Source organism: Medicago sativa, chromosome 5 (assembly GCF_051527215.1).
Source record: "Medicago sativa cultivar Bolivia chromosome 5, Bolivia_mono, whole genome shotgun sequence".
NCBI lineage: Eukaryota > Viridiplantae > Streptophyta > Magnoliopsida > Fabales > Fabaceae > Medicago > Medicago sativa.
In genome coordinates this window covers 22,478,387-22,550,475 of record NC_140753.1, presented here as the reverse complement: position 1 = coordinate 22,550,475, position 72,089 = coordinate 22,478,387, and the positions used below count along the sequence as shown (strand labels likewise).

At 33.9% G+C, this 72,089-nt stretch overlaps 5 protein-coding genes and 1 pseudogene across 8 annotated transcripts in view; 4 read left to right on the top strand and 2 right to left on the bottom strand.

Moving 5' to 3' along the window:
• Positions 1-185, top strand: part of AMSH2 (associated molecule with the SH3 domain of STAM 2) — a 4,426-nt gene extending 4,241 nt beyond the window's left edge. For both annotated transcript variants that reach the window (XM_085714461.1, XM_085714460.1), the window contains one exon: positions 1-185. This exon is cut by the window's left edge and continues 323 nt beyond it. The gene's annotated coding sequence lies outside the window, so the exon portion shown is untranslated.
• A 3,064-nt stretch (positions 186-3,249) lies between these two features.
• LOC146921060 (uncharacterized) lies at positions 3,250-4,322 on the bottom strand. Its single transcript, XM_085714459.1, has one exon. The coding sequence runs from the start codon at positions 4,204-4,206 to the stop codon at positions 3,460-3,462; it is 747 nt and encodes a 248-aa protein (XP_085570585.1). The 5' UTR covers positions 4,207-4,322; the 3' UTR covers positions 3,250-3,459.
• Positions 4,323-14,121: 9,799 nt separating this feature from the next.
• On the top strand, positions 14,122-22,457 carry LOC146921059 (proline-rich receptor-like protein kinase PERK12). 2 transcript variants are annotated; one of them, XM_085714457.1, is made up of 11 exons: positions 14,151-14,405; positions 15,016-15,182; positions 18,055-18,935; positions 19,214-19,636; positions 19,910-19,996; positions 20,135-20,205; positions 20,300-20,376; positions 20,657-20,804; positions 21,330-21,491; positions 21,832-22,072; positions 22,195-22,457. In XM_085714457.1, the coding sequence occupies exons 3-10, from the start codon at positions 18,131-18,133 to the stop codon at positions 22,048-22,050; spliced, it is 1,992 nt and encodes a 663-aa protein (XP_085570583.1). In that variant the 5' UTR covers positions 14,151-14,405; positions 15,016-15,182; positions 18,055-18,130; the 3' UTR covers positions 22,051-22,072; positions 22,195-22,457. The 2 variants fall into 2 exon arrangements, with proteins under 2 accessions (XP_085570582.1, XP_085570583.1); XM_085714456.1 differs by having other exon boundaries at positions 14,122-14,405; positions 21,832-22,457.
• A 425-nt stretch (positions 22,458-22,882) lies between these two features.
• Positions 22,883-23,791, bottom strand: LOC146921058 (uncharacterized). Its single transcript, XM_085714458.1, has one exon. The coding sequence runs from the start codon at positions 23,634-23,636 to the stop codon at positions 23,130-23,132; it is 507 nt and encodes a 168-aa protein (XP_085570584.1). The 5' UTR covers positions 23,637-23,791; the 3' UTR covers positions 22,883-23,129.
• An 8,607-nt stretch (positions 23,792-32,398) lies between these two features.
• LOC146921057 (type 2 DNA topoisomerase 6 subunit B-like) lies at positions 32,399-38,776 on the top strand. The gene is made up of 12 exons (XM_085714455.1): positions 32,399-32,610; positions 32,789-32,894; positions 33,473-33,553; positions 33,665-33,691; positions 34,079-34,184; positions 34,348-34,423; positions 35,187-35,207; positions 35,625-35,821; positions 36,433-36,571; positions 36,678-36,871; positions 37,305-37,434; positions 38,262-38,776. Exons 1-12 carry the CDS (start codon positions 32,575-32,577, stop codon positions 38,568-38,570), a joined length of 1,422 nt encoding a protein of 473 aa, XP_085570581.1. The 5' UTR covers positions 32,399-32,574; the 3' UTR covers positions 38,571-38,776.
• A 6,002-nt stretch (positions 38,777-44,778) lies between these two features.
• Positions 44,779-71,606, top strand: LOC146921056 (mitochondrial Rho GTPase 1-like; annotated as a pseudogene). The gene is made up of 14 exons (XR_015011107.1): positions 44,779-44,784; positions 44,818-44,979; positions 45,097-45,273; positions 45,862-46,112; positions 46,241-46,309; positions 46,415-46,470; positions 67,709-67,790; positions 68,033-68,244; positions 68,331-68,400; positions 68,553-68,665; positions 69,305-69,455; positions 71,164-71,292; positions 71,405-71,412; positions 71,504-71,606. The product of XR_015011107.1 is annotated as a mitochondrial Rho GTPase 1-like (transcript).
• The last annotated feature ends 483 nt before the right edge of the window (positions 71,607-72,089 follow it).

The window sequence follows — 72,089 nt, the reverse complement described above, 5'->3', positions numbered from 1 at the left end:
CCGTGAAAACAAACAGGCTTGTTGAGTATAAATGTATACTTACAAGAAACATGCAATTTTTACATGCAAGAATAATTCTGATATAAAGTTATTGTAACATTTGATTTAATGTAATAAGGTCAGTTTAGTACTTACCTCTTGAAAGTTTAAGGAAATAAACTCAATAAAGATTTCTTTGATTTCTAGCTCTACTTGTATCATAATTTACTCATGAAATGCACTTCTAAGCATGGAAAGTTGACATCATTGCTATCATAAGTTATATGATGTTCGAAACAAGGAAATTGGCGCAATACGCACAATCTAAACTTTACGAGTAACATTTGGAGTGTTAAGAAACCATTTAATATCGTGCTGTATGAATCTTAAATGAACAAACAGAACTTGTTCAGGCTAATTTTAAAATTATCTGGAGAAGGGATTTCATCCACACAGAGAACCAGATAATGGAAACCCTGTGTATGAGCACTGCTCCTATGTGTACAAAAACTCCAATCTAAGGTTTGAAATATTTGATTTACACTAAAATGACTCTGATTCAGCACATACTATCTCACGACGGATGTAGAGCATAGTTAAAACTTATTAGTGACAGGTCAAAAAGTAAATATGTGCAACTCTTTCGAACCTTAATATGTTACATTGTGGGAATCTAACCCCGTCCGCTAGATCCAACTTCGCTAATAAATTATTCTATTTTTTTACTAATGGTTGAAAACTTTAGGCTAAAATATGGTTTTGATCCCTGCAAAATAGGCCAGTTTTGGTTTTAGTCCCTGCAATTTTTTTTTATAGTTTTTGGCCCCTGCAAAAATTGGTCAGTTTTGGTTTTAGTCCCTGCAAAATTTTTTTATAGCTTTTGGTCCCTGCAAAAATAGGTCAGTTTTGGTTTTAGTCCCTGCAATTTTTTTTTTATAGTTTTTGGTCCCTGCAAAATTATGCCAGTTTTGCTTTTAGTCCCTGCAAATCTTTTATAATTTTTTTTATAAATTAAAAAATTCTGGAAAATTGAAAAATTAATAAAAAAAATTTGGAAAAATTAAAAATTATTAAAAAATTGAAAAAAAATTTAAAAAAATTCTGGAAAATCGAAAAATTAATAAAAAAAATTAAAAATTCTGGAAAAATTAAAAATTAATAAAAAATTGAAAAAAAATATTAAAAAATTCTGGAAAAATGAAAAATCAATAAAAAATCTGAAAAAATTCTGGAAAATTGAAAAATTAATAAAAATGAAACAAAAAGGAAAAAATTAAAAAAATCTGGAAAAAATAAAAAAGATTAAAAAATTCTGAAAAAAATAAAAAAGATTAAAAAATTCTGGAAAAAATAAAATTTCGAAAATTTTCTAAAAATATTAAAATTCTGGAAAAATGAAATTTTCGAAATTTTAAATTTTAATGAAATTCTGGAAAATAAATTTTAATGAAATTTTAAATTTTTGAAAATAAAAATGAAATTCTTGAAAAATGAAATTTTAATGAAAAATTTTCGAAATTTTCATTAGTATTTTTTCCGGGAATTTTTGTGTATTTATAAAGCGGGAACTTTTGGGTATTTATAAACCGAGAATAAGGGAAAAATACACTGAAAAAACCTAAGCTCGACATATATACTAATCAGAATATTTTTTATTTTCCAGAATTTTTTCATTATTTTTCATTTAAATAGATTATTTTATTTTTTTAATCATTTTTTATTTTTATTAATTTTTCCAGATTTTTTTAATTTTTTCCGTTTTTTTCAATATTTTACATTTTTATTAATTTTTCAATTTTCCAGAATTTTTTAATATTTTTTTTCAATTTTTTTATTGATTTTTCATTTTTCCAGAATTTTTTAATATTTTTTTATTAATTTTTAATTTTTCCAGAATTTTTTTAAATTTTTTTATTAATTTTTCGATTTTCCAGTATTTTTTAATATTTTTTTCAATTTTTTATTAATTTTTAATTTTTCCAGAATTTTTTAATTTATAAAAAAAATTATAAAAGATTTGCAGGGACTAAAAGCAAAACTGGCATAATTTTGTAGGGATCAAAAACTATAAAAAAAAATTGCAGGGACTAAAACCAAAACTGACCTATTTTTGCAGGGATCAAAAGCTATAAAAATTTTTTTGCAAGGACTAAAACCAAAACTGACCTATTTTTGCAGGGACCAAAAGCTATAAAAAATTTTTGCAGGGACTAAAACCAAAACTGGCCTATTTTGCAGGGATCAAAACCATATTTTAGCCAAAACTTTATGTAGTGCAATATTAATTCATATACAATTTGTATCTTAATATACAAGGACACACAACTTTGCCAAATTAGTTTGTCAAAAAAAAAAACTTTGCCAAATTAGAGCTACACACTGTAACAATGATTACTCGTTGTTTGAAAGATTTAGAATACACTATATTTTGGAAGAAAAAAAATATATAAGGATAATACAGCTAAAATTTTGAATATTTGAATAAAAGCTTTCAAGTTAAGTTTTTCTTCCTTTAATTTGCTGGCCACTGCTGCTGCTATTTTCATTTATGTCGCAGAGAGTGGATCCACCGACGATTGGGACAGTTCATACGTATTAATTATGTTTCTTGTTGAAGTTTTGAAACAAACAAACTATATTTTCACACTACACCGCCTCATCAAGACATTCAATAGTTATTGTGCCCATCAGCATCTTATATTATAATCATATACTGTATTAATCAATGTTTATGACAATAATTGTATGTAATGTTTGATTGTAGATGCTGCTATAGGAACAGATATCAGGAAGAAAAGTGGTTAACTGTCACAGTATCATAGTGTTACGTACGTGCTACTACTATATGTTTAATTTTGAATGGCATAATTCTCGTGTCTCAAGTGGGCCATGAAGAAGATATAGTTGAGATTTTTTATATTTGAATTCTAAGGGAATTGACTGATTCAGCGCCAAGTCTGAAACACATAATCCCACATTATCCCTTGTTTTGATAAACCAGTCCTTTTTTGTCACATTCTCTACATTAATATATGCAGGTAATATCGACAAAGTTGTAATATTTGTAGCACTAACGTTTCTGATCAAAGATCAATTCACTATTTGACTGAACGAAGCCACTAACACATACAATTATATATAATTATGTCATTTTGAAATCAAATTATTATTGGTGTTAACATGTCAGTGTCAGGCAAGTGTCTACATCGTTGTTGACCGTGATTGCAATTAGACACTTCATTTGGAAATACTTGCAAAGGCTCTTTGATATTGATCAAAAGAACAAAGATATATATATATATATTCAATTGTTAATTCTTGATTCTAATCCTAATAGTAATACATCCAAATATTTCAAAACTATTATCAGCAAATTTACATCAAATCTCCAAGTTAGCTTGATAGATTAATCAAACATTTACAACAAACAAAAGAACATGAATCTAATTACATGAACTAATCACGTCATATCGAAAATTCTCAATAAGGATGAACATTCCTACTCATTCCCAATCCATTTGTACTAGCAAAGAACCCAAACAATTCTTGCCTATATGGCAAATAAGATTTCCGTTTATCACTTTCCTTCCTCGCTTTACTCATCACATAATGTTTCTCATGCGCCGACGGCGCCGGAGCCGCCTTTTTACCTTTCACCATTTTCACTTTCTTTACAGCAACATTCTTCGTCTCGCCGGCGCCGGAACTCGTTTTCTCTACCTTCGCCGGATTCAAAAACACGAAAGCATCTTTTCCATCACTATTACTTCTCAGCTTTGGATCTCGTAACTTCCATAGCTTTGATGATCCTGTTGAATTACTCTTCACCGCTTTTTTTGGATTCCACTCGCAGTACGTCCCTTCCACCGCCGAAGAACTCGACGCCGTCGCCGTCTTCGATGATGACGGTGATTCAACGAAAAATTTCTTCACCGGTGAACGGTTTCCAGATTCGTTATCGTAATCGTCGGTGAAATGAAGATCCTGACCGAAAAAAGGAAAAATCGGACGAATCTGACCGTTATCAAACACATCGTCAGCGGAAATCGGGGAACCCTCAGGATCTGCGAAAACAAATGTAAACTCGTCATCATCTTCATCTTCTTCTTCTACTTCGTGTTTATCTTCGTTTTCGATTTTTTCGTCTTCGATTTTAAGCTTTGCTAAGAAATCGTTCTCAAATTTTCCAGAAACCTCGCTAAGAGGTGAAGCTGAAACAGTTTGCATTGTGAGTGATTGCGTTTCTCTTTTCTTTTTTGTTTGGAGTAACTGAAATGAAATTGTTGTGTTTTTTTTTTTTTTAGAAAGTGGTTGAAGTTGAAAATTGGTGAGGAGTGAAATGAAGGTTGTTCAGTATTTATATATGTGTAAGGTGAGGTGCCAAGTGGCTATTCAAATATGGGTCACCGTTGATTTTTTTATTTGGTCTCCTAGTGAAAAAAAGGGATTTTGCCCTTTTTGAATAGATTCACACGTTTTGTGTGTTCAAATTATTCACGCGGGGGAGGTTTCTTCTCACCTTCGAGAATGAAAGAAGTTCCTTGGTAATAACTAATAACGGCTTGAACTCGAAGTCAATGTTTTAAAAAAAGGGAAGTGATTTTTTCTTGTAGAGCAAGGGATATAAAGATGATTAAAAAATATTCATCTAGAACAATACTACATAATATTGACAGGAGCATTTTAATATGATTTGGTGTGAGATTAATAAAAGCATGAGCAAAGTTAACGTCACGGGTTATATATTGCTATGCGCTGATCTCATTGATGACTTAACTTGGGCAATAGGTGTGGGTGGCTGGGTGCACGCTTGTTAGAGCATCCACACGAGACTCCCAAACATTTAAGATCCGATATATACTCACTCCGTCCCATAATACTTGACACAGTTGACCTTATTACGCATGTCAATGCTTAACTTTGAGCTTAAATATCTTGAATAATATATTAGAAAAAATTATGAAAATTTGATATTTTGAAAATACTCATCGAGACGAATCTAACCACATCTTATATGAGTATTATTTATCTTTGTATATTAGTAGAAAAATACGGCCAAAGTAAGTTAGGTCAAAATTGCACATTTTCAAATGGGTCATCTATTACGGGACGGAGGGAGTATTAGTCATTCCTATTGAAAAGAAATATTTTGGAGATTCTATAGGACTTGGGATCTCAAGCAAGCAGTTCATCTTTAAATGAGGTTCATTAAATTAATCATTTTTGCACACACTTTTTTAATAATAAATGGAATTTATATTTTTTTAGTATTAAAAAAATAAAATGTAATGATATAAAGTTATTCATAGTTGATTAATGTGTCTTATTTTAAAAATTTGTATGAGATGTTAAGTTGTAGGGATTGAATATTTATTTAATATTATTATTAAAAAATTATAAATAAACGACGTTTACATGTATGACATATTTAAGTATTTTAAAATGAATGTCTTCATTGTTGATGCCGTTAAAAGTTAGTTAAAAACAAGAAAAGAAATCACCCAAATAAAGATGCTCATGCAAATCCCACAAATTTTTGTTCGACCATTTAGCATTACTCAAAATATATTCCTCCTATAAGCTTTCCTCTCCTAAAAAAAGTATGCTTTATTTGTGTACGTGGTTGTATTTGACTCCCATTTCTTATTAACTTTAACGTCTGACCTATTAAACTTTAACGGCTCAACAATTCTTCTCAACTTATTTCCATATTATGCAACTCTTAACTTTGTTGACTTTCCAAAAACAAAATTACACAAATATAATTTGTTGACTTTCCAATTTATGCTGGTGGGATATCTGCTTCTAGAATTGGACGTGGACAAGAAATGAACCCACAAACAGTTTACCTCGTCAAGGCTTGGTTCATGACAAAATATAATCTTGTCTTGATTATTAAGCCATTAATTTAAAGGATCGTTATCGCTAATAGTACAAACAAAAAGGATAATTCTTAATTGCCAATGAAAAAGAGTAGGATAGCCAGTGCCAAAAACAAATGTAACTCAAAAAATATTGGACAGGAATCATGTGGGACCAACCATGTTCAATATTTCTATTTTTTTTAAAAGGTTCAAATTTATTAAAATATCACACCCAAGCATAAGAGGGACTTGAATTTCCTGTTGTTACGGTGCGAAAATGTGTGCTTTTTTACAACATCAAATCCGAATTTTATAAGAAGGTGTGCATGAATGAAGAACAACTAGGATGTTAATAAAAGAGAATCAGATGAGATTTGGGTTACAACAATCCCTTATCAAGGATCAACTTAAGCTGACAACGACAATAACACTTTATTTAGTTCACTATGGGATTTGTCAACAAGATAATCACTTGAGAATAATTACCCACTTATCATCAGGTTCAACAAATTATCCATAGTAGTTATTGGCTAAGATACATATTGAAAGTACTAATCAAGCTTTGACTTTGGTTCCTTAATTTTAAATATCAATGGCTATTATCACCTTATATATATCTACAAGAGACTGATACTTCTTCGCCTTCTTTAGTTTAAAAATATTAGTGCTCTTATTGTTATTGGTTTTTTTATCAACCTCTTCACTTGAGATTCGTTTCCCCTCTTCTTCCTAACAAATTTGTTGTTTTCATTGTTGAGCTTCAAAAGCACTTGAGCCGCAACCATGTCATCAAACATATCATCATTCTTTTTGGTTTCACTTTTCACTTTACCATCTACCATTTTATTCGAAGGAGGATTCATCAATTTGTGTCAATGGGTTTTTCTTCTAGTGTAATGGGTATCAATTGAGTTGTGTTTTTTACTTGTAGCATATATAATACGTATTTATTTGTTCTTTAAAGGTTATTGCGTAGATTTTGTCTGGTGTGTCTTCATTTCTTTTTAACTCATTTATTTCCTGGTCAATGCGAGACATTGATTGTCTTTCAGGTATGCTTATCTATTTGGTCAACTATGTAACGACTAGTTTTCATCCATCTAGTGGCGTTTAGTTGCGTAAAAAAAAGCCACGTATTAGTTCTTTCTCCATCTCTATTTTTAAATGACTTTTATTTAAGATTGTTTTTAGAGAAGAAAATTCATCTTGCTTCATTAGATAATAAGTTATTCTTGAAGAAAGTTACATAATAAGTTAATAATACAAGGTGGTACATCAATAAATAATTGGGAGCTTTCTTTTAACGAGTCTTCCTTTGCAAATCAATGAGGCACCCCGTTTGCTTGCCTCGACTAAATTCTACCTTAGAGTTGGTAAAGTGGATATTAAGTAGTTGTTGACAATGACTAATAATGCTTCTGAAAGCAGTGTTGCTACTATTATTACTATTGATAGCTTCAACGAGGAGCTTTGATCCATAGGCAAGTCCATGATGTCCATGCCTAGTTTAGCCACCCACTGCAACGCTTCACAGAGTCCTAACACCTCACCAATATCTATCAAACACAATGGCACAACCCTTGTTGGTCTAGCAAGCACATAACCCACGTCGGAATATCAAAGCTTATAAGAGAAAAATAATAATAAACAATACACATTGGATGTTCATTATTTTTATTGATAATTGCAATTATAGATTTTTTCTTGCTTGTCTCACATCCAAATTATTTTAATTTATTTTAAAAAGTTTCTTAGAAATAATTTATAGATCTACCAAATCAAAATTTAAAAGGAACAAATATTATTAATTAATTTTTTTTTTGTATTGGTTAATTAAATTGATTTATTTGACACTCTTTAGTAAAGTCAACAAATTGGCTTATAATTTATTGAATTAACCTAATTAAAAGCTTGTTTAATCAACTGAAAAGTATTTGGATATAAAACGAGTTTATTTGACTAAATCATAATTTTTTTTTGAGGTACTACTGAATGAAGTTTATGGGTGTTTTAAAATTTTAAACTATGAAAACAAACATTAAAACTACCACATAAAGTATTTTTTGCATGTTATGCGCGAAGACAACCAAGCTGCAAAATGTTTAGTTAATTATGTTTATCGTAATCTATATTGCTTTTGGAACGAAGAGACTCCGCCATGTATTTCAGCAGCCTTGACATTTGATTTCTTATCAGACATTCGTTAATAAAAATATATGCAGATAGGGTACAAAGATCCCTTATCAAGGATCAACTTAAGCTAACAACGACATTAACGCTTTATTTAGTTCATTATGGGATATCTCACCAAGATAATCACTTGAGAATAATTACTCATTTATCATCTGGTTTAACAAATTATCCATAGTAGTTATTGGCTATGATACTTATTGAAAGTACTAATCAAGCTTTGACTTTTGTTCCTTAATTTTAAATATCAATGGCTATTGTCACCTTATATATATCTACAAGAGACCGATACTTCTTCTCCTTCTTTGGTTTAAAAATCTTAGTGCTTTGATTATTATTGGTTTTTTATCAACCTCTTCAGTCTTCACTTGAGATTCGTTTCGCCCTCCTCTTCCTAACAATGTTGTTGATTTCATTGTTGAGCTGCATAAGCACTGAGCCGCAACCATGTCATCAAACATATCATCATTCTTCTTGGTTTCACTTTTCACTTTACCACCTACCATTTCATTCGAAGGAGGATTCATCAATCTGTGTCAATGGATTTTTCTTCTAGTGTAATGGGTATCAATTGAGTTGTGTTTTTACTTATAGCATATATAATACGTATTTATTTGTTCTTTAAAGGTTATTGCGTAGATTTTGTCTGTTGTTTCTTCATTTCTTTTAAACCCATTTATTTCTTGGTCAATGCAAGACATTGATTATCTTTCAGGTATGCTTATCTATTTGGTCAACTTTGTAATGACTAGTTTTCATCCATCTAGCGGCGCTTAATTGAGTAAAAAAAGAAGAAGTCATGTTTTAGTTCTATCCCCATCTTTATTTCCAAATGATTTTTATTTAAGATTGTTTTTGGAGAAGAAAATTCATCTTGCTTCATTAGATAATAAGTTATTTTTGAAGAAAGATAGATAATAAGTTAATAATACAAGGTGGTACATCAATAAATAATTGGGAGCTAGCTTTTAACGAGTCTTCCTTTAAAAATCAGAGAGGCACCCTGTTTGCTTGCCTCGATTAAACTCTAACTTAGAGTTGGTAAAATGGATATTAAGTAGTTGTTGACATTGACTAATAATGCTTCCGAAAGCAGTGTTGCTACTATTATTACTAATGACATCTTCAACGAGGAGCTTTGATCCACAGGCAAGTCCATGATGTCCATGCCTAGTTTAGCCACCCACTGCAACGCTTCACAGAGTCCTAACACCTCACCAGTATCTATCAAACACAATTACACAACCCTTGTTGGTCTAGCAAGCACATAACCCCCGTCGACATCTCAAAGCTCAAAAGAGCAAAATAATAATAAACAATACACAGTGGATGTTCATTATTTTTATTGATAAATGCAATTTAGATATTTTCTTACTTGTCTGACACCCAAATTATTTTTATTTTTTCTAAAAAGTTTCTTAGAAATAATTTATAGATCTACCAAATCAAAATTTAAAAGGAACAAATTTTGTTAATTAATTTTTTTTTGTATAGGTTAATTAAATTGATTTATTTGACACTCTTTAGTAAAGTCAACAAATTAGCTTATAATTTACTGAATTAATTTAATTAGAAGCTTCTTTAATCAACTGAGTTTATTTGACCAGATCAATAATTTTTTTGAGGTACTATTGAATGAAGTTTATGGGTGTGTTAAAAATTTAAACTATGAAAACAAACATTAAAATTACTACATAAAGTTTTTTTTGTGCATGCTATGCGTGAAGACAACCAAGCTGCTAATTGTTTGGCTAATTATGCACATCGTAATCTAGATTGGTAATCTAGATTGCATATGGAACGAAGAGACTCCGCCATGTATTTCAGCAGCCTTGACATTTGATTTCTTATCAGACATTTGTTGATAAAAAATATATGCAGATAAGGTACAACGATCCCATATCCAGGATCAACTTATGCTAACAACGACATTAACGCTTTATTTAGTTCACTATGGGATTTGTTTCCAAGATAATCCCTTGAGAATAATTACCCACTTATCATCAGGTTCAACAAATTATCCATAGTAGTTATTGGCTAAGATACTTATTGAAAGTACTAATCAAGCTTTGACTTTTGTTCCATAATTTTTTATATCAATGGCTATTGTCACCTTTTATATATATATATATATATATATATATATATATATATATATATATATATATATATATAGGGTCTTGCTAGAAGCCACCCTTTGAAGGTGTCTTTTAGCAACCCACACCTCAAGGTGTGATTTTCACTTTTTAGTTATAACTTTGCTAAAAGACACCTTCATAAAAATTAGTTGGTGTCTTTTAACAAATGCTCATAGAATAACTTGCTAAAAGACACCTTCACAAAAGGTGTCTTGTAGCAAAACCCTATATATATATATATATATATATATATATATATATATATATATATATATATATATATATATGACCGATACTTATTCGCCTTCTATGGTTTAAAAATCCTACTGCACTTATTATTATTGGTTTTTTTTTTATCAACCTCTTCACTTGAGATTCATTTCCCCCTCCTCTTCCTAACAATGTTGTTGTTTTCATCATTGAGCTGCATAAGCACTTGAGCCGCAACCATGTCATCAAACATATAGTCATTCTTTTTGGTTTTACTTTTCACTTTAGCACCTACCATTTTATTCGAAAGAGGATTCATCAATTTGTGTCAATGGATTTTTCTTCTAGTGGAATAGGTATCAATCGAGTTGTGTTTTTTACTTATAGCATATATAATACGTATTTATTTGTTCTTTAAAGGTTATTGCGTAGATTTTGTCGGGTGTGTCTTCATTTCTTTTTAACCCATTTATTTCCCCGTCAATGCGAGACATTGATTGTCTTTCAGGTATGCTTGTCTTTTTGGTCAACTATGTAACGACTAATTTTCATCCATCTAATGGTGTTTAGTTGAGTAAAAAAAAGCCACTATTTAGTTCTTTCTCCATCTCCATTTCTAAATGACTTTTATTTAAGATTGTTTTTGGAGAAGAAAATTCATCTTGCTTCATTAGATAATAAGTTATTTTTGAAGAAAATTAGATAATAAGTTAATAATACAAGGTGGTACATCAATAAATAATTGGGAGCTAACTTTTAACGAGTCTTTCTTTGCAAATCAATGAGGCACCTTGTTTGCTTGCCTCGACTAAAGTCTACGTCAGAGTTGGTAAAGTGGATATTAAGTAGTTGTTGACAACGACTAATAATGCTTCTGAAAGCAGTGTTGCTACTATTAATACTATTGACAGCTTCAACGAGGAGCTTTGATCCATAGACAAGTCCATGATGTCCATGCCTCGTTTAGCCACCCACTGCAATGCTTCAAAGAGTCCTAACACCTCACCAATATCTATCAACCACAATGGCACAACCCTTGTTGGTCTAGCAAGCACATAACCCCCGTCGGCATCTCAAAGTTTAAAAGAGAAAACTAATAATAAACAATACACAGTGGATGTTCATTATTTTTATTGATAAATGCAATTATAGATTTTTTCTTACTTGTCTCACACCCAAATTACTTTTATTTATTCTTAAAAGTTTCTTAGAAATAATTTATAGATCTACCAAAACAAAATTTAAAAGGAACAAATTTTGTTAATTATTTTTTTATTAGGTTAATTATATTGATTTATTTGACACTGTTTAGTAAAGTCAACAAATTAGCTTATAATTTATTGAATTAACTTAATTACAAGCTTGTTTAATCAACTGAAAAGTCTTTGGATATAAACGAGTTTATTTGACCAGATCATAATTTTTTTGAGGTATTACTGAATGAAGTTTATGGGTGTGTTAAAAATTTAAACTATGAAAACAAACATTAAAACTACTACATAAAGTATTTGTTGCATGTTATGCGCGAAGACAACCAAACTGCTAATTGTTTAGCTAATTTTGTTTATCGTAATCTAGATTGCATATAAAACGAAGAGACTCCGCTTTGTCTTTCTGCAGCCTTGACATTTGATTTCTTATCAGACATTCAAAAAAATTTGTCTTTAACGTAAAAATAAAATAAAATTGTGGGTGTGTGTGTTGCATTAAAAAGTACTTGAAATTTAAGATAATTTGGAAAAGGTCAAGTCTTACTCTTTATGGTGGCTTCAAGTCAAGAAAGTCAGTTTTGTTTTTGGTACTCATATGTGGTGGTGATCGAGCCCGCTTTTATGCTTGGGCATCGGCTAATTTGTATTTGTATCCAAGTGTTGACATTGTAGATTTTTAGTGGTCTTTTTGGTACACCTTATACTGAAGAGATTGCTTGTCATTGTTAATATATATATTTTTGCTTGAAGAACATAATATCATTTCAAGCTCCCAAGAATTCTACATATCTCACATATTGTTTGTCAGTGAAGTTATTCTCTTCACCTAGGTTAAGAAATTCCAATTTTGATTCATTAATTACCAATCTCTTCGAGAGTTTTTGTCGTGCATCGAGCTTAAATATATTCATCATCTCACTTTCATCACCTACATTCTCAACACCTCATATCTATACAAGTATCTCAGTTTCCTCTTCTTAAAAGGAAGCCTAAAGTAAAGTGATTTTAGTTTCGTTAAGATGCAAACGAGCTGGCCTCTGAGAAACATATATTACTTAACAAACTAGGTGCCTGTTTGGTACTGAGTTTTTTCTACCCACATTTCACTAAAATCACGGCAGCAACCCACTTTAACCAAAAGCTCCAATTTGTAGCTTTAAAAAATCACGGCAATTTTTGCTTTGGGAATCCCCCAAACTTGCTTTTTTGCTTCCAAACTCCATCCCAAACAAGCACTAGGAAGGTTAGCTCTTGCCACTTATATTCTATCCTTCATTCCTACTTCTTGCTTGTAGTTTTTTTTGGCCTCCTCAGAATATTTGTGACTATGTAAATGAACCACTTGGAACTTCATATGAAAAAGATCTAATAACATTGGTCTTAACTTGGTGAGTTGGGAAAAAATTGCTAGACCCAAAAATTAGGGCGACTTAGGTATTGTTAAGGTACGAGATTCTAAAACTTCTCTTCTACAGGTAAATTGTCTTTCATATTTTGTCGCAAAAGTACACATTGTCACTCACATTTTCTCTCTCACACCAATACCACAAACTCACTACTTGAACTCCATCATCAAATCCAAAACATCCTTAACGATGGATTTACTTAGAGAACATGTTCTAGCAACTCTTCTTTCTGGTATAGTCACTGAACTTCATATGGTCCCTTGCATATTATTGTCCCCCCTTGTGCGCATCATTAATGTTTGTGACTTATCTCCTCCTAGCCTATGAGTCCGCTACACTTAGTTGTCTCAAGCCATCATTAACGAAATCAACGATCTCAACCTTCACTTTAACCCCTTTAACCCCAACAATGAATATACTTTCATTTGGTCAACATTAACGTCAAATGGTTAAAGATATCAAACAAAAATTATAAGCATCAATGTAATGTTTTCATTAAATATTTTTTATTTTATATGCAAAAAATGTTAAATATTTACGTCACGCTTGTTGCAGATTTTATTTACTTACATACGCGTATATTTTATTTTTGGTAACAAAAAAAATATATTTGCCGAAGCAAATATTTATGTACCGACATGAGAAAATAGATATGATAAAATTTTAAAAACTTATACTTATTTTCAAAATATCAACATTAATATATCCTTTCTATCAAATGTTTTTTTACTTATATGCTAACTTTAAAAGATTAAAATGGATGAGAAGAAAATGTTTTCCTATATTTATAAAAAGTATAATAGGAGCAAGTCATCCTTAGTCACAAACACAAATAAAAAATATTTGGGCACACATTTATAAAGGGAAAAAAATAAATAAAAAATAAATTAATCACATAATTTTTTATTATTTTCTCCTTTTATTTTTTAATTTTATTTTTACTTGTGCCAAATATATTTGTATTGTATTTACCAACTGAACTAAACTCACGGGACATTGTGATCAAGGAAAACTTACCTGAAAAATAAAAATAAAAAACTGATAATAGATCTACCATTAAGTTTATTTCTGTCTTTTCCCTCAAAAAAAAAAAAGTTTATTTCTGTCTTTGTCTTTTCAGATTAAAGAAATGGCGATGATCTTAATTTATCCGTTTGACACATGGTAAAAATGAAATCGATGGCTGAGATTATTTTACCACTTCCTTCATTTTGCCGCCGTCCCTCCCCCCGATGCACCTCCATCCCACTAAGAATCTGCACCGCCATCGGTTGGGTCCTTCTTGCTACTGCTATCATAGTCAATATAGGTCAAACATGGATAGTAAGATCCTTCTACCAAGCAATAACAAATGATTCTCAATGTTGTCTGAGCTTACATCAAAATCATAAAACACAACTTCTTGAGGTTAGTTACCACTTCTTTAAAACTTGTGCTGATTGCTGTTTATTTCATACGTATTTTGATTTTGATTTTGGATTTTACTATTATGATGTTACGTTAGGGACTAAATTCACGGATTTTATATACTTTAGCATTTTGATTGTTGATGCATGATTGGATTCATTTGGAATCTCAAGAATCAAGTTGCATCCATTTAGTGAATCTCCGTCTTAGTTGATCAAACTATACAGTTTACTTGACACTCGAGTTCTCAAAGATTCTTTGATTAGTTTTGGAAAATCTTTGATTATTTATTTTCATCAAATTTTGCACTAACCCTTTCTCGGCAAAAGTTATTCAATCCATCTGAATGAATTTTGAATCTCTGTTGTTGCCAATGACCATTTGGATGTTCAAGCAGCGTGTCTTGGTTCATAGTGCAAGATATTGCACAATTTAAGGCTTGATACTATTTTTTTCCCTTTATTTTCATGATTTGATCAGTGCCTTTTTTTTCCATCTCTCAAATTTACTCATCTTTTTGCTTTATTTTGTTTCTATAATTTGCTTGCCATCTGCGACTTTTTGAGTCGGGCCTACTAGCCTTAACTAAACTGTGATTCTGTTTTTTCAGAAGGAATTCAATGTTGATGGGAGGATGCTAAGCCAGCTATAGTTTATACAGCCAATGATCATAAGAATGGAAAGATTTTCCCGAAGGACTCAAGGTTCGTCTCCTTGAAAGAGACAACACTTCTGCTGTTGAAATACGAGCGAAGCTCGAGGCAATGGACTGTAATGGTAAGAGACTTTTTGGTTTCTTTCTTTCTATTGTGGCGTGTCTTACTTCTTCATCTACATGAAATTTGGTCTGCCAATTCGTTTATATTGTGTATGATCAAGAATAAAAAATAGGTAACCAAGACTGAAGTTATTAAACCCAGTGGGTTATGAAACCTTAAAAAATCAATTTCCATTGTACTGTTCTTTTGTATTAGTTGTGTAATTGTTTAACTTTTGGCATATCTATATCTCAGTTCTAGTGGTGACCTCATAATCCTTTATATAACTATATTAGTAGTACATACATGATGTGAGGAAATCGATTGTATTGCGCTGCAATTTTTTTTTTCTTATTGAACATGGGCCCACTGATGCTAATAGTGGACACTAAAGTTTCAGTGTGGCTTTGACGGAGGCTAAATAGCATGGGCTGAGGCAACACAGCTTTAGTGTCGGCTGATAGCGTCTTATCTTGCGCCGGTGTGGCCAAACACTGAATATGGTTGGCTGCTAAGAGGCAGATGATAAAAGTTACGCTATATCAAGTTAACTTTTTGCTTGGTAGTGTAGGATTATGGCCGGCTCTAAAACCAAATTTTCTAGTAGTGTTATGTTTAGAAACATCAAGCAATCATTGCATGAAAATTTAGGACAACTGCGACACAATAACAACAGAAAGGTTAAGGGTAATATGACAAACTGAAATTAATTATTTTAAAATATCTTATAAAAAAACTCTTAATATTTTTGTTTCGACCTCAAGTTCGCAATCTCACAATTTCGAGGTATAGTCCGCTTTTGGATCTTGTGTATGCCTTCAAAGTTTTGTCCTTTGTAAAAAGGTGCATTGGTGAGTAGAGGAGTATGGGTGTTTATAATTTACCCCTTAATCTAAATTTTCAAGCAATGTGAGACTTTTTAAGATACCATAATAGTAGCCCCTAGTCGAGGCTAAGGGAGCTAAATAGTCCGCCACTCCACATACGTGGCTTAGGCCCTCGGTTCTCACAAATGATGCCAATGTTCCAACCTCAAGTCCGCATCCCCATTCTTCTGAGGTATTGTCCTCTTTTGGGTCTTGTATAAACCCTCACAGTTGTCATTTGTAAAAGCCTCTTCGTTGGTAGAGAAGTGTGGGTGTTTTATAAACTACTCCTGGCCTCGATTTTAAAAAATGTGAACTTTTTGGTATACCAAAACAAGTTTTAAATTAAATAGACCTGACTGCATATTTTAACTGAAGAGGGTGGAGAATATAATATATCTATATATCTTTCAGAAAAGAGATATGTAATTTACAAAGTTAATTAATTAAAGATGTTAATTTTATGTAAACAAAGCAGTATAGTAAAAAAAAACAAAAGAAAATGTGTCACTTAAATTGTTTCCGGCCACAGAAGTAGGCTGAGGCTAATTTTTGTAGAACAGGGCCAATTATAACTCACATACCCCAATTTTATTGATATGATAATATATTTTTATATATACTATTGTGGGCATGCTCATCTGTCCACTTTTCTGATTCTCATTCTTTTCTCGTAAATTATAAGTGAATAGTAAGATTGGTAGAAATAAGCTGTAAGTGAGGGTATGTTTTGAGTACCTACAACTTGATTTATGACATAAATATTTGCTTAGGTGTTTGAGTGCTTATTTGGACTCAGCCAAATCACGGTGAGCCATTGTGGTTTTGGCAAAAGTAACTCTATAGCTACCAGTTTAAACCGTTTCAACAAAATCATAGGTTCCACTTTGATTTTATCAAACTCAAATTATCCAAATATACATCCAAGTCAGCTTATAAAAATAACTATGACTTATTCATTAGTTGTTTATAACTTATTTCATTAAGGTCTCCAAAATGACTTGCGACTCAAGAATAATTTAACCTTACTTATTCAATAAAGACCCAATAAATTGTTACACCTCTATATTAAAGTTGAACAACTTTACTCCATTAATGAATAGTTGCTGGAAGCTTGTATGTGTAAACTTAATTTTTATACCAGCAGCAATTTTGTTTTACTATTTTGGGGTTATAATTGAAATTTTCAGCAAAGACAAATATAGGATCATTAATTTTTGTTTTGTAGTACAAAGGATTTATCTATTGAAGACATGTCAAGAATTTCTTTTTTGATCAATAATTTAATTTAAAGAAAACTTTATTAAAAGCATAACAAGGCTTTTAAATCCCATTTCCAATAGGGTGATCCCATCTACCCTAATATATAAGACATCATAACTATGTGACGGACAAAAGGTTGTATAGTTAGTTGTTAGGTCTCATATTCGAACACATTAGGAATATCCAACATAGGGAATTTAGTTTGCATGGTAACCCCAAAATCTAGGAGAGAAGAGAGACAACAGAAAAAGAGTGACACTTGTTTCCTTAACAAACACAACAGAAAACGAACATAAATCTATGTATGCTTGAAACTAACTACCTAAAATAATGCTAACAAATAATGTTTAAGGAATTATAATGACTCATTTTCATCCATTTTCAGAATTATTATTATTATTTGTCAAAATTTTTTTTTATTATTATTATTATTATTATTATTAATTATCATACTAATAACAATTACTATTATCATTATTTTCGCTTCCTCGAATTTCAGACACAACAACTTCTCTCACAATTTGTTTCATCGTGCTGGCAATTTCGTTATCCAAAATTAACGAATTCGCTGGCCACTTCATCATCGTAGTTAAGCTTCATTTTTTAAAACAAGAACAACAACATTGCATTATTTTTTCCTAAGAAAAAACATTGCATCATTTTTGTTTGTTTCTCTGATTTGAATATTGGATCTCCAGCAAAAATAATCCTCAACCTCTACACAAATGGGCTGAAAATCAATATTGTTGGTTCTTATTGCAGTTTCCTTGTTTTTGTTTTACGATTTTCTAGCCATTTCTGAGAATATATCAATTTTAAATATTTGATACATTCAGAAATGGCTAATGAAAATAAGACAAACGGAACGTCTCCTCCTTTAGAAAAAATTTCTGAAAAAGCTTCTGCTCCGTCTCCATCAACAACAAAACAGTCGGATCCTCCAGAAGAAGCACCATCAAAGCCTTCACCGCCTCCTTTAGCACCGCCGCCTCATTCTCCGCCACCACCTTCACCGTCTCCTTCTCCACCACCGCCTCAAGTGCAACATCCACCGCCTCAAGCACAACATCCACCGCCTCAAGCGCAACATCCACCGCCTCAAGCACAACATCCACCGCCTCAAGCGCAACATCCACCGCCACATTCTTCACCTCCTCCATCAAAATTTTCACCTCCACATTCTGAATCGTCGCCTCCTCCAACACCACCTTCTGAATCATCGACGCCTCCAACACCACCTTCATCTCCATCATCGTCACCACCACCACCACCACCACCATCCGATGATGGTTCTCCTCCTTCACAATCTAATTCCCCTCCATCTCCTCAAGTTCCATCTTCACCTTCCCCCTCTTCCCAAATTAGTCCCCCACTGCCACAAAACGATCCCTCGCTGCCTCAGTCACCATCCATTTCCCCCAGCTCCCATTCTAAACCAAGCTTTTCTCCTTCTAATAGCGACTCTCTATCCAAATCCTCCTCCTCCCATAATAATACAGGACAATACATTGGTTTCGCTGTCGCAGGAATTTTTTTTCTCGCCTTTATGGCAATCATTTTTGCTATCGTAATAAAAAGGAAAGACAAGCGAGGGAATTTCCATGGTATGCCACCCCCTAAGAAATCTCAAAAGAAATTAGGAGGTAATAAATTAATATTTTGTACATAAATTTATTGTCAATATTATAATGTGTTATGATTCTATGAAATACCAATACAAACACAAACTCCAGGTATAACACTGATATCAACACATAGTCATCATTCATCAATAATATCGTGTTGATTTCTGATATGGATACCTGTCAGACACGTCTTCTTTATGAAGTGTCGATACTTCATAGTGTTATATAGTCTGTTGCTGACAATTCTATTATTTTAATTATTAATATTATTGACTTGAGCAATTAATTTTTTGCAGATGTGCATTACTATGTAGAGTCACCAGGTTTTGGTTATAATCATATGAACAATGGAGGTTCAATACATCCTTTGAGAAGTCCTTCAGAAGCAACACCGCCACAAATGAGTGGTGGTCAAATTCTTTTTAGTTATGACCAGATTCTCGAAATTACTAATGGGTTTTCAAGTGAAAACGTGATAGGCGAAGGGGGTTTTGGGCGTGTTTACAAGGCTTTAATGCCCGATGGTAGAGTCGGAGCGCTTAAGTTGTTGAAGGCCGGTAGTGGTCAAGGAGAGAGGGAATTCAGAGCAGAGGTTGATACTATTAGTCGTGTTCATCATCGACATTTGGTATCATTGATTGGTTATTGTATATCTGAGCAACAAAGAGTCCTCATTTATGAGTTTGTTCCTAATGGGAATCTTGATCAACATTTGCATGGTAACGTGAGTTTCATTTTTTTCTTCTTCTTCTCATTGGGTAAATTAAGAACGTAAATAGATCCCTACAACAGTTGTATGGTGCAGCAGGTGTGGGGACTAATCGATCTAATGGTCCGTACAGCTGTTGTAAGGGATCCAAACATTAAGAAATGTGTTTCTTTTGTGAAGTGTTTCTCATATACAGCTGTTGTAAGGGATCCAAACATTAAGAAATGTGTTTCTTTTGTGAAGTGTTTCTCATATCTGTGTTGATTGTGTGCCGTAATTTCAGAAAGTCAATGGAATGTTTTGGATTGGCCCAAGAGGATGAAGATAGCAATTGGCGCTGCAAGGGGTCTAGCATATCTGCACGAAGGCTGTACGTATATGTATATCTTGCACTGTGTCATGGTTTATGTTTTCTATGCCATGCTCCATATTTCAATTTTGTATTTTAATATTTGAAAGGTTATTTTGCATTTTATGAAATGCTAAAGTCTGTATTTATATTTTGTAGGCAACCCAAAGATTATTCACAGAGATATTAAATCTTCGAATATACTTTTGGATGATTCTTATGAGGCACAAGTATGTTATGCAGATACCAGTTAATTTCATTTTTTTCATGGTACCTTGTTTAAATTGAAGTCCGGGATCCTAATTTAACCTTGTTCTAACACAGGTTGCAGACTTTGGACTTGCCAGACTAACTGACGATACGAATACTCATGTATCCACTAGGGTAATGGGTACATTTGGGTAGGTTTCCTATATGATTAAAAGTAGTACTCCCTTCATTCTTAAAATATACGACGTCAGATTAAATCACAAGAATTAAGAAAGTTGATATTAAATTTGTTAACAATTGATATTGTTTTTACAAATTTATCTTTTAAAAGAGAGAATTAGTTAATGTATTCATCATAATGTTTATTGTTCTTCGCAGAAAAGGATATACATTTATTAGGGGTGTGTTAAATAATCTGAAATGATAAACTAAAAGACTTTCTAATTCATTTTATTCATCTCCAATTTGCAGCTATATGGCTCCAGAGTATGCAACAAGTGGAAAACTAACGGATAGATCAGATGTTTTCTCGTTTGGAGTTGTTCTTCTTGAACTTGTTACTGGAAGGAAACCTGTTGATCCAACCCAGCCTGTGGGAGATGAGAGTTTGGTTGAGTGGGTATGTAACAAACCTTTTTATTATTTATTACAAGTGTTGGTTAATTGCATAGTAGAAACATTCATCAATCATCATCTTAATTGCAAATAGAAATTACAATGCTAAATTACTAAAGCTCTATTGAACCCGATTCATCATATATTGGCCTAATTGCAATTTTGGGCTTCTATTTTCACTCACTTGGTCACAGAATTAGTTCTCGTATTAAAATCAAGTTTGTGGTCTCTCACTCGTATTTTTGAATCCAAAAGTAGTATGTGAAGATTTTTTTTATCGGGTTATAAAATCTGCTAATGTGAAATTAGTGAGGTAAATTGATATTATACAAATGACTTTATAAACCCAATAAAGATTTGTCACGTCACCATTTTTGAATTAAAAATTTTGAGTGAGATAAAAAAATCTAAATTTTAAAAAGGGGACTAATTTAGCCAGTGATAAAAGGGGTTACAAAACTTCAGTTGAGCCTTATATATTATAGTGTCTCGTGACATAGATCAATGATATTATTTCCTGTGTTGACAGGCTCGTCCAATTCTCCTTCGTGCAATCGAAACAGGTGACTTTAGTGAACTAGCAGACCCAAGGCTTCAACGACAATATATTGACAGTGAAATGTTTAGAATGATCGAGGCAGCTGCAGCATGTATTCGCCATTCTGCCCCAAAGCGACCCCGTATGGTTCAGGTAAAAACAATACTAACACATACTTATATTTTTTTTAAGAATTTACAGTTCTGTAGAGATCATTTGATTTAGAAAGATAAAGTTTATCTCTCTAAATCTAACAGTCTCTATAGCTGCTGCACCATAAAGCAGCTGTAGAGGTTTCAATTTCGAATTTATAGGACTTGGATCCTCTACAGCTGCAGTATGGTGTTGCATCAGCAGGAATCATAATATTTAGAGAGAGAAACAAATCTAGGGGTTTATGTCTAAACCTAACCGTTCCTACAATAAATTTAAGCCATTAAACATGGGCTTTTATTCATCATAATTTAGTAATCATTTACTTGGTTTTTATCAGATTGCAAGGGCCTTGGACAGTGGAGATCAACTATATGATCTATCAAATGGGGTGAAATTTGGTCAGAGCACAGTTTATGATTCTGGGCAATATAATGAAGACATTATGAGATTCAAAAGGATGGCTAATGGAAGTTTTGCTGACTCTGAATTTGATATGTACAGCTCAGAATACAGTTCAAGAGAAACGTCTGGATCTGCCTTGGTGCCAAAATCTTGAAGTGGTAATTCAGACATTGAAGGTATCCAAAACTAAAACGGCACTGTAAAAAGCTATAACTCCACTAATTTCACAAAAGTCCAATTCATGGAATTACATTGCCCTATTTATACAATGCAACACCATAAATTTTTTGATTTACAGAGTTGGGAAATTGGAGCTATATATGACACTTCAGCCAAACTTGACAACCAACAACGTTAAACTCTTACCAATCTCTCTTCAATTTTTGTTCTGTTTCCTTTCCCCCATTTTTTAATAGCGGGGAACATTGAAAACTTGTACTATATATGTGTACTATATATATATATCTTGCAGTACATTTGCAATGATACATTTAGTTTGTATAAAGCAACTAACATTGAGTTTGTATAAAACAACTATGGTTTTGTGTTTTCCATTTTGAATTTATGGCTGAATAATTTTTCTTTGGTCACAAAGTAGTTGATTTCGATCGTACATAGACCGTTCGATCTAAATCAGTAGTTGAGACCGGTTTAAATTAATTTAATGAATATGTAATTTGAGCCATTTGATCTCAAACTAATGGTCGAGATTTAACTGTGGGAACTTGTGCGAAATAATAACCACGGAGCAATTCAGGTCCTGTGGATCGCCAGCCAAATCATTCTTTGCTGTACACCATATGTTAATCTAATGTACTTTTGGAACTTTAATTTGAACAATAAAAGCTAACTAGTTGTTGTTAGTAAGGGTACTTTTTTGTGCTGTACTAAGCAATTATTTCTTTCACTTAAGAACCAATTCAAATGACATTAATTTTCTGAAAAATATATATTCTAAATTACTTTAATTTAAGACAAAACCATCATTTTCAATCCAATCAATCCATCAATTTTAATTTAATTATTTCTGTATGTTTACATTGTTTTTACTTTCACAATCCATAATAAAACATTGGTATGCAAAAAAGAAATAGAAAAGATAATAATTATACATTTCATCTTGCACTTGGAAATCTAAGAGACAGAGAAAAACAGAGAAGATAAATAGCAACAAAATGATTGATATAATTAAGAAGATGGATTATGTCTACAGAATACTCTCTTGTAACTCCATTATGCACCTGGCCTATACTTTCCTTGAGGAGGACCAAGCTTTATTTCAAAACTCTTCATATCATGGTGACCTTGAGCAACTGGCTTCTGTACTCTAACACCTCCATGTCCATTATTTTTTGAAAAGCCTCCATGTCCATTATTTTTTGAAAAGCCTCCATGTCCATTGTTCATAGGCTTAGAAGCTGCAATCTTTTTGTCAAATCCAAATTCAATATCAACTTCTTTTGGACGTGAGTGTTGGTGATTCTGCTGCTTTTGATGCTTAACAGGTTTCTGACTGTGGCTTTTGCCGTTGCCGCGGCGGCTGCAAAACCTTCCAAGACAACAAGCAACAGCAGAAATTACTATTATGATGGCTAAGACAACAAATACTGACCCAAATGATCCATTTGATGAATGGTGGTCAGGTTCAGGTGGTGCATACTGGTATGTGACAGTGGTTGGATAAACTTGAACTGGTTGCTGTTGTTGTTGTTGCTGCATTGGTTGTTCTTGTAAAGACATCTTAGGTAATAGGAAAATTTTGTTTGTGAGGGGAATAAGGAGAATTGTTTGGTATTTGAGGTTGAAGTTGTTGTTCTTTAAGTGTAGACTAAGGTAAATTTAGAGTGACTCAATTACTCAAGTATATTTAGGTGTGAGAGGAGAGTAAATTGGGTGTGAAATAAATAGGAATATTTTTGAATTTAAAAAGGGGGAGGAGGGGAACTTGCTTTAATAAAGAAAAGAAAATAAAGATATTCTTTGTGTTCTTTACTCATTGATGACTAATGTGATTGCTTTGTAAGGAGAGAAAGTGAAATCTTAGGGCATCAAGAGACATAGTACTCTCAAGGCCCTATGAAAGTGCAGCTTTTGTTTACTTGGAGTGTTCCCTTTGATAATCATTTGAATGAGATGTTACACACTACATACAAAATAAGGTTTATGATATCTTGTTACTTTTCTTGACAAAAATTATATGAATAGGGAGACATTTGAGTAAATAGGCAATTTCCCCCCCGAAATTGTAAGGTTTGTCAAATACCCCCCTGTAGTTAACGAAACATCAATTACCCCCCTGAAATTGCATAACGTTAATCAATTTACCCCCTCCGTCAATTTTTCTGTTAACTGTTTACGTTTATGATCAATTACCCCCCCTGAAATTTTACACTTATGTGCAAAATGCCCCCTGAACTTGAAAAATTAAAAAAAATTGAAAAAATTCTGGAAAAATATTAAAAAAAAATTAAAAAATTCTGGAAAAATGAAAAATCAATAAAAAAAATTGAAAAAAAGATTAAAAAAATTCTGGAAAATTGAAAAATTAATAAAAATGAAAAAAAAATTAAAAAAATCTGGAAAAATTAAAAAAAAATCTGAAAAAATTTAAAAATTCTAAAAATATTAATAAAAATAAAAAATGATTAAAAAAATAAAATAATCTAATAAAATGAAAAATAATGAAAAAATTCTGGAAAATAAAAAATATTCTGATTAGTATATATGTCGAAATTTCAAAATTCTGGAAAAAATGTATTTTTCGAAATTCCGAAATTTTGATTAGTATATATGTCGAGCTTAGGTTTTTTCAGTGTATTTTTTCCCTTATTCTCGGTTTATAAATACACAAAAAGTTCCCGGTTTATAAATACACAAAAATTCCCGGAAACAATACTAATGAAAATTTCGAAATTTCGAAAAATACATAAAAAACCTAATCTTGGTTTATAAATACACATATTTTTTCCTTTATTCTCGGTTTATAAATACACAAAAATTCCCGGAAATTTTTTGAGAAATACTAATGAAAATTTCAAAAATTTTTCATTAAAATTTCTTTTTTCCAGAATTTCATTTTTATTTTCAAAAATTTAAAATTTCATTAAAATTTATTTTCCAGAATTTCTAGAATTTTTATTTTCCCGAATTTCGAAAATTTCATTTTTCCAGAATTTTGATTTTTTTAGAAATTTTGAAATTTTATTTTTTTCCAGAATTTTTTAATTTTTTTAATTTTTTTCAGAATTTTTTCATTATTTTTCATTTTATTAGATTATTTTATTTTTATTAATTTTTTCAGATTTTTTTTATTTTTATTAATTTTTCCAGATTTTTTTCATTTTTATTAATTTTTCAATTTTCCAGAATTTTTTAATATTTTTTTTATTGATTTTCCTTTTTTCCAGAATTTTTTAATATGTTTTTAAATATTTTTCCAAAATTTTTTCAATTTTTTTAATTTTTCAAGTTCAGGGGGCATTTTGCACATAAGTGTAAAATTTCAGGGGGGTAATTGATCATAACCGTAAACAGTTAACAGAAAAATTGACGGAGGGGGTAAATTGATTAACGTTATGCAATTTCAGGGGGGTAATTGATGTTTCGTTAACTACAGGGGGGTATTTGACAAACCTTGCAATTTCGGGGGGGAAATTGCCTATTTACTCGGAGACATTTTGTACAAATTTAAAGCAAATCATGCTCTGGTTTTTAGAGAATACTTATTTGAAAACATATAATTAAAAGTATGTATTGAAGATATGATGCATTATTAGTTTCATAAAATGTTTTTTATGAAGTGGATGTTGGATTTGAGGTGAGATTAGTGGAATCACCACGAGCTTTCGCAATTTTGGTAAATGCTACACTTCGAAACTTTAACAAAATCATATTGTCATTTTGATTTTGTTAAGAAGAATTTTTAAATAGTTTTTAACAAAATTTTACAAAAATTAGTTTACAGGAAGTTAAGATGATTTGGAGAAGGAACGTGAGAGTTGAAGTTATAAAAAAAAGTCACGAATCAAAAGTTATTTAAGTAACAAATGAATTGAGGTGATAAAAAAACTGGATTTGAAAAAAGAAAGACACTAAAAAGAATTTGATGAGATTCATATTTGAAAATAAATTTTAAAATAGGTTCCACTAATATTCTGATTATCTCTCTTAAATAAAATTTTGAATTTCTTTTAAAAAATAGAGAGGTTCTTGACCTAAATAATAGGTAATAATTAACTTTGTCATCATCATTCTATAAAACTGAAAAATGCTCATTGGCGGCCTCCAGATAATGGTTGGATAAGACTTAAAACTGATGGAGCTTCCACAGGCGGCCTTTACGCCGGTTGTGGAGGAGTTATTAGGGGAGAAAACAGTGCTTGGATGTGCGGTTTTTTTGAAAGGTTTGAGTCGTTGCAACACTTATATTACCGAATTATGGGGAGTCTTTGAAGGTTTGAAAATCGTTCGTTCTCGTGAGATTCAAAAATTGGAGCTTCACGTGTACTCTTCGATAGTAGTCTCCACTATTACTTTGACGAAAGGGGGATCAGTGGCGGCTTGGAGTCTTTTGCAAAATATTAGGAAGCTGCTCAGTTTGGATTGGGAGGTCTGAATTTGGCACTCATACACAGAAGCAAATGCTTGCACAGACACGTTGACAAATATGGATTGTGAATGAGATTTTTCCTTAATTTTACGAGCATTGTTAAGGTTAGATTAGTTTGCTAATGTTAAACAGATTCTATTGGTATTTTCTCACTTTAATGGTAGTTGTCTTTTTTCGAATTTTTTTTTTCCGACCCTGTTTGCCAAAAAAATTCCAAAGTTGACCCCCTATTGAAAAAAAATACAGAAATGACCCACTTTCAATTTTTGGGGGGTTTTTTTTTTTGTCGTTTTCTTCAGTCCCGCCGTTTCAATTGGCGGGAATGAGCCGTCATCCTGACAAACGTCGCGTCGTGACAGGCCAGGCTGCTGCAGGTTTTTTTTTATTATTTTTTTTGGTACCGCCATTTGAAATGGCGGGAATGAATATATTATTTTTTTTTTGTTTTTTTATTTTTTTGGCCATTGTTTGTTTAATAAAAACAGAAAATAATAATAATAAAAATTATTTTTTGACAAGAAATAATAATAATAATAAATAAAAACATAAATAATAATAATAATAAATAAAAACATATTAATTTATTTGAACACATAATACATAACGTTATTAACTATCGGTTATTTATACTTGGACAATTTCTCCTAATATGACCGGTATGCCGACACAACCCACACTGTCTCGGTGTCGGAGTCTTCTCTACCACCTCCTCGTCCATTTCAGTCCTTATGCGGGTACTATTGGGTCGACCTTTCTTTAGTCTTCGCATGTTTGGATTATGGCAAAGCACGGGACCGTCGTATGGAGAGTGTTTACTCCATCTACAACACAGCTTTCAAAGTAGTCCAGGATAAGAGTTATTGGCCCCCATACGACGGTCCCGTGCTTTGCCATAATCCAAACATGCGAAGACTAAAGAAAGGTCGACCCAATAGTACCCGCATAAGGACTGAAATGGACGAGGAGGTGGTAGAGAAGACTCCGACACCGAGACAGTGTGGGTTGTGTCGGCATACCGGTCATATTAGGAGAAATTGTCCAAGTATAAATAACCGATAGTTAATAACGTTATGTATTATGTGTTCAAATAAATTAATATGTTTTTATTTATTATTATTATTATTTATGTTTTTATTTATTATTATTATTATTTCTTGCCAAAAAATAATTTTTATTATTATTATTTTCTGTTTTTATTAAACAAACAATGGCCAAAAAAATAAAAAAACGAAAAAAAAAAATATATTCATTCCCGCCATTTCAAATGGCGGTACCAAAAAAAATAATTAAAAAAAACCTGCAGCAGCCTGGCCTGTCACGACGTGACGTTTGTCAGGATGACGGCTCATTCCCGCCAATTGAAACGGCGGGACTGAAGAAAACGACAAAAAAAAAACCCCCAAAAATTGAAAGTGGGTCATTTCTGTATTTTTTTTCAATAGGGGGTCAACTTTGGAATTTTTTTGGCAAACAGGGTCGGAAAAAAAAAATTCTCTTTTTTCTTTGGGTTTTGGCCTCTTGTAATCCCAAAAAAAATAAAACATTTAAAAGTATAAAAAATGTTATTTTTAATAAAACATTCAATTTTTTTATTTTTTCAACAAATGCTCCAAAAACATATCGTCCTATTGCTTTATAAAATTGTTGGTCATTATAAAAACACAAAAAATGACCATTTTAGCAGGAGGATGGTTTGTTTAAGTCTGAAATGTTAGGAGACACACCCGGTCAAGGATTTCATTGAAAACTGTGAAAGGGGAAACACTGAGAGAGACCAATATTTTTGGTTATTAACATTGGGATCTTATTTCAAAAAAAAAAACATTGGGATCTGTACAAAAGTATCAAGCACTAATAATTTCAAGCACAACCTTATCAGCTTAATGGGGTCACCCTTCCTTTATTCCTTTTGAAAGAGGGAATCTAGTTGGGAGTGTTGGGTTGGTATTGATGATATAAGTCCTCATACATCCCAATGCCAATATATTAATGTCTCAGTGAGAAGTTGTTCATCATTTTAAGGGAATGTCAGCTTCAAGTTTTAATCTTGTTATCAAAATTCAATTTTTACATACACAAATACTCCCTCCGGTCACATTTATAAGCAAAAAACAACTTTTTAGATTCATTGAATATCTAATGTATCCGGTCTATATATAGGTTAGATACATTAGTCATTCAATGAACTTAAAAAGTTACTTTTTGCTTATAAATGTGACCGGAGGGAGTATAAATTACACCGATCAATAATGAATTAGTTTAATTGGTAAGGGACTTAAACTCCTTAAGCAATTGGTAATGAGTTCCATCTCTAACTCCGACGTGTAGAAAAAATTTGATTAGGAGGGGATAACTCATCTTATATGTCATACATGTTCTGCAACAAAGATTAGTTGTCATTAAGAAAAAACTTAATACCAATAATATGGTAATCCAATACATACATATTGGGCTACAATATGAAAACAAAGGAAAAATATGCTTATTTCTATTATATTGGTAAACTTCCCCGAAGTGCTGAATAGAGAATAATGAATAGAGTCATTATATTCAACATTATATTTCATTTTCTTTCTATCACTCTGTTTATATATCAAATTTATTTCTTTCTTTCTTTCTTTCTTTCTTTCTTTCTTTCTTTCTTTCTTTGTGTAGAATAAATTTGATGTACATCCAAATCCATTCTATATCTAGAGAGAGAGAAAAATAGAAAGAGTAATGTAATATATGTGATATATAAATAATGTGATAGAAATAAAGATATAAAAAAAATGAGACATTGAGAAAGTAGGAGTGTTCAAATATAAGGGCTAATGAAATATAGATTGGGATTTTATGCTCTTCCTTTGATCGGTTTTGTTGCATAGATTCATTCCTTCCTTAGCCAAGGAGTCCAAAATGTACCAAAGAATCGATGACTGGTCATAAAAAAAGACACATGTGGAGAAATTCGCCACATGCATGCACTAAAGGCAAAATAGTTTCTATTTTTGGGAAAAGGGAAAATAGTTTTAGGCAAGTACTTGGAAAATCCTTTCATATTATGCATTAAGAGAGAAAGCAAGGGTCAAGTAAAAGGAGAATAATTCCACGTCCAGCAGTGAGAATATGATTTGTGATCAAATGGTGGGTTCTGTTTCATCCAGCGATGCCAATGGCTGGCATAATGTGATCGTTCTTTCAAAAGTATACTAGTTATTTTAGTAGAGTTTTGTTAAACTTTCATTGCAATTATCCCTTTTATTTTACCATTGGATGTAAGTAAGTAGGCTCCTGTTAATTAGCATTCTGATTATGAACTGCTCCATTAGTTGCTTTACAACACATATTTTGTTCATAGGTAGGTAGATCACTAACATTATTAAAAAAAAAGGAAAAAAAAAATTAAGCAAGTTTTTTTCTTCAAGAAATTCACCTCTTAAAATAAATAAACGAGGTGTTTGACGTTCGAACCATGACCCCGTGTATATTTATGCAATGCCCCTACAAGCTTTCCGGAAACAAGAATTTACTTAGACAGATTTTGTGTGTGTGTCAAAACATCTAAAGCTTAACACTAACCTATATCCATCATAGAATTTATTTTAGGTTTGGATTTGATCTTTTTGAATGTCTCATCCAGTTTGTAGCTTACTTATAAGTCTTCTAAATGAACAAATAGACTCTTTTGATCTAGTGTGAAATTAATTAGTCTATGTTTGGTATTACGGCGGGACAAATGAAATAGTCGTGGAGATAAATAATGAGAGAAAAGCTATGCATCAAATCTTTTGGTTTTCACGTTGAAAAAACACGTTGTAACATGAGAATGACTTGGCCACGTGGTTCCAAACACGCGATAATTCTCAATTTGAAACTATTAGCTTTCATACACAAGGTTAAGTTGGCTCCGGTTGGAGGCATGAAATAATTCAAACTATTTTTTTTTTTCTTTTCTAATAAAAAAAGTCATGTTATCAACTTTCCACAATTTGATTTTACACGTTATTTTAACCTTTATATTTCACATCGGTTATGGACTTATGGTACTTATTAGCATGGTAGCATAATTTTGTTACAAGTGATAAAGCCATACACAACAAGGAAATGACAAGGCAGAAATTCAGTCAAACAAGCAGCGTAGCCATCAAAGCATGGTCACTGCGAGCATATTTGTCTGCAAATGGATTTCATACTTGTTTGTCTTTGCGAGTGCAAGAAGTCAGAAATTTCATTGTAAGGTCTGTGGTGCAAAGCACTTTTCTCATGGACCCCAAATGCTTCAATTCTTCTTTTACAACAAAAGAGTATTAAGTGGAAAAAAAAAACATATAAAACAACTAAGAATATGCATTTAAGCAAATGTTTTGGCATCATGCCACAAAGAAAGTACGTATTTCATGTCACATTGAGTTTTGTCACGGTGGTGAACCACTGTGATTTTACTAAAGTTACATACATACATGTTTGAATTGTCCGTTGGTTTGTCGAAATTACGACGAACCTTCTACAAATTTATCATGAATCTAAACATATACTTCAAAATATAACTTCTATAAAATTATAGTGGTTCAACGTGATTCTAATTAACTCACCGTAATATCTATTTTTTTTTTTTTGTGGTGGTGACCTGGTTTTAAACCCCGGACCTTGCATATTTTATGCATTGTCCATACCTACTGAGCTAAGATCACGATGACAGTTTTAGCCTATTTAATATAACAATTTTTAATGTAAAAACATCTCATTCCTTCACACAACTTGTTGCCTCTCCATATTTTTAAAAAATAATTCAACAATATTCTTTTCACTTTTCTCAACTTCTCCATCTCACATTTTCTTCAGTTTTAAGAAATAGAAAGCAAGCGTATATGAGATTTATGACATATAATTCACATTTAATACAATATAATTAATTAGTTCGTGAAACTCAAAATTTTGATTTTGCTAAATATTATTTAAAAATATTAGTTCGTAAAATTTATGATTATTATTTTTTTGATTTTAGTTATTTGATATAATTACTTTGGAAAAAAAATGAATAAACAATCAATTATTCCCTAAACTATAACTCTCTCATAAATTTAGTTCTTAAACGATCATGAAGATAAACAATTTTGCAGTGAACGATTAAATAGTTAGACGAGAGAACGGCGACTTTTAATCCCTTAAGTTTTTTTTCTTTTTGAAGGAATGACTTTTAAGTTTTAAAGTTATTAGTAATATTAGTAATTTTGCTAAAGAGTGACTTTTTAACCTAAAAGGAAATTATTTGGGATAAATAATGAGATGTGGTGTATGAAAAATATCTGTCAGAATGAGTTGTGGACTAGAGTTAGGGTGTGTTTGTTTAATATATTTTTAGAAAAATATATATTTTCTTTATACAAAAAATCATTTTTTTCATTTTTAAGTGTTTGTTTAGGATCTTTTTAAAAACCATTTCATAAACAAAAAACATCATTTTTATTCTAAAATGAAAAGTTGTTAGGATTAATTTTTCTCAAAACATATCTTTTAAAAACCAAGGAAGTAACACATGATGAACAAGTTAATTTTTTTTTTTTAAAAATGATTTTTATGGGCAGTAAACCACAAACATATATAAATTCATATTTTTTTTAAAAAAAAAATCTCAAAAAAAAGATCTCCATATTTTTTTTAACACAATCTATATTTTTTTTAAGCGCTCAAACAAACACACCCTTAGTACTTAGTTGAATTGACTTATTTAAACTTATCTATTGACATAAGTTTAGGTGGATTGTTTTTTATATAACTTATGACAACTTTCATAAGCTTTTTCAATTTATTTTCATAATTTCTTAACTGTAGTTTATAAAAATAAAAACAACTTTCCCTCAAAAAAAAAAAAAAAAAACTTACTGCGTTTGCAAAAACAAATGTTTGTGTTGGAAGCTGCAAATAAGCCATTTATCCAAACGAGCCCTTAATTATGGATCGAGTGAAGCCAATTGGTAGGCCCACTTATCGGGTCCACCATTTTGATTCCGAGTATAAATAAAAATTGAATTTCAAAACCGTAGCTTAGTTTTCAGCGCGCAAACGAGAAAGTGCTTAATTTTGAAAATGGAGTTTTCTTCATCTCAGAAACTTTGCTTACACGTGAGTTTCTTCTTCTTCTTCTTCTTCTTCTTCTTAATCTCTTCGCAACAAAATTTTCACATAAATTTACTTTTCTATCATTTCATCGTGGATTCGGTTATGTGAATCTGTTCAAATTCGGTTTCTACTATTTTCCGATTTGTTCATTTAAATTTGTGATTTCAATTTCCGATTGCAGTTAATATCTTCAGCATATCAGCGATGCCGATTATCGGAGCAGATTTGCAGACTCTCAATCGTTCTCACTCGCTCTTCATCTTCCAATCCTTCTCTTCGAATTTCTAGTAATCCTCTTTCCCTCTCGTTAATTAATATCATTTTCTTGTTGAATTTCGTAATTGGATGAATTTGTTAAACTATGTTTGAGACTAAATTTAGATCTTGTTGTTTTGTTTTGTATTTTAATTATATTTTTTCGAAATTATTTATAGCTATGTCATGCAATAATTTCAATTTTTAGGGAAATAGTTTCTATGAGTAATGTTAGTGGCGTTTTTGTGTTCAATTTTTTGAGACATGCTTTATCAGTTATGTTGGAGGGATTTTCAGTCCAATTTTTGCGAATAGAAAATTTAAGAACACGATACGTTGACACTGATAGACATAGTAATTTAAGAAAATGACACCGACATGTTCACACTGATAGTAATTTAAGAAAATTTAAGAAAATGATAGTGACACGTTGTCACCAGAAGTAGTTTAAGAAAACGATATAATTGAAGGTAATTACATCTGTTGGTATCAGACACCGGACACGTCTTCAATCAAAAGTGCTGGTGCTGCAAAGGTTATAAGACAAATGTATCTTTTTATTTTTATTTTTATTTTTGTAATAATAATATTCAATTTTTATTGTAAGCAGTCTCTGATACTGGCGTAGGAAGCAGCTTAGAGGAATTTCAAAACTTGAGAGTTTCTTTCACAAATGCTGCTGACAATTGGGGTAACTGAACTAAGTCATGATTATCAGCAGAGTTGATGTTTTATCCTCCTTTGAATAATTTGCATTTTGTAGATATGTGTATTGATTGATGATTTTAATTTTGTGAAACAGATGGAATGCTTTCTATCAAAACCACCAGTAAGTTCAATGTTCTAATGGTAGTTCCATTTTGATTATATTAAACATATACAGATCCATATCCCATGTGCACAAATTTAAAAAGAGATCATTATTTTTTGTATCTGGACAACTGAATTGTTCGTGTGTGATCATAATTTGGGAGGTCATATATTTAAGGAAGATGTTTCTAGGATATTATTTTAATGGTTATAGGTACTTTTGATATGAAATTATGAACTCAGTTTTTATTAACAATGTGAAAATCTAACAAATGTTAAAGTATTTTTTGGTGCCATTGTACTACTTCATGGTTTAAGAGTGACATAGATTTCAACTATTTAATATATGTTGCCATGTTAGTTTTGTTGTTATCACGATTCTTATCGCAGTCTATGGAAATGGTAGGTATCAATGATAGCGAGATACATAATTATCAGATAAATCTGAAAGAAAGTGGTTCCTCCAGAATAACAAATCTAACTTCAGACTCAAAAAATGGTGCAAAATTCAGGCATGAAATTTACTTGAACTTCATTGATTTTTTTGGTTACAAAAATTTTAGGGTGAGGGGATGGTGCCCCAGTCCAAGGCACTTGAACTTCAACTTCATTGATTTAAGACTAGTTTGTTGGTTAAGTTTATTTTAAAAAATCGGCGGCCGTCTTATTTTGCAGTGGTAGTGAAGTTTGCCTCTCTTCTTTTGTTAACTCTGATCTCTTACTGGCTGAAATTCATAGCCTCCTAGAGAAGGTATGTCGACTTAATTGTCTACTTGGTGGAATCTTTTTTTGTTGCAAAAAGTAAATCAATGGTGATTTATAGAACTTTGAAATTTTTGTATGCCAATAATTTTAATCAACATCTGATTTATCAAATGGTTCATTTGTCAGAGTGCCTACTTCCTTGTCATCCAGCATTTCTAGGGAAATAACTATCATTTCATATAGTCATCGATAAAATTTAAGCCTGAACAAAGATTGAATCTACCGGGGCATATTTCCTGGTTAGCACTTGGAAGTACACCAACTTAGCTAAATGCTACAGAAAAAAGGAAGCTGTAACAAATGTTTCAATTATAAGAAAGCACTGACAGTTCTAGACAGTGTGTAAGTACACATTATAGGTTTGGGTATATATTTTGCATTTGTCCATTGGAGCAGTACGTAAAGCAATTTTGGCGTATTAGATGTTGCCATATTGAGGAATCAAAGAATGTTAGTGCTTCTTCTATGCACTAAACTGACACTCTAAAAACAGGAAGTCGTTGTGGTAAATAAGAAATAAAAGAACCAAAACAAAGTAGTGACAAACACTCACAGGCACAAATATGAAGGTAGCTTTATTGAGCCTGAGTGTAACAAGCTTGTGACAACTGAGTTCTTTAATGCATATTAATATTGAAGCTATATTGTTCAAAGGAACTTATTGAAGTTCTAACATCACTATTTATCTGCAAAACATTCTTCAATTTCCATGTTCTTTTTGTTTATATTTTTATTTTTTGATTTTGCAGGTGCTGATTCTAAATATTCCTGTAAGTTGAACTGTCATTACTGCAGAATTCTTAAAGGCTCTCATATTCTTTCAAACAAACAAACAAAAGTTGCAGTGTGTGTATGGTGCAGCTGGAGAGTATTTTTCTTCCATCACATATACTAACAACAGTAAACAAAATTCTGACAAATCAGATTGCCGAATTCCAAGTCTATACCGTTGATATAATCTGAAGTAACCTTATAAATTTAATGCAGAACCTCATATTGAAACTTCAGCTTGGTTTTAATGCTATCAACAGTTACTAATTCCACAAATCAGAGTGCAAATTGCACTTCTATATCACTTATACAATCTTGAGTCAAAAGAATATCGTTTATATAGTCCACAGTTTATACAAAATACTTGGTTGAGATTCTGACACAGTTTTAGCTATTAACTTTGATTTTCTGTTCAGAATGTTGCAATTCAATTAGTATCAGAAGATTTTGATGTACCTGAATCACGATATGAAAAGGTTTTTCTTGCAAATATGTGCAATCAGTTACCAATCTCAGCATCAACTCTTGAACATCTTAAGTCTGGCCTCGGAGACTACGTACTTAAGCACGGAAATAACTTAAGTATCAAATGTAACTCTTGCTTCACAAGTTGGTACATTCCCTATCTCAAGTCAGCTCCATGTTTATCATTTAGAAACGTAATGTTTTTGTTCTAGAATCAGTAGTTTGGTTTCTTTCCCAAAGCTAAATGCTCAAGATTTAGGAAGATATCTTTTCTGCTTTGCTATACTTCAAATATGATTGATTATTTGTAGACATAATCCAACAATTTTTGTGATATGCTGATTATTAGTTGAACCATAAATCTCCCTGTTTGCTACACTATGTGCATGGTAAGTATAATGCATAGTAGTTTTTAACTCTTTGTAGAGGAACCCTTAACGTGTGATATGACCAGACACTTTTTGGTGTCTAGTATGCACAAAAGTTGACCCATTTACATGTGATTCATGACATGTTACTATTAACTGGGTCCATTTAAATTGATGGTTGTAACATTACATACATTGCATACAAATTGTAAAAGAAATTGTATCATGTCTAGAAGTAACTGTGAGAACTTGGTTTGCCTGGTAAATCGGAGCCTTCTCCAAATATTTACTTCATTGGTGGATATGGCACACTGAATTAAAAGAGGAACCAAGATTCTTAAAGTATAACACTAAAAGATTTTGAATTACCAACTTTTTGAACCGTTGGTAGGGAGGATCTCAAAGTTGGAGTGGCTTGCTGCGCTGAAAACTGTCTGCACACCGAACTAGTGATGGAAGCAGTCATAATAATAAGTAATATGTCAATTCAGAACACTACATGTTTCAGGGAATATGGTGACAAAACAGAGGTCCTTGAACTTGTCCCTCAAATTATATGCTTCGGTTTGATTTGTTGCATAGGTTTAACTTATCTGCCAATTAGTTTTGACGATAACTAACAATGTTTGGTATCAGGTTTTGTATTTCAAGGACTTTTCACCATGTGCGATGTCTCAATCTTCTATGAAGGCATTGAAAAGTATTGACTGGAAAAGATATGGTTTGCATTTAGGAGGTATAGTAGAGCTCGATGGCACTGCATTGCTAGAATGGGAAAACTTGCCTACTGATACTCACATTGATATTGTCCTCCACTCATATCTAAAACAATATCCAGCATTGGACAGATCCTTTTTTTCTTTATCTTGGACAGTTAAAACACATTTTGTTTTTACTTTTTCTTTGATGGTTTCTTGATGCTTTGTTGCAAGACATTTCTTTGAATTTTTTCTATTATATCAATTAACTAAATAAGTGATAATATAGCAGTTCTTACTAAAATTTTAGGGGATCTAGTGTATCATGAGAGATTTACCTTTTCTTTTGACAAAACTAGTGTGCAACTTAAAGTTTTTACTGTTTAAATTACATCTAATGTACTTCTAGGTAAATATAATACATATGCTAGTCAAAATAGTTTACTTGTTTCCTACATGAATATATGAGTGTGATATTACCATTTGGTCCGTGTAGTTTGGTGGTATATATCTATTAAAATTTCTTGTTCCGTATGTGAATTTTACTTCCTTGACGTATTGGTAAGACGGTGATACCCAAACCAAGGAAAATGTCTCAACTTGAAAGAAGCCTTGTTAAAAGAGCTGTTAAACTTTCTCTGGATGACTTGAAGGCTAATCATTCTGGAGATTTTCTAAGTTCCCGTGCCCTCCAGGTAAATTCATATCTAATTATCTGTCGTTCTCTCTCGCACATTTGTGATCTGTGGCCCCTCGCAATGAGTTTTGTACACAATAAAACCTCCCTCTGTATGGGGAAGCCACCACTCCTTTTCAAAAGAACAAGTATCCACAGAAAGGCAAGAAACTGAAATGTCTTGACTCTTAATTTAACAGCTTGATTTCCCATTCAATGAACTGAATTTTCATCGCATAATTCCTTTTATGTATTACTATCCAGTAAATATTCGAGTTTGGCCAGGATCCTGCATTTGTAGCTGTTAGCGAAGTTTCCTGTCTCAGGCTGAATATGAGTGACAGATAGATCAAAGTAGCATTGCCCTATAAATTTTGCAATCTTAACCAAATTTTATGAGAATGTGACCTGTTTTACCTCTTCTCTACTAAGGATGTTGAGGATTGAGAGTCTGCTGCTAAAATCCTAAAACTTCCAAACTAAATTGGTCGGTCGATCTCGCTTTATTCTTTTTAAGTGAAAATTAAAACGAAGAAAACAAACACATCTTTGAGTAGGCCTTTTGCAGCCTGGTTTGGTGTAAGGTTTTTCATAACATGTACTCTTTGTGTGCATTATTATCTACAATATGTGTTTGTCTATTAATACTGTGTAGTATAGCATTCACATTCACTATATCATCTGCGTTTCTTTTTATAACATGTGCTATATCTATTGAATGATTCATATCCATCTTTGCATGAGTACCTGGGTTGTAAGATTGTTTTGCATTTTCTGTATTATCTCGTTGGTTTCATTTAATTTATTGATCAACTTTGCAGCCTAATACTGGTCTATCACTTTCAGATTCGCAATTATGCCCCTGATCTCGCTCAAACAATTGCCGGACTTATCTTGTCTTCAAGTGACTTAGATTTCCAGAGAGAATGCTTTTCTCTACTTGGATTACAGTCTCAAGATGTTGGAACTGAAATAATGGAAAACAGTATCAAGGAAAAGATTGTTTCAGTTATAGAGACGAATGACAAGGATCCCGACAAATCTAAAGAAATTGCGCCTTTCCTTTTTGAGGAGGATGATCATATCCATGAACCAGAAGTAGAGTTTCAAGAAAGCGATTTCAACTACTTGGACCCGGACTTGGATATGTTTTAAGGGTTTTTATAAATTCATATTTCAGATTTGCCTCCATATAGCAAACAGAAATGATACTTGGCGCAATCCACTGAATGACTATACACACACACATGGATGCCACTAATCCGTGATGTGGATGTAAATGTTTCCATGGTCCATTTATTTTGACTTAGAAAACTTTGACCATTAATTCTCAAAAGAAAATAGAAAACTTTATTTGACCACTTTTTAGACAACTTTTAGAATAGTCATCTCTCTCATTACATGTGTTTTTATTGTCGCTATCATTCTCTCTCTATCATAGCTTAGTTGACATGGACTTTACAATATGTAGGGTTGGGGTTTGGACCTTGAATTCCCAATTTATTCATCTTAAGGAGTGAATTTCTAGGCACAAAGAAAATAATTTCTCTTTCACAGATTTAAATTTTTTAACAAGGGATAAATTAAATATGAATTTTTAATTTATTTTGTTAAAAATTCTAAATTTTTGTGGAAGAGATTGTTATAATATTTAAAATATCTCCGTAAAAAGTCATTTAAAACTGTGAAGGACACATGAGTTGACTTAATAACAGAAACCAAAAGTCGTGACGAAAAATATTTGGGGATCAAAACTTGCTGAAATTTTTTAGAATTACTAAACCCAAATTTGAGATTTTTATAAGCAACAAAAACTTATTTAAGCCAAAAAAAAAAAGACAAATTTTCATCGTAGATATTATATACTTGTTATTTTAAATAGATTTTATAAATAAAGTAGTTTATTAATTTTTAAAGGGAAATGCTAACAAGTGTCTTTGAGACACTTTTTTTTTTGAGACACTTGTTTAGAAGCCTAAAGTAAAAAAAAAAAAAAATCTTAGAAATTGTATATTCAACACATTAAAATTTTAAAAATGAACTTTTTTTTATATAAATTTTATAAACCATTTCCTCTTTTAAATCCTTAATATAACCCATTTTTAAACTATGTCAACACAATTCAATCAACAACACAATTGAATCAAAGAAAACTACACCAACTACTTTTTAATTGTTTCAATTATTCTCTCTCAAAAATTTAAACCAAACCAATCTCTTACACCTCTCAAATTTATAAAGCCAAAAATATTTAAACAACTTACGACACTTTACGACTTACAATATTTTATTATTACTCCCTCAAATATATAATTTTGAAAGAAAAATATGTCTCGTATATAGATTAAAAAGTTACAATTTCCATATGATACGTGTAAAAAGTTAGTCCAACATTAGAGTGCCATCAAAGCTAATATGTTGTTCTTTAAGCTTATACGGGACTTAGTTGAAAGAGACATCTCGTGTTTTGCATTATAGATGTATGAGCTACCGATTGAAGTTAATTTATAATAATAGGACCAGCCACATCATTATTCACAATCACATAATAGTATACCGACTCAACACACATCATGATTCAATGGATCTATTAGTGAGAAAAGTCCATTTTAACTATAACCTCTTTCAAATAGAGTCGGTCAATACGGTCATACACTTTACCGATAATATCCAACTTTAAAGCAACAACACCATCATTGCTTTTTGTCCTAAACTTCGTAAAACAGACAATCTCTATAGCCACCATAACATTGTCTAGATTAGAATGACGTGGAACAAAAGTTGATTGATTATTAGAAATGCACTTCTGCAGTACATTCTTTAACATGTTACCTAAAAACTTTGAAAGCAACTTATACATAACATTGCAAAGAGTTATGGGTCTCCAATCCTTCATAGTCATCTGAGTTTGACCCTTGAGCAATATTTTTAAAAATAAGTGAGGGAGGGACTTCCATCATTAAGCCGAGAGCAACATTCTTGAAAATATTTGGGCTACACACTTCCCAAAAATTGTGATTGAAGCCTGAATTGAAGCCATCCGGACCTGGACATTTATGTAGTTGCATAGAAATCATGTAATCATCGAATTCATCAATACAGAAAGGAATATTAAGGTGCATATTCGTTCATCATCGATCACCAGCGCAATGACACCGACTACCGACTCCCTAGTGCTAGCTTATTCCTAAAACATATCATCGAAATAATCTTTTGCAAGTAGGCGCATCCCCAGGTCATCTGTTACCCGGACACCATCCAAGTTTTCAAGAGAATCTACACTATTCACTTTCCTCCTTGAGGAAGCAGAAGCATGAAAAAATTTTGGTGTTCAAGTCCCCATCTCGATACCACTGAGTTTTAGCCCTCTGCCTCCAATAGAGATCATCTTGTACCAACAAATGTGTCATCCACGAAAGAACGCATGATCAAAACACCTCATAAGATCCTTCACACAATTTCTACTGTGTGACTTTTCCAACCTTCATCTTATAAACCCGTTGAAACCAGTTTTCAAGTTTGCCTTACTCCAGTGGGATAACTCATACGCACACAATTCCAACTGTGGGACTATTCTTCGATCAGAATTACCAATCCAACTATTAACCACATCGTGGAGACTAGGTTCAACGCATCAAGCATTTTCAAACTTAAACTTGTGTCGATGTTCACTTGTTCTCACCATGGGTTCTCTCTATCAACAAGAACGGAATAGTGATATGAAGCTGGTGCCACCAAGTTCTCGAGCTTATCTGGGGGAAGTTGAAACCAAGCATCGTTTGTCATAGCTCGATCAAGCCTCTCCTCCACCACACGAGGCTCCGAAGTTGAAGCCATTGATCAACCAATTCAGACACTCGTTCTTCCTCTTTTCTCGTGTTAAAAAAGAATGTCATGAAAGTTCCTCATAATGCACAAAGGGAGTGTGTTGTTGATTACGAATAAAATTCCAGTATTGTCGTCTTCAACTACCATCCAAAAAACCACAACATTTCTCTATCTGTCCTATATTATCAAACCACCCATAAAATCCTGGGCTATTTATATTGGGATGAGACGAGAAAGTGTCACCATATGTTGAGGGAAAATGGGAAACAACAACAAGACTAAAAAAGGGATATGATAGAAACCGGTACCACATTTATATAATTAATGGCAAAAAACTGTCTTTTATGGATGATAAAATAGGATTATAATAGAGACAAAATGGTAAACAAACTAAAGAATGAGGAATACGAAAATATGAGTTAATTACAATGGATTTCCTTCCAAGAATTGATAATCTTGATAACTTGCTTTGATGTTTATTGTGGCCTCTGGAATCAATTCTAATGCATTCTTGATAATTTGCTTTGTTGATCATTGCTTGTTGAATTAAGATTTGAGAACTGAACTAGTCGGTGTAAGGTCTGTCTACAACTTTCTCAATTGTTGCTTATTTATTTTATTTTTTAAGGCATTGTTGTATATTTACTTATATTTCATCTTCTTTCCCATTAGCTTTATAGTTTCTAGTTTCTACTATTGCCAATTTACTTGAGGATGAGATACACGATTCCCTTGGTCTTCACATTCTGTCCATGAAACATATATGTATTAAATCATATATCATATATAAAGGGAAAATTACATTACAAAGGTTTCATTTATGTTGACAACTAAATAATCAATCATTTGTTTCATTATTTATATCATAGTTGATTCTCTTCTATGTGCATACTTGTATTAAATTGGTACGGGAAGTGAATCGTTGCTACAATAAAATTTTCACATTCTAATAGCTATTTCTATTTTTTGCATGAGAGATCTATATATGAGTATACAATTAAACAAGTGTTTTCCTCAAATGATGCAGGCAAAGAGAAACAGATTAGGTGAAGAGAAGTTTGCTCTGAAGTTGATAAAGGAAAAGATTCATCAATGTTGTCATTTCCTTACCCGATGATTCATCAAGTGTTTTGTTTAGTATTTTTTAAATTTGATGCAAGATTTTTGTTTAGAATATTTTTGTCTATTTTCAATGAGTATATGTTACGAAAAATCTTACACCAAACCAGGCTGCAAAACGCCTAATCATCAAATGAGTTTGTTTTCTTAATTTTATTTTTCCCTTAAAAGAATATAGCGCAATTGACCAATTTAGTTTGGAAGTTTTAGACCTTTAGAAGAAGACTCTCACAATCCTCAACTTCCTTAGTAGAGAAGAGGGAAAGCAGGTCACAAGCCCATAAAATTTGGTGAAGAATGCAAAATTTATAGGGCAATATGCTACTTTGAACTATCTGTCACTCACATTCAGCCTGAGGCAGGAAACTTTGCTAACGGCTAAGAATGCAGGATCCTGGCCATATTAGAATATAGACTGGACAATCATACATAAAAGGAATTCTATGATGAAAATTCAGTTCATTGAATGGTAAATCAAGCTGTTAAATTAATAGCTAAAACATTTCAATTTATTTCCTTTGTTGTGGATGCTTTTGTTCTTTTGAAAAGGAGTGGTGGCTGCTTCTTACAGAGGGAGGTTTTATTGTGTACAAAACTCAGTGCGAGAGGCCACATACCATAAATGTGCAAGAGAGAGAGAGAGAGAGAGAGAGAGAGAGATAGAGAGAGAGAGAGAGAGAGAGAGAGAGAGAGAGAGAGAGAGAGAGAGAGAGAGAACGACAGATAATTAGATATGAAATTACCTGGAGGGCACGGGAACTTTCTCCAGAATGATTAGCCTTAAAGTCATCTAGAGAAAGTTTAACAGCTCTTTTAATCGAGTTGAGACGTTTTCCATGATGTGGATATCACGGTCTTACCAATACGTCAAGGAAGTAAAATTCACATACATAACAAGAAATTTTAAGACATACACTACCATACTACACAATTGAAAATATCCTATCATACTCATATTCAAACGACGGTGATATCATACTACACAATGCAAATGGTCATATCAGACTCAATATTCAGGAATTACTTAGATGTAATTTTAACACTAAAATTCAGATATGTTAAACTTTCTTGCAACAAAGCATCATGAAACTGTCAAAGACAGAAAAGAAAACCAAAAAACCCTTATTTGCATCATGGTCATGTATATACCGTTCCTATTATGTACTGGATGGAGATTTTGTTTCTTGTAAGGTACCAAAGATAATACGATATTCATACCGTTTATGTGTTTAACTTTGTGCGCCATGCAAATGCCAGGAATTAAACACCCTTTTGCTGTTTATAACTTAATAGTTCCATTGTATCTGTGGTTTTAAAGCTTTGTTGTACTTGTAGTCTTTTACTGTGGCATGTTTTTACAGGAATTGATTAGAAGTTTTGCAGTGAAGAAAGCTGTTGATACTGGAGTATGGAAGCAGTTATTGAGGAATTGAGAAAAAGACCTAACTATCCATGTTTATAGCATGAATAAAATTTTAACTCTAGTTTTAAAAAAGGAATGTTGTAATATACCTTAACGGAAGTGTAGCAGCGTTTTGTTAGTTTTCTCCAAACCACACGCAATTTCACCTCTCACTCGTTCATTCCTTTGGCATATTGATTTTAGGTTTCTTCTTTCTGTATCTATATATGCCGAGAGCTTCCGTACACCGAGGCTTCCGCACTGAAGTTCGTATTGTTGTCGTAGGAGACAATCGAACCGGTAAATCAAGCCTCATCCGTGCCGTGGCCTCCAATAATTTCGAGGAGAGTCTTGTCCCTGTGTTGCCTCCCCAAAACCTACCTATACATAAGTATCGTGATCGTGTCCCAATCACCATCATCGACACCTCTTCCCGGTAACATTCTAATCAGGATTCATTCGTTTGTTAGTTAATTAGTTAGTTAAGTAACAACTGCTGTTTTTTTGTTATGCTATTAAACATACATCATCTTTTTGTTTCGTGTATTGAAATTGATGTTTGATTTTGGAGCCAGATGAAGCACTAAGCAGTAATCACTGTACCCGAATGTTCTCCTTTTGATCGTTACATTCAATTCAATTTCTTAGATTATTATATGTTTGTGCCTCTGTCAGGGCTTTGTAGTTATGTTTTTTTTGCCTAATTGTAAATACCTAAAACTTCTCTTCATGAAATGCCAATTCATACTTATGTTTCTATCATTGCGGCTATTGCTTCGGAAATGTCTGAAATTATACCTTCACTGTTTCACTTTATTCTTCTTGTGCTTGTTTAGTGCTGATGACATTGATCGAGTTGTTCAACTACAGCGGGCTGACTCTGTTGTCCTCACGTATGCATGTGATCGCCCTGACACACTTCAAAATCTAAGCACATTTTGGCTTCCTCATCTTCGCCAATCAAAGGTTCTCATCTCTCTTTTTTCTTTTTTTTCTTTTTTCCATTTTTAGAGGATGTATGCTTGACATAGATATTTGAACTTTCATGAACAGGTCAAAGCTCCAGTTATAGTGATAGGATGTAAGCTTGATCTGCTAGATGAAAATCAGCAGGTAAATCGGCATGTGACCGTAGAACAGGTAATGTCACCACTAATGCAGCAGTTCAGAGAGATTGAAGCATACCACGAGTGTTCAGCATATAGGAATAGCCAGGTATCTTTTATTTATGCTATTGCAATAAAACTCATCCGTTTTTTAAATCTTATTTTAAAAGTGCTACAATTATATATTGATTTTGTTTCATATACTATTGTAATTTCCTTGTTGAAGGTCTTTGAAGCTTTCTACTTAGCACAGAAGAATGCCCTTTATCCCTTAGCTCCTTTATTTGATAAGGAGTCACAGACACTAAAACCTCCATTTGTGCGGGCTTTGAAGCGGATTTTTATCCTCTGTGATCGTGACGGAGATGGTGCCCTTAGCGATGATGAACTAAATGTTTATCAGGTTTTTTATTTTTTTCTTCTCGTATTAAATTTCAAAACTGTGGATTGTTTATTATCACAGTATATAATAGTCTGACACCTTGTAGATTGAATACAAGTTTGTTCACAACGTGTTTAGCTATGCTCAAAAAACTGGTAAACTATAACCATTTTGAAAAATCCGGTGAACTTATTTAAAAAATCTAAACTATTTTGCTAAAAAAACGGAAACTTATTCGTTCGTTATAAAAATAGAAAACCAGTATTCACTTTTAAAAACCAGTTAATCATGTCACTGTCGCTCTGCTGCTTTAATCACACGTATCTCTACTATTTTGCACCGATCTCCTAAAAAAATTAAAATAAGTAAAAAGTAAAGTTCACAAAAGAAAAGTATAGATAATAAAACAACATAGCGTATAAATGCAGAGCGAGAACGAGAAATTGCAAGATTGTTCAAGAAAGAGAAAAACAATTGTGTGTTGTCTAAAAGAAGAAAATAGAAGAGAAAGTGACCAGGAAAATAAAAAAAAGAGGAGCACTGTACCAAAAAATAATATTTGCGTATTGTGTATAAGATTTGTGAAAAATCTAACTTAACTCCCTACAGGTTAAATGTTTTAATGCTCCTTTTCAACCATCTGAAATTTTGGTTGTAAAGAAGGTTGTGCGAAAAAATTGCCTGAAGGTGTGAATGAGCGAGGACTTTCTTTGGCAGGATTTATATCTCTTCACGCTCTCTTCTTAGAAAAAATGCCCCGTGAGAAAACATGGACCGTGCTCAGGAAGTTTGGATATAATGATGATATCAAGCTTGCTGATAATTTGATTCCACCTTTGAAACGTGCTGCACCTGATCAGGTGTTTCTTTTCAGATGAATTGTGACCTTATTTTTTTATGTTCTTTATATGCTATACATGTTTGTATTCATTTTGTTGAGTATAAAAAACTTATCTTATTCTATTCTCATTGGATTTAATGTCTGCAGAGTGTTGAGTTAACAAATGAAGCAATTCGTTTCTTGGAGAAAATCTTTGATGGACTTGATGGTGATTTTGTGAGTTATTTGTGCAAATGACCCTGACTAATTTCACATTTTCATGCTGCTTCCCAATCATTTTTGGGTATTATCTCTTTTAACCATATATTTTCCATCCTCTAGGATAAGGTGTTGCGGCCCCATGAAATTGAAGAATTGTTTTCTACCGCTCCGGAAAGGTAGATAGATTGGTTGTAATCTTTCTTATGTCGTGCAGTTATTCAAATGTACATACATGCTTTAAGGATGTGGTTTATACTTGTGACTTTTCTTCATTGTTTTTACAAAGTCAAGTGTCATACCCCAATTTTTGACCTAAGATACCACTGACACGTGTCGATGGACCCTACATTCGTACGTCGTTTAACCCTGATCAGTCTCCGACTTTTCAGTCAAAATTCGGCAGAGAGGTATTTTAAAATACCTCATGTTTGGTTCCAAGCCGGGCCCTCTTCTCTCTTAATTTTTATTTTATTTTTTAATCTTAATTTCCATCTTTTAATTTTAAATTAATTTTGATTTTATAAATATTTTATTTTAGTTACTTTTTTTTTAGGTAAGTCCAATCCAAATCTGCATATTCATTTTTTTATTATTTATTATCGTTTTCATTATTTCTTTTTTATTATTTGATAAAATCCAAAAAAAAAAACATGCATATTTATCTTTTATTTTTTATTTTTGATAAGTCCAAAAATTGTTTCAAAAGGAGTCCAAAGTCTGCAGAATTTTTGTTTTATTTTATTTTTATTTTTATTTTTTTCATTTTTTTATTACTATTTGTTAAAAAAAAATCCAAAAAAGAGTCTAGGTTCAGCAGGCTGTCTCCCCCGTCTCAATCTCTTCACATGCTACATCTGAAGCATATCTCCAACAAACATTCAACTTTCCTCCTCCTCAAGCCACAAGATTTTCTGTTCTACTAACAAACCCTAATCTCAAATCACTACACTATAAATAACACTTGCAACAATCAACACAGGGGAGCCAATTGGCAGCAACCTGCAATTCATAAACCACACCGAATTTTCTACAACACAACACTGTCCAGAGAACCAAACACACATAATTTGCACACACATTTTGGCTCCTAGTTTTAAGAATTCTCAATACAACTTGTTTCCTAACTTTTAAGCGTTTGTTTGCAGAATTAATTTTAGGGTTATTTTTCTTTCATGTATATATATTTTTCAGTTCTAGTTCCATAGTCTGGATGCTTTTTTAATCGCTACACGCTGTTGATATTGAATTCAAGTAGTTTTCACTTTACCTAATTTCAAAACCTAGTCCGCCGTATTTTATTTACTTATTTAGATTCCCGCATAATCCTTTCAAGTTTCAAATTTTCCTTGATTATTCTCTGCAATTCATGTTACCATTGTTGCTTAATTGAATTCATGCGTGTTGATTCCTTGTACAATTCACGGCAGCCGTATCATATACATACTCTATATTCACGTATGGCTGATCCATTGAATTCTCATCCTTGGAATTTAACATTGCCATGCCCATTCAACCTCACTACTTCTTATTAATTTCTATTGCTTGTCCTATTCCAATTTAGCTTTTTCTTTCTCCCGTACTTTATATTTATATTTGTTGTGTTGCTGCAATCCAATCTGTGAGTCCATATTGCTGGTAATCCGTGTTTTAATTGAATCCAAATTGGTCCATACTGTTGCAATTCAAGCCGTGCCATTCAAATTATTTGTTTGTTTGCTTAGTCCATTGTTTTGCAGTACGGTCTCTAAATTTGCAGTTTGCTGCATCGAATTGTTCGAGGGAATTGTTATTACAGAATTGGTATCTCCTTCAATTTTAATTGTTAGTAGTGTTGCCGTGGCTGCTCTCCAAAGTTAAAGAGATTTCATCATACAGAGAACTGGTGGCCCCTTTGCATTTCTTTTTTTAATTTCTTCTACATGCATTTTAGTTTCTCTTGTATTTTTTTTATTTCTTTTGCATTTTATTAATTTTTATGTTTATTAGATTAGGCTGCATATTTATCATTCATTTATTTATTGCATACTTATTTATTTTTCTTATGTCATTCATTTTTATCGCATGGAACTTAGAATGTAAACTAGGCTTAATGTAAATTATTTATTTTTCCCGCAGACTTTAGCATGTATAATAGGCTTAATGTAATAGTTTAGGTGCATGGGTGTGTGCGTGTGTGTGTGTATGCCTTTCCTTTTATGTTTCTAGATTAGGTTAAAAGGTCCTCGCGGTGGTCCAATGCCACCATAAGGTCCCTACGCTTTTATTTTTCTGCTCCGTTAGTTTAATTTTATTCCAATTATTCAAAAACAACAAAAACATGCAAATAACCAAAACACAAAATATTTTTTAAATAAACCTTGATCCTAAATCAAGTGACCGTCTTTTTTCATTTTATTTTCTTAATCAAACTTCAATCAATTTAATCTCATTTCAAGTTTCTTCCTTTCAATATTAAAAAATACAAACCAATTCCATTTTGCCACTTGGCTTTCATTTTAAAACCTTTTTCAAAACTAATAAAAAACACACAACAAATCAAACGTCAATTTCTACCACGAACTACGTGATTTTGATCCCTTACGGGTACGTAGGCAGAGGACTTTGTTCTTCCAAATCAATAAAATGTAGATAATTAGGTCCTCCCTTTTCCATTTTAAATTCCCTTCTTTTTTTTCAAAAAAACAAGCAAGTTATAGCACATTAATTAAATGAAACCAAGAGGTTCCCGTAGAGTACTACGGACATAAAGGGTGCTAATACCTTCCCTTTATGTAGCTAACCCCCGAACCCTAAATCTTTTCAAAATGGGGTAGTTTGAACTTTTTTCCCCTTTTCTAAAAAAATTAAATGTTCAGTCGTGAAATAAGTTAGTGAGTCAAAAGCTAATCAAATAGCCTTGATCTCCGAAAAATGACGCGACAGAAATGGCGACTTCACTGGGGACCCCCTAAGAGGGTTGAGCCTAACTTGGTTTTACCTAAATTTTTGTGCTATTACTTGCTAAAAAATAAAAATAAAAGATGGAAATACGTGTATGTATATTCTCTCTTTTCTCTTTCTTCTTTCTTTCAACGTGAGGGGTGAGATGAGTCCTAACCCGGACTTGAGTGAAACATAAGATAGGAGTGGTAGACTCATAGTGGCATACCGAGAGTATTCTCGTGTCTTGTCACACGTGAGATAACCGCACTTAGCGGAGGAGCTTGAAGTGATATGTGTCGGCGGGTGTTGTCACGCTTAGACTTTATTACTCTTAAGTTTCCGTTGAACGCTAAGGACCTTTAGTAACCCTTAACCCATCTTGGCCTTTTAGGACGTAGTGCGGTGGCTAACCGAGTGTTGTCTCGGAATTAGTCGACACGCGATGCTACACTCAAACGAGACTTTCCTACGAACGTTGTTGGACCGGGTGTTGTCTCGGTATCCAATAAAATTCGGAGGGGGTTGGACTTTGGGAACTTGGTAGAACCCTTGTTACAAGTACAAATGAAACCATAGTCGTTACCAAAAGACGTTATTACCCTTGACTCCAACATTTTGGACTTAAACCTCGCCATGTTTTCACCGTTCTTGTTGCATAATCATGCATACATGCATACATTCATAAACTTTTTCTCATTAAATACCGAAGGACTTCGATAAGTTTTTATAAACATTAGAGGTATGAACCTTGTAAAAGGAACACTGAGAAATACATTTTCAAAAGTCTTATCCAGACCTTAGCTTTTGTTGGAGTCTCTTTCCTTGACTTTGCTTTTGCTCTTAAGGAAACTGTTTGTAACACTTCAAATTATCAATTGAAACAATGTTCCTTATAATGTTTACAATTACTTTGACAAAGTCCTTCAATAAAAAAATGTGTCCATTTTTTGCATAAGCATAATCCATCATCATGCATTCATAGTTTCAAGTCCGTGTCTCACACGTTTGTTTTTCCTATAAAAAGGTCAACCCATTTCAAAAGTGGTCCGACTGTCCTCATCCAAAACCAACTCACACCTACAACACTCGTGTAAACAAAGAGAGAGAACGCATCAGTTTGAACAAGAAATCCACGAGCATTCGTGAAGAGGTAACAACACTTCAGGCCAAGTTAGAGAGACTGAGTACCCTGGTGGTTTCATTGGTATCTTCACAGGATCAGTCGCGGTTCCAGCAAGGGCCCGAACGCCAACATCAACAGCAGCCTCGACAACAGGCTCCAAGGATGCAGTTTGACCCAATCCCAATGACATATGAGGAGCTGCTTCCCATTTTGCTCATGAAGAACCTTGTCCAAACTAGAGCGCCTGCTCATGCGCCTAACGAGTTGCCGGTTTGGTATCAACCTGACCTCTCCTGTGCCTTCCATCAAGGAGCACCCGGCCATGACATCGAGCACTGTTTCTCTTTGAAGATTGAAGTCCAGAAGCTGATTGAAGCCAATATCTTGCTTCTTGAAGATTAAATTCGGACGTACAAGTTAATCCACTGCCGAATTTTATTACCTAGTATTGTGACACATGGAGTGGATAGCCGCAATTGGGTCGCTTTTGATGTTCCTTCTACTACTCACCTGTTCAAATAATGTGTCTGTTTGTTGTTTGCTGCTTTTCAAAAAAAATCCTTTCGTCCCGCCTGAGATGAAAGTGAACTTGTGTAGGGATTTTTGCTTCATGTATTTTCCATCATTAATAAAAAGGTCGTTTTGATCCCGACTTTGTTTTATTTTGTGCTTTTTCTGGAAAAATGGTAATACAAAAAACCCAAAAAATAATCATCTTCAAATATCTGCATAATCATAACTTATACTTACTTGTCAAAATTAATAATCAAATCATGCATTAATAAACCCGTTGAACACATTGACCATGTACTCTCTTCCAACTTTGAGTTCCCTGTGTCCGAAGCTGCAGAAGAGGATGAAGAGATTCCCGACAAGATTTCTCACATACTGGGGCATCTAGCCGTCGAAGCTACAAAACAAGATATTTGTAAGATTGTCAGAAGATGACAGTCACTTACAAAGACTGGCATGAGTTGTTACCGTTACCTTACGTGGGTATCATGCTTCAGTAGACACTTCAACAGGGGCAGCCCCCCTCCTTCCCTCAGTATACAACATGGAGGTCGTGCTTCCCGTGCAGGTTAAAGTCCTGTCAATAGGAGTTCTCCTAAAGTCTATGCTTGATCAAATTTAAATGAATGACGACCTTGTGCAAATATATCAAAAGAGGTTTGAAACAAGCTTCTAACAAAAAGGATCGTCCCCATGAATTTCAAGAAGGGAACTTTGTACTACTTTCCAACCAGACTCCAGGGGCAAGTGGACGCCTAACTTTGAAGGCCCATGTGCAATGTCTTTTGTGACTATGGAAGGTGACAAACTCACACGTCCCATGAATGCCGATGCAGTCAAGAAATACTCTGTCAAAAATAGAAGCTCGATAAGTCGCAAACCTGAAAAGCGACTTATGCAAAAATGAGCGTCTCGGTGGACTGAAAACCCGAAAGGGCGGTCCAGGCAAAAATTAGAGACAAAAAAAAGTGATGATGATTATCCTGATAGATTGAAAACCCCAAAAGGGCGATCTATGCAAAAGTTAAGGATCATGACAAAGTAACTGCATCCGGTCAGGCACAATCCACTTGGGGCATAATTGCTATCAAAGAACCTCCGATTTGAAGCATCTGCAGATGAAAGACTCGGAACTGGGGCATTCAAAGTTGTCAGGGAGTGTGACGGTTATTGTGTTCAATGTACCTTCCCATATATTTACCATTTTCCAAATTTTTCAAAGATCCGTGGGGCCACGCCATTGGCAGGCCACCACTCAATTCATCAAATTCGAGCCTGTGCCCATTTATTTGGAACTCTCATTTATTCTATTTGCAAAATTTCTTCTATTTTTGATGGCAATACTTGAAGCAAAAATTTTCAAAAATACAAAAACCTTTTTTTTTTTTTTACATCTTTTGAAAAGTGTGAACAACAAACGCACTCTCTTTGAACTTGTGAGTAGTCGAAGCGTACATCAGCATCTGCCTCGAGAACGGCTACATTCCGGAAGAGAAACATGTCTAAACACAATGGAGGGGACCTCTGCTTCAAGCAAGATGCTTTCACAGTCAAAAAAATATATACAAAAATAATACAAAAAAATCAATGCTCGCTGAGTCGAAAAACCTGAAAAGGCGGCTTAGGCAATAGAGAGCGTCCCGGTGGACTGAAAACCCGAAAGGGCGGTCCAGGCAAAAATTAGGGGCACAAAAAAGGAATATACTCCCGGTGGACTGAAAACCCGAAAGGGCGGTCCAGGCAAAAGTTAGGGGTTTTAAAAAAAAAATACAAAAGTGACTGTCGAAGCATGACAAGGGAAAAGCATTCCGCGCTGATTTACAAATGGCGACTTCTTCCAAATTTTGGTCAACAATGGGCTCTATCCGCAGGAGGCATCAGTTGCTACCTTGCGCAATATTTTTACCCCGTCAACGGCTTGATTTATTCACGATAGTATCATCTCCAAGGAAGTTTGCCGAGTGTTTGTACTGCGATGTCAGTCTGTCTCCCATCTTACCTGTCTTGTCTCGTTTCATCGAGTCACCTGTCATATACAATTCATATAGTCGTACAAGCTACATCCATACATTCACACATTCATACAATCATACATTAATACTTTCACACATTCATACACTCATACATACACAACATATACACAGTATCATTCACACATAACATTAGTCACCAAAATCTTGTTCCGGTCATGTCTCTTCAGTTCGGTCTCTACTTATCATTGTGTCAAGCCGCAAGTTTCTACACATGAACATCTGACATTTACCTTCTCATCAACAAAAGTGTCATCCCCAGTGTGTCTGGTCCAAAGATGTCACTCATTATAAGCCCGGTGGATTCCAGCAATCTTTTACAAAGCCCGGTGGATTCCGGCACAACCTTACAAAAGCCGAGTGGATTCTCGCAAAAGCCGAGTAGATTCTCGCAAAAGCCGAGTGGATTCTCGCAAAAGCCCAGTGGATTCTGGCAAACATTTATCAAAAGCCGAGTGGATTCTCGCAAAAGCCGAGTGGATTCTCGCAAAAGCCCAGTGGAGTCTGGCAAACTTTTATCAAAAGCCGAGTGGATTCTCGCAAAAGCCCAGTGGATTCTGGCCAACCTTTTTCCAAAAATCCGAGTGGATTCTCGCATATGTTTATCAAGCCGAGTGGATTCTCGCAAAAGCCGAGTGGATTCTCGCAAAAGCCCAGTGGATTCTGGCAAACTTTTATCAAAAGCCCAGTGGATTCTGGCAAACTTTTATCAAAAGCCGAGTGGATTCTCGCAAAAGCCAAGTGGATTCTCGCAAAAAGCCCAGTGGATTCTGGCAAACTTTTATCAAAAGCCGAGTGGATTCTCGCAAAAGCCGAGTGGATTCTCGCAAAAGCAGAGTGGATTCTCGCAAAAAGCCCAGTGGATTCTGGCAAACTTTTATCAAAAGCCGAGTGGATTCTCGCAAAAGCCCAGTGGATTCTGGCAAACTTTTATCAAAAGCCGAGTGGATTCTCGCAAAAGTCGAGTGGATTCTCGCAAATGTTTATCCTATTTCAAGCTGCCAGTCCCAAACAACGGACCGCTTGAGTTTATCTTGTTTCAAGCTGCCAGTCCTAAACAACGGACCGCTTAAGTCTACTTTTTATCTTGTTTCAAGCTGCCAGTCCTAAACAACGGACAGATTGAGTCTACCTTTATCTTGTTTCAAGTGGCAAGTCCTAAACAACGGACAGCTTGAGTCTATCTTTTATCTTGTTTCAAGTGGCAAGTCCTAAACAACGGACAACTCGAGTCTATCTTTTATCTTGTGTCAAGTGGCAAGTCCCAAACAACGGACAGCTTGAGTCTATCTTTTATCTTGTGTCAAGTGGCAAGTCCCAAACAACGGACATCTTGAGTCTATCTTTTATCTTGTTTCAAGTGGCAAGTCCGAAACAACGGACAGCTTGAGTCTACATTTTATCTTGTTTCAAGTGGCAAGTCCTAAACAGCGGACAGCTTGAGTCTACCTTTATCTTGTTTCAAGTGGCAAGTCCTAAACAAGGGACAGCTTGAGTTTACCTTTATCTTGTTTCAAGTGGCTAGTCCTAAACAACGGACCACTTGAGTTTACCTTTTCATCATGTTCAAGCTGCCAGTCCTAAACAACGGACCGCTTGAGTTTACCTGTCGTCACGTTTCAGTTTGAAATCACATTTCATTTTCTTCAGTGTCATCCCCAGCGTTAGCTGTTCCAGTGATGTCACCGGTCAATTTCAATTTCAGAGGTTTCATCCCCAGCGTTAGCTGTTCCAGTGATGTCACCGGTCAATTTCAATTTTAATTTCAATTTCAATAGTGCCGTCCCCAGTTTTATCTGTTCCAGAGACGTCGCTAATCAATTTCAAGTGACTAGTTCCGACAAAAGGTCAGCTTGAACCCTTTGTTTCAAATAGTGTCATCCCCAGCATAGCTGTTCAAGAGATGCCGCTAAAAAGTCTTGTCTTCATTAAAGCTATCACCCCAAAGTTTTGTCTTCACACAACTGTCAATACGGTAGTAGACAATCATTTTCCCCAGTGAAACTACATTCCCCAACGGTGTCGGATCCCATTCTTCAACGAATTTGGGTATCCCGTTGTTGTTTCTCGTCTCAGTCCAGTCATATTTGTCGTCCTACATTCATAAGCATTTCACGAGCATTCACAGCATCTTAGGTCCAAAATTGGTGTACTTTGTATTTAAGTCTCTTCGGTCCGATCGAATCAAAGATTTCATCTTCAAATCTCCGGACGAAGAAACCTAAATAGGGGCATCTGTCATACCCCAATTTTTGACCTAAGATACCACTGACACGTGTCGATGGACCTTACATTCGTACGTCGTTTAACCCTGATCAGTCTCCGACTTTTCAGTCAAAATTCGGCAGAGAGGTATTTTAAAATACCTCATGTTTGGTTCCAAGCCGGGCCCTCTTCTCTCTTAATTTTTATTTTATTTTTTAATCTTAATTTCCATCTTTTAATTTTAAATTAATTTTGATTTTATAAATATTTTATTTTAGTTACTTTTTTTTTAGGTAAGTCCAATCCAAATCTGCATATTCATTTTTTTATTATTTATTATCGTTTTCATTATTTCTTTTTTATTATTTGATAAAATCCAAAAAAAAAACATGCATATTTATCTTTTATTTTTTATTTTTGATAAGTCCAAAAATTGTTTCAAAAGGAGTCCAAAGTCTGCAGAATTTTTGTTTTATTTTATTTTTATTTTTATTTTTTTCATTTTTTTTATTACTATTTGTTAAAAAAAAATCCAAAAAAGAGTCTAGGTTCAGCAGGCTGTCTCCCCCGTCTCAATCTCTTCACATGCTACATCTGAAGCATATCTCCAACAAACATTCAACTTTCCTCCTCCTCAAGCCACAAGATTTTCTGTTCTACTAACAAACCCTAATCTCAAATCACTACACTATAAATAACACTTGCAACAATCAACACAGGGGAGCCAATTGGCAGCAACCTGCAATTCATAAACCACACCGAATTTTCTACAACACAACACTGTCCAGAGAACCAAACACACATAATTTGCACACACATTTTGGCTCCTAGTTTTAAGAATTCTCAATACAACTTGTTTCCTAACTTTTAAGCGTTTGTTTGCAGAATTAATTTTAGGGTTATTTTTCTTTCATGTATATATATTTTTCAGTTCTAGTTCCATAGTCTGGATGCTTTTTTAATCGCTACACGCTGTTGATATTGAATTCAAGTAGTTTTCACTTTACCTAATTTCAAAACCTAGTCCGCCGTATTTTATTTACTTATTTAGATTCCCGCATAATCCTTTCAAGTTTCAAATTTTCCTTGATTATTCTCTGCAATTCATGTTACCATTGTTGCTTAATTGAATTCATGCGTGTTGATTCCTTGTACAAATCACGGCAGCCGTATCATATACATACTCTATATTCACGTATGGCTGATCCATTGAATTCTCATCCTTGGAATTTAACATTGCCATGCCCATTCAACCTCACTACTTCTTATTAATTTCTATTGCTTGTCCTATTCCAATTTAGCTTTTTCTTTCTCCCGTACTTTATATTTATATTTGTTGTGTTGCTGCAATCCAATCTGTGAGTCCATATTGCTGGTAATCCGTGTTTTAATTGAATCCAAATTGGTCCATATTGTTGCAATTCAAGCCGTGCCATTCAAATTATTTGTTTGTTTGCTTAGTCCATTGTTTTGCAGTACGGTCTCTAAATTTGCAGTTTGCTGCATCGAATTGTTCGAGGGAATTGTTATTACAGAATTGGTATCTCCTTCAATTTTAATTGTTAGTAGTGTTGCCGTGGCTGCTCTCCAAAGTTAAAGAGATTTCATCATACAGAGAACTGGTGGCCCCTTTGCATTTCTTTTTTTAATTTCTTCTACATGCATTTTAGTTTCTCTTGTATTTTTTTTATTTCTTTTGCATTTTATTAATTTTTATGTTTATTAGATTAGGCTGCATATTTATCATTCATTTATTTATTGCATACTTATTTATTTTTCTTATGTCATTCATTTTTATCGCATGGAACTTAGAATGTAAACTAGGCTTAATGTAAATTATTTATTTTTCCCGCAGACTTTAGCATGTATAATAGGCTTAATGTAATAGTTTAGGTGCATGGGTGTGTGCGTGTGTGTGTGTATGCCTTTCCTTTTATGTTTCTAGATTAGGTTAAAAGGTCCTCGCGGTGGTCCAATGCCACCATAAGGTCCCTACGCTTTTATTTTTCTGCTCCGTTAGTTTAATTTTATTCCAATTATTCAAAAACAACAAAAACATGCAAATAACCAAAACACAAAATATTTTTTAAATAAACCTTGATCCTAAATCAAGTGACCGTCTTTTTTCATTTTATTTTCTTAATCAAACTTCAATCAATTTAATCTCATTTCAAGTTTCTTCCTTTCAATATTAAAAAATACAAACCAATTCCATTTTGCCACTTGGCTTTCATTTTAAAACCTTTTTCAAAACTAATAAAAAACACACAACAAATCAAACGTCAATTTCTACCACGAACTACGTGATTTTGATCCCTTACGGGTACGTAGGCAGAGGACTTTGTTCTTCCAAATCAATAAAATGTAGATAATTAGGTCATCCCTTTTCCATTTTAAATTCCCTTCTTTTTTTTCAAAAAAACAAGCAAGTTATAGCACATTAATTAAATGAAACCAAGAGGTTCCCGTAGAGTACTACGGACATAAAGGGTGCTAATACCTTCCCTTTATGTAGCTAACCCCCGAACCCTAAATCTTTTCAAAATGGGGTAGTTTGAACTTTTTTCCCCTTTTCTAAAAAAATTAAATGTTCAGTCGTGAAATAAGTTAGTGAGTCAAAAGCTAATCAAATAGCCTTGATCTCCGAAAAATGACGCGACAGAAATGGCGACTTCACTGGGGACCCCCTAAGAGGGTTGAGCCTAACTTGGTTTTACCTAAATTTTTGTGCTATTACTTGCTAAAAAATAAAAATAAAAGATGGAAATACGTGTATGTATATTCTCTCTTTTCTCTTTCTTCTTTCTTTCAACGTGAGGGGTGAGATGAGTCCTAACCCGGACTTGAGTGAAACATAAGATAGGAGTGGTAGACTCATAGTGGCATACCGAGAGTATTCTCGTGTCTTGTCACACGTGAGATAACCGCACTTAGCGGAGGAGCTTGAAGTGATATGTGTCGGCGGGTGTTGTCACGCTTAGACTTTATTACTCTTAAGTTTCCGTTGAACGCTAAGGACCTTTAGTAACCCTTAACCCATCTTGGCCTTTTAGGACGTAGTGCGGTGGCTAACCGAGTGTTGTCTCGGAATTAGTCGACACGCGATGCTACACTCAAACGAGACTTTCCTACGAACGTTGTTGGACCGGGTGTTGTCTCGGTATCCAATAAAATTCGGAGGGGGTTGGACTTTGGGAACTTGGTAGAACCCTTGTTACAAGTACAAATGAAACCATAGTCGTTACCAAAAGACGTTATTACCCTTGACTCCAACATTTTGGACTTAAACCTCGCCATGTTTTCACCGTTCTTGTTGCATAATCATGCATACATGCATACATTCATAAACTTTTTCTCATTAAATACCGAAGGACTTCGATAAGTTTTTATAAACATTAGAGGTATGAACCTTGTAAAAGGAACACTGAGAAATACATTTTCAAAAGTCTTATCCAGACCTTAGCTTTTGTTGGAGTCTCTTTCCTTGACTTTGCTTTTGCTCTTAAGGAAACTGTTTGTAACACTTCAAATTATCAATTGAAACAATGTTCCTTATAATGTTTACAATTACTTTGACAAAGTCCTTCAATAAAAAAATGTGTCCATTTTTTGTATAAGCATAATCCATCATCATGCATTCATAGTTTCAAGTCCGTGTCTCACACGTTTGTTTTTCCTATAAAAAGGTCAACCCATTTCAAAAGTGGTCCGACTGTCCTCATCCAAAGCCAACTCACACCTACAACACTCGTGTAAACAAAGAGAGAGAACGCATCAGTTTGAACAAGAAATCCACGAGCATTCGTGAAGAGGTAACAACACTTCAGGCCAAGTTAGAGAGACTGAGTACCCTGGTGGTTTCATTGGTATCTTCACAGGATCAGTCGCGGTTCCAGCAAGGGCCCGAACGCCAACATCAATAGCAGCCTCGACAACAGGCTCCAAGGATGCAGTTTGACCCAATCCCAATGACATATGAGGAGCTGCTTCCCATTTTGCTCATGAAGAACCTTGTCCAAACTAGAGCGCCTGCTCATGCGCCTAACGAGTTGCCGGTTTGGTATCAACCTGACCTCTCCTGTGCCTTCCATCAAGGAGCACCCGGCCATGACATCGAGCACTGTTTCTCTTTGAAGATTGAAGTCCAGAAGCTGATTGAAGCCAATATCTTGCTTCTTGAAGATTAAATTCGGACGTACAAGTTAATCCACTGCCGAATTTTATTACCTAGTATTGTGACACATGGAGTGGATAGCCGCAATTGGGTCGCTTTTGATGTTCCTTCTACTACTCACCTGTTCAAATAATGTGTCTGTTTGTTGTTTGCTGCTTTTCAAAAAAAAATCCTTTCGTCCCGCCTGAGATGAAAGTGAACTTGTGTAGGGATTTTTGCTTCATGTATTTTCCATCATTAATAAAAAGGTCGTTTTGATCCCGACTTTGTTTTATTTTGTGCTTTTTCTGGAAAAATGGTAATACAAAAAACCCAAAAAATAATCATCTTCAAATATCTGCATAATCATAACTTATACTTACTTGTCAAAATTAATAATCAAATCATGCATTAATAAACCCGTTGAACACATTGACCATGTACTCTCTTCCAACTTTGAGTTCCCTGTGTCCGAAGCTGCAGAAGAGGATGAAGAGATTCCCGACAAGATTTCTCACATATTGGGGCATCTAGCCGTCGAAGCTACAAAACAAGATATTTGTAAGATTGTCAGAAGATGACAGTCACTTACAAAGACTGGCATGAGTTGTTACCGTTACCTTACGTGGGTATCATGCTTCAGTAGACACTTCAACAGGGGCAGCCCCCCTCCTTCCCTCAGTATACAACATGGAGGTCGTGCTTCCCGTGCAGGTTAAAGTCCTGTCAATAGGAGTTCTCCTAAAGTCTATGCTTGATCAAATTTAAATGAATGACGACCTTGTGCAAATATATCAAAAGAGGTTTGAAACAAGCTTCTAACAAAAAGGATCGTCCCCATGAATTTCAAGAAGGGAACTTTGTACTACTTTCCAACCAGACTCCAGGGGCAAGTGGACGCCTAACTTTGAAGGCCCATGTGCAATGTCTTTTGTGACTATGGAAGGTGACAAACTCACACGTCCCATGAATGCCGATGCAGTCAAGAAATACTCTGTCAAAAATAGAAGCTCGATAAGTCGCAAACCTGAAAAGCGACTTATGCAAAAATGAGCGTCTCGGTGGACTGAAAACCCGAAAGGGCGGTCCAGGCAAAAATTAGAGACAAAAAAAAGTGATGATGATTATCCTGATAGATTGAAAACCCCAAAAGGGCGATCTATGCAAAAGTTAAGGATCATGACAAAGTAACTGCATCCGGTCAGGCACAATCCACTTGGGGCATAATTGCTATCAAAGAACCTCCGATTTGAAGCATCTGCAGATGAAAGACTCGGAACTGGGGCATTCAAAGTTGTCAGGGAGTGTGACGGTTATTGTGTTCAATGTACCTTCCCATATATTTACCATTTTCCAAATTTTTCAAAGATCCGTGGGGCCACGCCATTGGCAGGCCACCACTCAATTCATCAAATTCGAGCCTGTGCCCATTTATTTGGAACTCTCATTTATTCTATTTGCAAAATTTCTTCTATTTTTGATGGCAATACTTGAAGCAAAAATTTTCAAAAATACAAAAACCTTTTTTTTTTTTTTTACATCTTTTGAAAAGTGTGAACAACAAACGCACTCTCTTTGAACTTGTGAGTAGTCGAAGCGTACATCAGCATCTGCCTCGAGAACGGCTACATTCCGGAAGAGAAACATGTCTAAACACAATGGAGGGGACCTCTGCTTCAAGCAAGATGCTTTCACAGTCAAAAAAATATATACAAAAATAATACAAAAAAATCAATGCTCGCTGAGTCGAAAAACCTGAAAAGGCGGCTTAGGCAATAGAGAGCGTCCCGGTGGACTGAAAACCCGAAAGGGCGGTCCAGGCAAAAATTAGGGGCACAAAAAAGGAATATACTCCCGGTGGACTGAAAACCCGAAAGGGCGGTCCAGGCAAAAGTTAGGGGTTTTAAAAAAAAAATACAAAAGTGACTGTCGAAGCATGACAAGGGAAAAGCATTCCGCGCTGATTTACAAATGGCGACTTCTTCCAAATTTTGGTCAACAATGGGCTCTATCCGCAGGAGGCATCAGTTGCTACCTTGCGCAATATTTTTACCCCGTCAACGGCTTGATTTATTCACGATAGTATCATCTCCAAGGAAGTTTGCCGAGTGTTTGTACTGCGATGTCAGTCTGTCTCCCATCTTACCTGTCTTGTCTCGTTTCATCGAGTCACCTGTCATATACAATTCATATAGTCGTACAAGCTACATCCATACATTCACACATTCATACAATCATACATTAATACTTTCACACATTCATACACTCATACATACACAACATATACACAGTATCATTCACACATAACATTAGTCACCAAAATCTTGTTCCGGTCATGTCTCTTCAGTTCGGTCTCTACTTATCATTGTGTCAAGCCGCAAGTTTCTACACATGAACATCTGACATTTACCTTCTCATCAACAAAAGTGTCATCCCCAGTGTGTCTGGTCCAAAGATGTCACTCATTATAAGCCCGGTGGATTCCGGCAATCTTTTACAAAGCCCGGTGGATTCCGGCACAACCTTACAAAAGCCGAGTGGATTCTCGCAAAAGCCGAGTAGATTCTCGCAAAAGCCGAGTGGATTCTCGCAAAAGCCCAGTGGATTTTGGCAAACATTTATCAAAAGCCGAGTGGATTCTCGCAAAAGCCGAGTGGATTCTCGCAAAAGCCCAGTGGAGTCTGGCAAACTTTTATCAAAAGCCGAGTGGATTCTCGCAAAAGCCCAGTGGATTCTGGCCAACCTTTTTCCAAAAAGCCGAGTGGATTCTCGCATATGTTTATCAAGCCGAGTGGATTCTCGCAAAAGCCGAGTGGATTCTCGCAAAAGCCCAGTGGATTCTGGCAAACTTTTATCAAAAGCCCAGTGGATTCTGGCAAACTTTTATCAAAAGCCGAGTGGATTCTCGCAAAAGCCAAGTGGATTCTCGCAAAAAGCCCAGTGGATTCTGGCAAACTTTTATCAAAAGCCGAGTGGATTCTCGCAAAAGCCGAGTGGATTCTCGCAAAAGCAGAGTGGATTCTCGCAAAAAGCCCAGTGGATTCTGGCAAACTTTTATCAAAAGCCGAGTGGATTCTCGCAAAAGCCCAGTGGATTCTGGCAAACTTTTATCAAAAGCCGAGTGGATTCTCGCAAAAGCCGAGTGGATTCTCGCAAATGTTTATCCTATTTCAAGCTGCCAGTCCCAAACAACGGACCGCTTGAGTTTATCTTGTTTCAAGCTGCCAGTCCTAAACAACGGACCGCTTAAGTCTACTTTTTATCTTGTTTCAAGCTGCCAGTCCTAAACAACGGACAGATTGAGTCTACCTTTATCTTGTTTCAAGTGGCAAGTCCTAAACAACGGACAGCTTGAGTCTATCTTTTATCTTGTTTCAAGTGGCAAGTCCTAAACAACGGACAACTCGAGTCTATCTTTTATCTTGTGTCAAGTGGCAAGTCCCAAACAACGGACAGCTCGAGTCTATCTTTTATCTTGTGTCAAGTGGCAAGTCCCAAACAACGGACAGCTTGAGTCTATCTTTTATCTTGTTTCAAGTGGCAAGTCCCAAACAACGGACAGCTTGAGTCTACATTTTATCTTGTTTCAAGTGGCAAGTCCTAAACAGCGGACAGCTTGAGTCTACCTTTATCTTGTTTCAAGTGGCAAGTCCTAAACAACGGACAGCTTGAGTTTACCTTTATCTTGTTTCAAGTGGCTAGTCCTAAACAACGGACCACTTGAGTTTACCTTTTCATCATGTTCAAGCTGCCAGTCCTAAACAACGGACCGCTTGAGTTTACCTGTCGTCACGTTTCAGTTTGAAATCACATTTCATTTTCTTCAGTGTCATCCCCAGCGTTAGCTGTTCCAGTGATGTCACCGGTCAATTTCAATTTCAGAGGTTTCATCCCCAGCGTTAGCTGTTCCAGTGATGTCACCGGTCAATTTCAATTTTAATTTCAATTTCAATAGTGCCGTCCCCAGTTTTATCTGTTCCAGAGACGTCGCTAATCAATTTCAAGTGACTAGTTCCGACAAAAGGTCAGCTTGAACCCTTTGTTTCAAATAGTGTCATCCCCAGCATAGCTGTTCAAGAGATGCCGCTAAAAAGTCTTGTCTTCATTAAAGCTATCACCCCAAAGTTTTGTCTTCACACAACTGTCAATACGGTAGTAGACAATCATTTTCCCCAGTGAAACTACATTCCCCAACGGTGTCGGATCCCATTCTTCAACGAATTTGGGTATCCCGTTGTTGTTTCTCGTCTCAGTCCAGTCATATTTGTCGTCCTACATTCATAAGCATTTCACGAGCATTCACAGCATCTTAGGTCCAAAATTGGTGTACTTTGTATTTAAGTCTCTTCGGTCCGATCGAATCAAAGATTTCATCTTCAAATCTCCGGACGAAGAAACCTAAATAGGGGCATCTGTCATACCCCAATTTTTGACCTAAGATACCACTGACACGTGTCGATGGACCTTACATTCGTACGTCGTTTAACCCTGATCAGTCTCCGACTTTTCAGTCAAAATTCGGCAGAGAGGTATTTTAAAATACCTCATGTTTGGTTCCAAGCCGGGCCCTCTTCTCTCTTAATTTTTATTTTATTTTTTAATCTTAATTTCCATCTTTTAATTTTAAATTAATTTTGATTTTATAAATATTTTATTTTAGTTACTTTTTTTTTAGGTAAGTCCAATCCAAATCTGCATATTCATTTTTTTATTATTTATTATCGTTTTCATTATTTCTTTTTTATTATTTGATAAAATCCAAAAAAAAAACATGCATATTTATCTTTTATTTTTTATTTTTGATAAGTCCAAAAATTGTTTCAAAAGGAGTCCAAAGTCTGCAGAATTTTTGTTTTATTTTATTTTTATTTTTATTTTTTTCATTTTTTTTATTACTATTTGTTAGGGCTGACAATGAACCGAACCAACCCGAGTATAGTTCGAACCTCGATTCGACAATTGACTCGTTGAACTTGGTTCATGAACCAAATGAGCCGAACTTGAGTTGGAAATTGAGTTCGTTAATTAAATGAGCCGGACATGAACTATATATAGCTCGACTCGTTTGGTTCATGAACTGACTCGATTATATATACACACACACACACACACATACATATACACTTTTAAAAAAAATTATCTTAACTTTTTCCAACTTTTTAAAACCTATAACTACATTTTTTTTTTACCGTAAAAGTTAAAACCTATACCTATGGGTTTTACTTGTATTATACCAAAAATTTAACTAGCTTTAATTCTTTAACCTTTGCTCTCCCTTTCCCAAAACACATTCACGGCTTCATTCTCTTTTCCAATGAAAAAAAAAACTTTTCCTCTTCTTCCCTTCCCTTCACTTCAAAGTTAGATAGAATGCTCTCTTTTGTCTCTTTAGTATTTACATATCCTTTAGAAATTCATCAACGAAACTCACCATCTGTGTTTTATCTCAACATTGCTTGCTCTTCATTAGTTGGTTTGGTTATCTTGGCACTCAACTTCATAGGAAAAAATTGCTCTACCTCATTTTATTTGGTCTCAACGAAAATATTAGTGGATCTAGGATAATAATTCCTTTCATATAGAGAATCAAGTGTCAACAATAGGTCTTAGTTAAGAAAACTTATGTGAAATACAGTTTGTTTCTCAGCCTGGTTGTGTTTGTAACGACATGTGTTTTGTTGCAACTATCTATGATTGTTTTGGTATTCATCTGTTTGGTTAGGAATTGGTAAATTGGAAGTGGAAAAGCTCTTGAATACTTGTCAGCTGGTTTATAACTTTCTATTATACATTATCTCTATGTTCTACATCAGAGAAAGTCTTGTTCTACAAAATGAATAGAGCCAACCACATAGTCAGTCTTGGACAACATGACTAAATGAAATCATTTGAATTTTATGAATGTTGAACAAGCTGAACAATTAGCCTTCGATCTTTATGCGCACTATCAATATTGAACCTTTGATCTTAGACCTTAAAAGGTCAAATATCTAAAAAAAGTTGATTTTTTTCTTATAAAAAATTGAATTTTAAATTATGTGAATTGAGAAAAAAAAATGAACCTAACGAGCTGAACCGAACTATTCGCGAACTTCAAATCGAGTCGAGTTCGAGCTAAAATAAAAGTTCGTAACGAACTCGAGTCGAGTTTCGAGCCGAACTAAATCTTAACAAGTCGAGTCGAGCTCAGACAAGTTCGACTCGACTCGACTCATTTCCAGCCCTACTATTTGTTAAAAAAAAATCCAAAAAAGAGTCTAGGTTCAGCAGGCTGTCTCCCCCGTCTCAATCTCTTCACATGCTACATCTGAAGCATATCTCCAACAAACATTCAACTTTCCTCCTCCTCAAGCCACAAGATTTTCTGTTCTACTAACAAACCCTAATCTCAAATCACTACACTATAAATAACACTTGCAACAATCAACACAGGGGAGCCAATTGGCAGCAACCTGCAATTCATAAACCACACCGAATTTTCTACAACACAACACTGTCCAGAGAACCAAACACACATAATTTGCACACACATTTTGGCTCCTAGTTTTAAGAATTCTCAATACAACTTGTTTCCTAACTTTTAAGCGTTTGTTTGCAGAATTAATTTTAGGGTTATTTTTCTTTCATGTATATATATTTTTCAGTTCTAGTTCCATAGTCTGGATGCTTTTTTAATCGCTACACGCTGTTGATATTGAATTCAAGTAGTTTTCACTTTACCTAATTTCAAAACCTAGTCCGCCGTATTTTATTTACTTATTTAGATTCCCGCATAATCCTTTCAAGTTTCAAATTTTCCTTGATTATTCTCTGCAATTCATGTTACCATTGTTGCTTAATTGAATTCATGCGTGTTGATTCCTTGTACAATTCACGGCAGCCGTATCATATACATACTCTATATTCACGTATGGCTGATCCATTGAATTCTCATCCTTGGAATTTAACATTGCCATGCCCATTCAACCTCACTACTTCTTATTAATTTCTATTGCTTGTCCTATTCCAATTTAGCTTTTTCTTTCTCCCGTACTTTATATTTATATTTGTTGTGTTGCTGCAATCCAATCTGTGAGTCCATATTGCTGGTAATCCGTGTTTTAATTGAATCCAAATTGGTCCATACTGTTGCAATTCAAGCCGTGCCATTCAAATTATTTGTTTGTTTGCTTAGTCCATTGTTTTGCAGTACGGTCTCTAAATTTGCAGTTTGCTGCATCGAATTGTTCGAGGGAATTGTTATTACAGAATTGGTATCTCCTTCAATTTTAATTGTTAGTAGTGTTGCCGTGGCTGCTCTCCAAAGTTAAAGAGATTTCATCATACAGAGAACTGGTGGCCCCTTTGCATTTCTTTTTTTAATTTCTTCTACATGCATTTTAGTTTCTCTTGTATTTTTTTTATTTCTTTTGCATTTTATTAATTTTTATGTTTATTAGATTAGGCTGCATATTTATCATTCATTTATTTATTGCATACTTATTTATTTTTCTTATGTCATTCATTTTTATCGCATGGAACTTAGAATGTAAACTAGGCTTAATGTAAATTATTTATTTTTCCCGCAGACTTTAGCATGTATAATAGGCTTAATGTAATAGTTTAGGTGCATGGGTGTGTGCGTGTGTGTGTGTATGCCTTTCCTTTTATGTTTCTAGATTAGGTTAAAAGGTCCTCGCGGTGGTCCAATGCCACCATAAGGTCCCTACGCTTTTATTTTTCTGCTCCGTTAGTTTAATTTTATTCCAATTATTCAAAAACAACAAAAACATGCAAATAACCAAAACACAAAAAATATTTTTTAAATAAACCTTGATCCTAAATCAAGTGACCGTCTTTTTTCATTTTATTTTCTTAATCAAACTTCAATCAATTTAATCTCATTTCAAGTTTCTTCCTTTCAATATTAAAAAATACAAACCAATTCCATTTTGCCACTTGGCTTTCATTTTAAAACCTTTTTCAAAACTAATAAAAAACACACAACAAATCAAACGTCAATTTCTACCACGAACTACGTGATTTTGATCCCTTACGGGTACGTAGGCAGAGGACTTTGTTCTTCCAAATCAATAAAATGTAGATAATTAGGTCCTCCCTTTTCCATTTTAAATTCCCTTCTTTTTTTTCAAAAAAACAAGCAAGTTATAGCACATTAATTAAATGAAACCAAGAGGTTCATGTAGAGTACTACGGACATAAAGGGTGCTAATACCTTCCCTTTATGTAGCTAACCCCCGAACCCTAAATCTTTTCAAAATGGGGTAGTTTGAACTTTTTTCCCCTTTTCTAAAAAAATTAAATGTTCAGTCGTGAAATAAGTTAGTGAGTCAAAAGCTAATCAAATAGCCTTGATCTCCGAAAAATGACGCGACATCAAGCTACGACATTTTTTATATGTATGTCTTTCCCGAGTCCGAATGTCAACTAGGACTCTTGGCAATGTTATTTGTGACTTTTAATTACAGTCCCTGGATTGAATATCCATACAAGGATGCTGTAGATAGGAATGCATTTGGAGGACTATCACTTGATGCATTTTTGTCAGAGGTGCACAAGTCTTTTATCTTTGCCTCTAGTCCCTCTTCCTTGTGATTTGTTGAGCAATATTTTTAGAAAAGTGGTGGGCTTCTATGGATAGTTTTATCACTCAATTTGAAAAGTATTCTGAGAATCAAATTTGCCTTAGTTTTACATGATGTATGACTATATGTTTGGTCTGTGTACCTTTTGAATGCATATAGCATTTAATTTGAATCACCGTTGATTTATATTATGTGTTTTCCAAACAGTGGGCACTCATGACACTTCTAAATCCAATCTTTAGTGTGGAGAACTTGGTATACATGGGTTTTCCTGGTGATCCGTCATCTGCTATCTGTGTGACTAGGAGGCGACACGTGAATCGCAAAAAACAACATTCAGAAAGAAATGTCTTGCAGTGCTTCATCTTTGGACCTATGAAGGCTGGAAAATCTGCATTATTGAATTACTTTATTGGGAGGTATTTTAGTTGTTACCATGAGATTCCTGGTAACACGTCTTTAATTATTGTACATCATCTTACTGTTGTTGAAATTCGTAATGCAGGCCATATTCTGAAGCTTACAATCCAACCAATAAAGATCGTTATGCTGTAAATGTTGTTAATATTTCTAGGGCAATTGATAATTTTTATTGTCACAGAGCAAGACATTTCATTTCTTTCACCTTTTCTCACACCAAAGTCTTAATTTGACATTTCTAGGCCATATTCATTTTGTGTGTTGGCATTTATTTCTTCCAATTCATGATTTATAGTTTTGTTTGTAGGAAAACAAAAAATATCTTGTGCTGAGAGAGATTTCTGAAAGTGGAGTCACAGAGCTGCTGGCCAACAAGGAGTCTTTGGCCTCATGTGACATTGCAGTTTTTGTTTATGACAGGTGACCACTTATTTTATAGTTCATAATACCAGCATATGATAGAAACAATGGATTGTCTATAAAATCAAAAATTGTAACTCGTTTTCGTGGATTTTTAGCTCATAAGCAACTTTTCAACATTTGAAATCAAAAGCATTCAGAAAAACTAAATTGTGCATTTGGATGAACTTCCTAAAACAACTTATAGGCCGAAGATCACCGATTATGGGTTGATTTTTCAACCTAATTATTGTAAATTACTCCCTCGGTGTCTATTATAAACAAAAATACCTAATATTACACTAATTAAGAATTTTAGTTTACTCTAATTAATTTCTTAATGTTATAAAAAATTTGATTGTATTTCCTACACTGAACATGTTTCTGGTAATGACATCATTCAACCAGGGTGAAACTAATTAAATTTACTTATATTTTAGGGCACTAAACGTTTTATTTTTTATTTTTTACAATTTAAATTGAAAGGAGTACAAACATACATTTTAAATAACTTAAAAATAAGATTTATAACTCGTTATGTGTTTGCGTGGAATTCATAATTTCATGTTCAAGTTATGGTCTGGATTGTGGGTAACTTCTACTAAGTACCAGAAAAAATGTTGGTTGTATAGAGCTCAGCTGACTAAATGTTCATTTTAGGTCTGATGAGTCTTCATGGAAGGCATCATCTGAACTATTGTTAAAAATTGCTCGTCATGGAGAAGACACTGGTTTTCAAGTGCCTTGTCTTATAGTTGCAGCTAATGATGATCAAGAGTCATTTACAATGGCTATCCAAGAGGCAACTATGGTATTTTTCATTATTTCATCTATCTGCACTGTCATATACGTAATTGTACATGCATATTGATGTACTTCGTTGTTAGATGGGTTAGATAAATAGATATTTTATGTGGTGTGATAGGACCTGTATTTATGATTTCATCCAAACTTTATGATTAGCAATAATTATACATGTAATAGTTTGTGTATATGAATGCTTTGATCGTCATATTAACAGATTGAAACCTAGTTTAATATTTCTTGTTTCACTTTTTGTATATTGTGATGTTTTGGATTTCTGACATTTTTTTGGCATTTATTCTTTGAATGGCGGTTTTAAGCTACTATTAACTAAGATTTTGGAAATATTGATATCACTCATTTACAAAAATAAAGCATCATGCTTCATTCACATAAATATTGCCATACCTTTTCCGTGTAGAAGTTTGAATCGGTTCTACCGATTATCTTGATTTGTTTTTTTGTTTTGGCAATCAATTATCTTCTATTTGTTAACTTTGATTGCTCTTATAAGCTTTATATATTAGACAACTTTCACACTTATTACAACACGTTCACTTTCATGCGCATTTTAATGTAGGTTCGTGTTCTGTCCTATATATGTTCAATTAATACGTTAGTTGCAGATTGTAGCTAGAAACTTTATATCGCTGGAGTTCATTTTATCACTCTTTTTGCATTTGATCTGATTATATTTGGAATGTATGTTTACTTAGTGAGGGGAAAACAAAAGTTTTCATATTATAGAATATGTTCATTTTAACTTGCTAATAAGATGATAGACTTGTGTGATGGGTTATTGTGATGGAGAGAAGATAAAATGCTGGCAAAGGATGATGTATTTCCGAAAATAATTCTCTCTTTTTCATTGTTTTCAAAAATGTAAATGAACATAAATTTTAGGAAAAGAAAATAGAAAATGTTTTCCCAAAGGAAATGGCCAATGGGGCCTTATATTTGTCACCCTTCTAAACAAACTCGCAGAAGAATGCAGAAAGTGAAGAGCATACTGTTATCTTTTTCATTTATGCGTATCACTGAACATGGCATATGTTCTTTCTTGATGCTGAGAAATTTTCATGCAAATGCTTTACTGCATCAAATGTTGACATGCCAATGTGTTTTGTAGGTTAGTCAGAACATAGGAGTAGAGGCTCCCATGTATTGGGAAAAAAACCCAAGTCCCACATCGGATAGATAAGACTCTTGAGAAGAGTATATAAAGAGGAGGCAATCCTCACCTTACAAGCCGGTTTTGTAAGGATGAGTTTGGCCCCAAATTTCAACATGGTATCAGAGCTTGTCAAATTTAAGGGCCGCCTAAACCTATTCACGCACCAAGCCCAAAGACCAAGCCCAAAGAGTGCTGGGCGTGAGGGGGTAACCACATCGGATAGATAAGACGGGTGAGGGGGTAAAACCCAAGTCCCACATCGGATAGATAAGACTCTTGAACCCAAGTCCCACATCGGATAGATAAGACTCTTGAGAAGAGTATATAAAGAGGAGGCCAATCCTCACCTTACAAGCCGGTTTTGTAAGGATGAGTTAGGCCCCAAATTTCAACACCATGCCAGTCAGTCTCAAGTTAGGGGATTCGAACAATATATTTCACCGAATTGTAACTGCTGCTGAGACAACCCGCAAGCAGTACCACAGACTCATAGATCGATCTCTTATGTATGTATGTATGTTTCAGGTATATCATTTTTCAGGTTAACTTGTTAATTGTTCTAGGGGATTCGAACAATATATTTCACCGAATTGTAACTGCTGCTGAGACAACCCGCAAGCAGTACCACAGACTCATAGATCGATCTCTTATGTATGTATGTATGTTTCAGGTATATCATTTTTCAGGTTAATGTATGTATGTATGTTTCAGGTATATCATTTTTCAGGTTAACTTGTTAATTGTTCGTTAAGTTCCTTTTGACTTTGTATATCATTTTTCAGGTTAACTTGTTAATTGTTCGTTAAGTTCCTTTTGACTTTGTATATTAAAGTTGTTAAATCTTTTATGGTAACTGAATCCATTATACATCTGTATTGCAGTCGGAATGGCCGTGACGATTGGGATGGTTCTGCAAGGAAGAATGCTTCAAGGAAGAATAGCAAAGAAACAGACAATAACATCAGTCACAAATTCAAAATCTAAACAGTGCAAAAGCATCTACCCAAAAAGAATGGATGCAGCCTGCTTTTGGCTAAGCTACATTCCCTTTTAACATTAAAGGCTTTTTTAAGCCATCTATTGTAGAGTGCAATATTTTTTAGCACAATTTTTATACACCAACTATTCGATGTTTCGTCTCTCTATTAGTTACGGGCTTCATGAAGTGATATATAAAAATAATCCATTATATGCCAGGTCCAAATTTATATTGTGTTATATGTATATATATCGAGTCAGGTCCAAATCTCAACCGTCTATATTTTAAATCCAAAGGTCCATAATTAATCAACATTTCTATTTCTTGAGATCCTTTCTCTAAGTCGCACACTAGTAAAACTCAAATTGAAAGCATGGCCTCGTCGTGACATTCCTCATTTTCTTCTGGAAAATTTGTAGATTAATTATCCCCACACATTCTTTGATACAATTCTGGTATGTATCTCCTTCCCCTCTTGGGGGATAAAG

Bases quoted from the DNA above. Each gene is read 5' to 3' on its own strand.
- LOC146921059 (XM_085714456.1), top strand. From the start codon at position 18,131: ATGGCTAATGAAAATAAGACAAACGGAACGTCTCCTCCTTTAGAAAAA. The intron at 18,936-19,213 runs GTAATAAATTAA...AATTTTTTGCAG, and splicing joins ATCTCAAAAGAAATTAGGAG to ATGTGCATTACTATGTAGAG. The intron at 20,805-21,329 runs GTATGTAACAAA...CTGTGTTGACAG, and splicing joins ATGAGAGTTTGGTTGAGTGG to GCTCGTCCAATTCTCCTTCG.
- LOC146921060 (XM_085714459.1), bottom strand. From the start codon at position 4,206: ATGCAAACTGTTTCAGCTTCACCTCTTAGCGAGGTTTCTGGAAAATTT.
- LOC146921058 (XM_085714458.1), bottom strand. From the start codon at position 23,636: ATGTCTTTACAAGAACAACCAATGCAGCAACAACAACAACAGCAACCA.
- LOC146921057 (XM_085714455.1), top strand. From the start codon at position 32,575: ATGGAGTTTTCTTCATCTCAGAAACTTTGCTTACAC. The intron at 36,872-37,304 runs ATATCCAGCATT...ACGTATTGGTAA, and splicing joins CTCCACTCATATCTAAAACA to GACGGTGATACCCAAACCAA. The intron at 37,435-38,261 runs GTAAATTCATAT...TATCACTTTCAG, and splicing joins TAAGTTCCCGTGCCCTCCAG to ATTCGCAATTATGCCCCTGA.